The sequence below is a fragment of the Rhinoderma darwinii genome, assembly GCF_050947455.1.
Source record: "Rhinoderma darwinii isolate aRhiDar2 chromosome 5 unlocalized genomic scaffold, aRhiDar2.hap1 SUPER_5_unloc_22, whole genome shotgun sequence".
Lineage (NCBI taxonomy): Eukaryota > Metazoa > Chordata > Amphibia > Anura > Rhinodermatidae > Rhinoderma > Rhinoderma darwinii.
The window spans coordinates 104,852-176,940 of record NW_027461779.1 but is presented as its reverse complement, the minus strand read 5'-3'; the positions used below and the strand labels follow the sequence as shown (position 1 = coordinate 176,940).

Genomic DNA, 72,089 nt, shown 5'->3' with positions numbered 1-72,089 from the left:
ACATACAACACAGTGTTATTAGCCTGGGAATGGACAAAACCAGTGGCCCTTCCCATCCATGTAATGCCAGACTGCTGCGGCCTTGTATATGGCTGGTTATTAAAAATGTGGGGGACCCGTCTATTGTTAAATTTGATAAATTAAAAAAAAAAAACGACGTGGGGGTCCCCCCCCATTTTTATTACCACCCCGATACAACCCAGCAGCAGCTGCAGCCTAGCATTACAAGGGTGGGAAGGTCCACTGTTTTTGGCCCTTCCCAGCCTCATAATACCAGCCTACGGCCGCCCCAGTACCCAACCATCACAACAGATGGTCGGGTACTGGATCGTACCAAGCTCTTCCCGGCACCCCTGGTGGTGGTGGGTACCGGGGTAATAATGGGTGGTTAGTGCTAGCCTCTGCACCGGCTAACACTAAGTACCGCCTTAATAATGGACTGATGTCAATCAGCCAAATGCCATTATCTAGGCACTAATAAAGTTTAAAAAAAAACCACAAAGACAATTCTTTTTTATTGAAATATGAAATCCCCAACAAAACCCTCGTTAACCATTTTATTAAAATGTGAAACAACGTAGATCTACGCAGTAGTCCAACGAATCGAAGATGTAGTCCAATCGGTACATCAAAATCTGCAACAACATAAAAAAACAGTTATTAATGTGAACAATACCAATACCTCTACTCACCTACACACATATATACACGCACACACAAACAAACAACCATACACAAACATACTCATATATACACAAACACAACAAGATATACACACACACATAAACAGACATAAACAGACAAACACACACACACATACACAACCATATATACACAAACACACAAACACACACACATACACAAACACATATAAAAACAAAAACAGACAAAGACACATACCCAAACACACATATATACACAAACACACACATACACAAACACACACACACACACATATATATATATATATATATATATATATATATATATATATATATACCGTGCGACTGGTGTCTCGCCTGGTGTCTCGCCTGGTGTCTTGCCGTGCATCTACGGCGCATGCGCCGAGATGCGCGTTCACAAGATAAATGACATCCTCTCCTCAGGAAGGAGAGGATGTCATTACGCATGCGCGGCCACCGCTAAAGGTAAATAGCGGTGGCCGGGAACCTAGACAACGCGCAAGATACAAAGAGGGACCGACCTGGACTTCAATCAAGAATCGCAGGAAAACAACATCGCTGGGCGACGGACAGGTAATTAGAAAACTTCTTATTTTTACATGGGGGAGCTTCATAGCTACATTTATCAACTTGGGAATAACCCTTTAAACTCTGTGGACAGGTCAGGATCCTGTTTCTTTTAAATGCTGCTGGGGAACCCGCTCGATCCACTATATAAGGCTGCGCTACAGTGCAGCATTTAAAAGAAACAGGATCCTGACCTGTCCATAGAGTTTAAGGCAGCACAGAGTATTTCAGGAGATGAGCGTGCAGATTCAGTGCTGCTGTGAACTCTGCTCTTACCATTACGTAGCTCAGTTGTACCTCTCCTCCACTCCTGTCCTCAATAACACCTTCACATGATTGGCAAGTCACCACGTAATGGTAAGAGCAGAGTTCACAGCAGCACAGAGTATTTCAGGAGATGAGCGTGCGGATCTTGTGCGGGGTGGTGACTTGCCAATCATGTGAAGGTGTTATTGAGGACAGGAGTGGAGGAGAGGTAACAGACTGAGCTACGTAATGGTAAGAGCAGAGTTCACAGCAGCACAGAGTATTTCAGGAGAGGAGCGTGCAGATTCTGTACCCGTTGACACAGTACCCGTCAGTGCCACTAACCTGACGGATACAGGTTTTAGCACTAGATACAGCTGCTCTGTATTCAGGATATAAAGCAGCTGTATCTCAAAAAGTTAAAATAATTTTTAATAAAAAGTATTTAGAAAGTTGCACCAAACACACTGATACACTGTTTTATTAAAGAAAAGAAAATAATAAAAAAATTGTATCACCTCTCTTTAAACCCTTAATGACTAAGCTTGTTTGGACCTTAACCCCTTCAGGACCCAGCCTGTTTTGGCCTTCAGGACACAGACGATTTTTTCAAATCTGACATGTGTTACTTCATGTGGTAATAAAGTTTTAATGCTTTTACCTATCCAAGCGATTCTGAGACTGTTTTCTCGTGACATGTTGTACTTTATGTTAGTGAAAAAATTTGGTCGATAAGTTCAGTATTTATTTCTGAAAAACACCAAAATTTAGACAAATTAGCCAAAAATGTTAATTTTTCTCAATTTAAACGTATTTGCCGGTAAAACAGATAGTAATACCACACAAAATAGTTACTAGTTAACATTTCCCATATGTCTACTTTAGATTGACATCGTTTTTTGAACGTCCTTTTATTTTTCTAGGACGTTACAAGGCTTAGAACTTTAGCAGCAATTTCTCATATTTTAAAGAAAATTTAAAATGGCCATTTTTTCAGGGACCAGTCCAGTTCTGAAGTGGCTTTGAGGGCCTTATGTATTAGAAAATCCCCAGACGTCACCCCATTTTGAAAATGGCACCCCTCAAGGTATTCGAATTAGCATTCAATAAGTGTTTTAACCCTTTAGGCGTTACAGGAATTAAAGCAAAGTATCATTTCTAATACATTTTTTTTTGTAACACAGAAGGTTTTACCAGAGAAATGCAACTCAATATTTATTGCCCAGATTCTTCAGTTTTTGGCTCTAGTATGGTAATGGACTGAAACACAGGCCTCAGAAGCAAAGGACCACCCAGTGGATTTTGGGCCTCCTTTTTTTAGAATATATTTTAGGCACCTTGTCAGATATGAAGAGGTCTTGTGGTGCCAAAACAGTGGAAACACCCCAAAAGTTACCCCATTTTGGAAACTACAACCCTCAAAGATTTATCTAGGGGTATAGTTAGCATTTTAACCACACAGGTGTTTTTTGCAGAATTTAGTGGAATTAGGCAGTGAAAATGAAAATCAACTTTTTTTCTGAAAAAGCATAGAAGTTTTACATTTTTACAAGGAATAAAGGAAAAAAAGAACCACAACATTTGTAAAGCAATGTCTCCCGATTACGACAATACCCCATATGTGGTAATAAACTGCTGATTAGACCCATGGCGGTGCTCAGGAGGGAAGGAGCGCCATTTGGATTTTGGAGCACGGATTTTGCTGGATTGTTTTTCGGTGCCATGCCGCGTTTGCAACGCCCTGGAGGGACCAAAACAGTGGAAACCCCCCAAGTTACCCCATTTTGGAAACACCCCTCAAGCTATTTTTTTTAGGGGTATAGTGAGCATTCAGACCCCACAGGTCTTTTGCAGAATTTATTAGAATTAGGCCGTGAAAATGAATATCACAATTTTTTCCCACTAAAATGTTGATTTTTCTCATTTTCACAAGGGATAAAGGAGAAAAAACAACCAATCTTTCTAAAGCAATTTCTCCCGAGTACGGAAATAGCCCACATGTGGTCAAAAGTGTTTTTTTTCATTAGAAATGAGTTAACCCTTTCAGGACTGATCCATTTTTTGCTTTCTTTTTGTTTTTCCCTCCCCACGTTCTTAGAGCCATAACTTTTTCTTTTTCGGTCAGTAGAGTAATGTGAGGGCTTATTTCTTGCGGGAGGAATTGTAGTTTCTATTGACACCATTTAAAGTACCATAAAATGTACTGGGAAACTGAAAAAAAATTATTTGCGGGCTGATATAGGAAAAAAATCTGATTTCCATTTTTTGGGTTTTAGTTTTTACTGCTTTCGACGTTCGGTAAAAACGAAAAATACAGCGATTTTGGCGGTTTAAATTATTTACGGTTTTTACGGTGTTCACCGTGCGAGTTAAATAATGAATATTGTAATAGTTCGGCCTTTTACGGACGTAGTGATACCAAGTTATTTTTTTTTTTTACATTACTTTAGAAGAAAAATGGGAAAAGGTTTTTTTTTTTTTTTACTTTAAACTTTTTTCTTTCTCACTACTAATAACTTTAATTCTTCTACACATTTTATTAGTCCCCTTAGGGGACTTGAACCAGCGATCATTGGATCGTGGGTACAATGACTGCAATACTAATGTATTGCAGTATATTGTTATTTTTACAGGCTTCTGTAACCGCACGATCGCTGTTCCTGTCCGTTAGTCCTGGGTGTCAGCTGTAATACACAGCCGACACCCGCAGCGTATGGAGCGGGCTCAGCATGTGAGCCCGCTCCATACATCAACCCCCGCACCATGACATGTTATTAAGTCATAGTGCGCAAAGGGATTAATGCACAGCGGATGGTGTGAATATTGCAATTTTCCACTGATGTGCCATTTTAGTGCATAATATGTTGTGCCCAGTTTGTACCACTGAAGACAAATACCTCATAAAACGTTAAGCGGGTTCAATCGGGTATGGCGATGCCATATATGTGTGCGCAAACTGCTGTTTGTGCACGCTGCATGGCTCAGAAGGGAGGGACGCCATTTTGCTTTTGGAGCGCAGATTTTGCTTGGTAATAGTTCTGTTTGGTATTTTGCTGGTATTTCAGTTTATAATGTGGGGGCATTGTTAATCTGTGCGGAGAACATCCGGGCATAATACGAGGGTATAATAATGCAGTAAATAAATAATAATTCATAGAAGTGTGGCCGTTGTCGATCTGATAAATGGCGCCTGATCTTATCCGCTGTTGGAACACTCTGCACATTTTGCATCGACATATTCTGAGAGCCAGAACTTTTTTATTTTTTCACCACCGGAGCTGTGTGAGGGCTTATTTGTTGCGGGGCAATTTGTACTTTTCATTGGTACCATTTTGGGGTACATGCGATTTTTTTGATCATCTTCTATTCAATTTTTTTGCAAGCCAGGTGACCATAAACAAGCAATTCTGACAATGTTTTTTAGTTTATTTTTTGCGCCGTTCACCGTGTGCTATAAATGACAATTTTACTTTATTATCTTTTTTCTTTAATCACTTTTTTATAAAATAAATTATTTTTTTGTGTCACCATATTCTGAGAGCCATAACTTTTTTTATTTTTCAGTCAAAATAGCTGTGTACGGGCTGGTTTTTTGCGGGACGGGTTGTAGTTTTTATTCGTACTATTTTCGGGAACATGCGACTTTTTGATTATCTATTTTGGAAGGGGTGGTGACCAGAAAATAGCGATTCTGGTGTAGTTTTTTATTGATTTTTTTTGGGGTGTTCATCGAGCGAGAAAAATAACATTATAGTTTTATAGTTGGGGTCGTTATGAACGCGGTGATACCAGATATGTGTACTTTTTTTAACGTGTTCATTTTTTTCCTATAATTAAATTCTTATTATAGGAAAAAAGCAGTGTTTGTTTATATAACTTATAAGTTTTATTTTTACACTTTTTTTAAAAACATTTTTATTACTGTTTTTTTATTTTTTCACATGTCCCACTACGGGACATTTAGACTTGCAGCTTTGATCGCTGCTAGAGTACATTACACTAGCTACGTAGTGTAATGTATTCTAACTGTCATTGTGATGTGACAGTCGCACTGACAGGAAGACTCGGTGGACCGGCCGGGGGCTGCTCCTCCGAGGCTTCCGTACATGTCAAACCGGAGGTCATTGTCTGGCCTCCGATTGCCATGAAAAGCATCGGCAGCCCCCACAATCACTTCGTGGGGGCTGCCGATGTGCTTCAAACCCCTTAAATGTGGCAAACGCAATCTGTCGTGGCATTTATGGGTTAATTGCCGAAATTAGCGGCGATGGTACGCTGACAGGCAAGACTGGAGTGTCAGCTGTCGGGGACAGCTGACCTCCCGGTTCCCGGACACTGTCCGTTAGGACAGTGTGCATTGGGAACTACTCCGCAACTGTACGTCCTGATGCGGGAAGCAAGCCCTCTACAGGACGTACAGTTGCGGCGCAGCGCGTGAAGAGGTTAATGACCAAGCCAGATTTGTCAAATCTGGTATGTCTGAATTTATCAAAGAATAACTCTGCAATAGTTTTGCATATCCAAGGAATTCTGACATTGTTTTTTCGTCACATGTTGTACTTTATTTTAGTGGTAAAAGTAGACTGATACGATTTGCGTAAATTAATGAAAGAATACAAAAATGTATGACATTTTGTAAAAATTAACATTTTTCCCTATTTGGAACTTGCAATATGTCACATATGTGTACATACATACTGTACATTTTTTTAAATTAAATATATATTTCCATCTCTTTACTCTATTTTGGCAGCAATTTTGAAAAAATAAAATACATTTTGAACAATTTAGAAGAATTATAGATGTAATAATAATTTTATACATTTTGTTTTCCTGCTCCAAGACAGGTTTTCAGGGCCTCATAGGGGTCAGAATGACGGAAACCCCCACAAATGACCCCATTTTTAAAACTTTACCTCTTAAGGTATTTATCTAGGGGTTGTAGTGAGTATTTTGACCCCACAGTTTTTTGTAAGAACTCATGCAAAGCAGGTGAAAAATAAATAAAATTCCACTTTTTCCACCAACGTGTTATTGTAAAGACAGATTTATTTGTAAAGCGAACATGAGAATGAAGAAACACACCCCAAAATCTATCACCCTGTTTCTCCTGTTTTCATAAATACCCCCATTGCGGCCCTAATACACTGCCTGAATACACGGCAGGGCCCAAAAGGAAGGGAGCACCAGGAGGCTTTCAGGACACATATTTTGTTTGAAAATGTTTTAGTCCCCACCGCATATTTGTGGAGGCTTTGAGCTGCCAGACCGATAGAAACTCCTCATAAATGAACCCATTTAGAAAACTAGACCCCCTTAAGGTATTTATCTAAGGGTGTAGAGAGCATTTTGACCCCACAGTTTTTTGCTAAATTTAATGTAAAGCAGGTGGAAAAAAATAAAATTCCACTTTTTCCACAAATGTGTCATTGTAAAGACAGATTTCTTTGTAAAGCGAACATGAGAATGAAGAAACACACCCCAAAATCCATCACCCTGTTTCTCCTGTTTTCAAAAGTACCCTCATTGTGGCCCTAAAACGCTGCCTGGACGCATGGTTGGGCCCAGAAGGAAGGGAGCACATGGAGGCTTTCAGGGCACAATTGAATAAATTCTCGGCCCCATATCATGCATTTAGAGGCATTGAGCTGCCTGAACAAAAAAAAAAACACCCAGAAATGACCCCATTTTAAAAACTAGACCCCTAAAGGTATTCATCTAGTGGTGTAGTGAGCATGCAAAAGAGAAGTGAAGCTGTGTATTCATAACGGATGCATGTCGCTATAGACGTATTTGCCTGTACTTATGACCATATCTTGCTAAAGAAGCAGTTGTCCCTCATCTGTGCCATTATGATGTCATTGTGGACAGAATTCTGTCCTAATATAAAATCAGTCAGAGAGGAAAAAATAAACTATACTGGAGTGACGGGCAATATCTTCAAAAAAAAAGGGAGGAAAATGTATCCAACTATGTTGCAAACTCGAGTCTGTTCACTGAACACCTGCACGGCTGTCATGACAAGGTTTTTTTTTTCAGTGACTGGTTGTACAACGTCTCTTTAGCTCCATCAATCCCTATATGACGCGGTACACCATAACAGGCCCCTGCCCGGCAAGGTAGGAACCGCTATGTGCACAAAACAACCAACGGTTAAAGTATATATAAAGGGGCAGTGTCCAAAACCATCTATAGGAACAGTAAGGGTATGTTCACACAGGCGATTTTCAGCCGTTTTTCAAGCCATAAACGCCCCAGAAAACGGCTAAACATGCAGGGGGCTGAACGCCTCCAACGTTCCGTTCCCACGGGGCGTATTTTACGCGCCCGTTTTTAAAGACGGCCGCGTAAAATAAAGCCTCGTAAAAAGAAGTGCATGTCACTTCTTGAGCCGTTTTTGGAGCCGTTTTTCATTGACTCAATAGAAAAACAGCTCCAAGAACGGCCGTAAAAAACGCCGCAAAAAATGCAAGTTGCTTAAAAAACAGCTGAAAATCAGGAGCTGTTTTGGCTTGAAAACAGCTCCGTATTTTCAGACTTTTTTTTAAGCGTGTGAATATACCCTAAAGGATCCCCAAAATGATGTCAGTATTTCCAGAAGCATTGTCGTGTGCAGGAGGTCCTGCGAAAACCCAAATGTAGTAAAGCCCATAGTGTATTGATTAGGAACAGCTTGATTATTAGTGATCCTCCAAATAAAAAAAAAAGATCATGCCCGTATCACCAATTAGAAATATTAATAAAAATAACAGCTTTGTTCAAAAGAAACAAAATGATCTAAAATATGAAAGGGTTAAAATATTTTCTGAATAAATAAACTCTACTACCTCTCCCAAAATAATTCCTCCCCACTTGGAAAGCTCACAAACTAAAATGAAAATATAAATTAAAATTGAGTTGAAATGGGCACATCGGGCAGTAGAAGCGACTATCCCTCCTCCTTCCATGCTTACTGGAAATCCGGCACCTTTTTTTGGGGATATCTTTGCGTCTCGGTGGAAGGGACGGGGTGAAGAAAATGGCGCTCTGCAAGACTTTGCACATCCTCAGACTTGTAGGGTTATGCAGGGTCATTGGAGTAAAATAGGAGACGCTCAATAACCTCCTCCTGGAACTGGAGGAAGGTGAGCGTTCCTTGTGTTTTTTTATGAAGTACAAACCCATTATAGGTAGTGATCTGAATTAGGTAGATTGCTACCTTTTTGTACCAGGCCCTGGTCTTCCGCATCACCAAATACAGTTGAAGCATCTGGTCCGACAGATCTACACCCCCATGAATATATTGTACTCTGTCACACAGACAGGCCTACGCTTTTCCACGATGGCCCCCTCTCTCTAACAGCCCCCGTGGTGCCTGGATGCATAGTGGACAACATATAGATGTCCTTCTTCTCATTCCACTTTACTACAAGTAACTGCTCGCTTACCAGTGTGAATGACGCCCCCCTTTCCACACGTCTGGACACCAATTGCTTTGGGAATCCCACTCTGTTTTTATGGACTGTTTAGCAGGCCCCTGTATTTGCAGCATGGAAGGATTTAAAAAGGGGGACACTGCTATAAAATTATCAGTGTAGACGTGGTACCCTTGGTGCAGGAATGGCACCATTAGGTCCCACACAATTTTGCCGGATGTGCCAATTGTCTATGGGCAGCCTGGGGGATTAATTTGGCGGTCTTTGCCTTCATAGATCAAGAAACCACAGGTGTAACCTGTTGTGCTCTCGCACACTTTATATGGTTTAACGCCATATTTTGCACTTTTGGAGGGGATGAACTGCCGGAATGAAAGACGGTCTTTGTAGCTAATCAGGGATTCATCCACCGATAAATTTTGATCTGGTGTGTAGGATTTGAGGAAAGATTCTTGTAGGAGGGAAATTAAAGGCCTCAATTTATTAAGGCGACCGTAGCTTGGGTAATTTCTTTGGGGGACTTGGGAGGTATCTGTAAAATGCATGAAGCGCATTATAGATTCATATCGGTATCGGGACATAAATGCTGCAAATACAGGGGTAGTGTGGACAGCTCTTGATGCCCAGTAGGAGCGGATAGTTGTTTTTTTGACCAACCCCATATTTAGAGTTAGGTCTAAAAAAAAATTAAGCTCAGGGACACTAGTAGGGGTACATGATGAGTAGATGGATGTGGGTTTCTGTGCAATAAACTGTATTGCATAGATATATGTCTATTGGACAATTAACTCCAGGACTTGGTCACTGACAAATATGTGGAAGAAGTTCAAAAGGGTATAATTAGCAACATCCACATTTATTCCTGGGATTGCTGACAGTTACGGGACCTGGTCTGATGTATGGAGGTCTAGACACCTGGATACACAGCAATTGTGTTACTCTAAATCTTCGGATAGACTCTCTCTGATAGATCTAGCAATTGCTAATGAGAAAAATGCGAGAATAATTAAAAAAGTTCAATATGAGACAAGAGGTTTATCCAATCACTTGCCAATGTTGGTAGAGATCCTTTCTAGAAAATGGGGACAATGCCATTTTGAGATTAAGTATTTTACAATACAGGACATTTGGACAACACCATAAAACAGTAGTTCAGCTTTTTTTTTCTTCCGTGAACGTAGGTTCTGCTCCTATATCCGTTGTCTGGGAGGCTTTTAAAGCATTCTTTAGAGGCACGATGGCTTCTTTACAAACATGGAATCCCATATGAGGAGTATATTGGGTATCAATATTAACTTATGACAGTTATTCCTCTATTGGTGAGTCCGGACCAGACTGGTTTCCTTCCTGGTAATTCAATCTCCTGTAATCTTAGAAAGGCCTTCACTAATATCCAATATGGCGGTATCAGTTTTCCAAAGGGTGCATTATTGTCTCTAGATGCTTGTAAAGCGTTTGATACGGTGGAATGGGACTTGTTATGGGAGGTACTTCGGTCATTTGGCATTGGGGATAATTTGGTGAAATTGTCTCGAGGCACTAGACAGGGGTGCCCCATTTCCCAATTTCTGTCTCTCCTGCTTATCGAGGTCTTGGCTGTTAATATAAGAAAAGATAGTCGTATAAAAGGCTTTTTGAGGGGCGATATTAAAGAAAAATATTCTTATATGCTGATGACATGTTATTATTATTCCTTAGAGATACATCTGATATTGTTCATGTCATTGAAGTATATGAGACCTTTGGCGAGTTTTCAGGAGTTCAGATCAACTGTGATAAATCATTATTGATGGTTTTTTACTCCAAGTATGTATTAAAGGCTTCAGCTGGTCGACTCTATTCAATACTTACGCATTAGAATTTCAAGGATAATAACAGATTATGTGCCACTAAATATTCTTCCATTATTTTTTACTTTATGACACAAGGTTAGAATCTGGAATATGATATTACCCCAATATGCGTCACGAATAGCACTAATTAAAAGGGTAATTTTGCTGTTGGTACTTCATACTTTTGATAATGCGCTATTATGGATACCTAGAACTATTTTTATAACTCTCCAAGCAATTATTCAGGAACTTATTGTATTAAATATAATAGACTTTGTCGACCAGTTCAGGAGGGGGTTTTGCCCTCCCGGAATTCTCGAAATATTTTTTGGCATCTCAATTGCAACCCTTTTTGTATTGAAAGCACTTGACTGTCAACAAAATAATATTGCTTGAGAGGGGGGTGGGTGGTCAGGATTGGAGTGTTTTTCAAATATTAGAGCTAGGGGCTTTGAATAGTTCCCAATACTTCTCTGACCCTTTGTTAAAATTATATGTTAAAGTCTGGCAGGAGACCAAAAGTATCCTTTCTTATGGTGGATATCTAGAATTTGCACCTCTTTGGAATAATCTTCATTTATATTAATTTTTTAAAATAAAGGACTCACAGTTGTGGAATAAATACGGGATAACGCAATTATCACATTTATTTGATAATTGCAACCAGAGGAGCTTCCAGGATCCCCAGATGGATTTTGGATTATCAAAAAATTGCTAGTTATCTTATCTTCAATTATATCCTGCATGGAATGTCACCAAAGATAAACACAAATTTAGAATTAAACCATTTCCCGTTGGGGATATGTTATAAAATAAACTAAGTAATAGGGTAATTTCACTATGCTAAAATTTGGGATGTAAAAATAATATGGAATTAACGAACAAAAATAAGTGGATGAGTGATTTGGGTTCAATTAATGAATCTCAATATGAATCGATTCACAATAATTTGGATTATGTTTCACATAATATGGCACATAGATTTTCTCACTATATGGTACATGCCTAAAAAATTAGTTAACCTGGGATTTAGATCCATTGATAGCTGTCCAAAGTGTGGCTCTTTGGGAGCAGATTTGATTCACTTACTTTGGAGATGCCCAAGTTATTGGTGTCACTTACTCAGGGATCACAACTTTTGATACAGATTATGATGAAAGTTTGATTTTGCTAGATGACTGGAATTGATACTATATATAATAAAATACAGGTAATACTAACTCTTCAATTACTGTTCTTGGCAGGTTAGAAATACTTCAAACATGGATATCTGGTAACCCCCCACTTTTTCTCATATGGAAGAAGCAGATTTACAAGACAATACTTTATGAAAAGGTTTACTATGCTGAGGAGGCTAGAAGTAGTTATTTCAAATCTAAATGGCAACCATGTATTGAAACCTTGGAACAAACTGACAGAAACTTTGTCCTAGAGATTAAGTACATTTGTGGTATTTATTTATGAATTTATTTATTTATTTATTTATTTATTTATTTATTTATTTTTAAATGTTCTCCTTTCCGTTTAAGGGGTGGGGGGAGTTGGCTTTAAAAATAACTGAAATTTGGGTAAATTATATAGGTAGCAATAATAGTTATACTATTCTAAAAAATGTTTTGTTAGGAATCAAATATTGCTCTGTTTTGGATAAAATAAAACAAATAAACTGTTTAAAAAAAAAAAAAAGGCCCCATGATGTCCCATCTGTTCAACCGCCAATTGCCATATAATAGGGGACTTGAAAATGATGTGAAAGGAATGTAACAAGGAGATATTAAAGAAGGACAACAAAAAAGACAGTAGGAACCCCACTATCGACAACTGGGTATAAAGAAATATATCCAGCTAGGTCTGGGAGATTCCCCAAACCAGAAGCTTGATACCTACATGGGGAAAGTGACAGGCGTAGAAGGCGTAGAAGGTGACTCAGCTCCTATTCGTAGTAACAAATTACGTAAGGGTAGAGTAAGCGGGTCCAAATTTACAATTACAATACTGATAGCGTTTTCTGATCAATTACGTGTGGACACAGTAGGAAAGGAAACAAATCTCGACCGAGCACGACCACCAGGCCACTGCAGGAGAGGGTCAAGCCCTCACCCTCAGCGACCCCCACCGAGCAAACCCGAGATTCATCAATTCAAGTATTAATAAATGCAATGCAATACAATAACTCAAATCAGCTATCTTCACTTGAAGAAAACAGAACATTAAATGGAAAGTAAAGCATTGTTGAGACATTAAGCAGACATTGAGCGGGTTCTCAGGAGGTGGTAACCTCCGGCCATGAGGTCAGAAGTCATAGGGATATCGTCGCCTTGACAGTCTCTGAGGCAACCCGGTAGGTGATGAAGGGGTCTGAGGATGAACTGGTTGGGCTCTCGGCTCAAAGTGAAAAACTATATCCAGTGAGACAATTGAAGATGTGGGAGATAGCAAGTCACCTGGAACACGAAGAGTCAAAGAGCGTCCATCATGGCGCACTGTTAGAGCGAAGGGGAATCCCCAACGAAATGGCAAGTTGCGGTCTTTGAGGACATTAGTGAGAGGGCAGGGAGCTGCTCTCATAGTCAACGTGTATCTGGAAAGGTCCGGGAGAATCTGGAGTAAGTGACCATCAAATGTAGCTGCAGGATGTTCTCTGGCTTTCATAAGTATCTCCTCTTTTATCCTGTAGTGATGCACTCGACAAATGATGTCTCGCGGTTTGTTGGGGACTGGATCCCGAGGACGGAGGGCTCTATGGGCCCTGTCAAGTTCAATCTTGGTGGAAGGAGGAGAGTACAGGATGCCATTGAAGATACATACTAATGTTCAAGCACGATCTTGGGTGGTTACAGTTTCTGGAAGGCCTCTGATGCGGAGAGTATTCAGCCTGTTACGGTTTTTCAAATTGTCTAATTGTGATTGTAAGGCCACAATATGCATAGTGTGAGTTCTAAAAGTGTTCTGAAGAGATGTCACACACAGTATATTTAAGGTTGTGTGTTCACTGTCATTCTTATCGACCAACATCAAAAAGCGTAACCTTGTTATTTAATATAATAAATTATCATAATTTTATACATCTTTATTTTGAATGAGTAATGTATAGCAGCGCCAGGTGTGGTCCCCTTTTTTCCTATTAACCTCAAATCCTATATCCTGAGGTAACAAAACCTGTTACCGGGTTGGACCGTGGTAGCAGCTTACTATCTGGTCTTTTATTCTCCGCTGACATCAGGGTTGTGCCCGAATTAGCACAACTCCATTAGGTGAGCATACTACTTATCTCATCTATCTAGACATCCCTCCCTGCGTCATCTGCACTATGTGGCGCCGTGCATCTCTACTTTTTCTCTTTTAGCTCTGAAGAGATGCCATCATAGTTTGTTCCTTGGTGTCTACATGAGAGGACAGATAGGTCCGATTGAAATTTGGAGATTTCTTGTGTGTGCATTTAGCTATGATACATCTGGCATATTCTGCCATGTCGTCCCTGTACAGAGAAGTACGTAACAACATCTGTATGTCCGACAATTTGGCAGCTCTGTTATTCTCCTGACTTGAGGAGGTAGAGTTGACCTGTGATCTTGACTAGCTGATTTGATCTGCAGGGCATAAGCCATCCGTGAGACCGGGTGATTCAGGAAGGTGCTCAGGTACCGGAGATTGTGTGGTCAGTAGGCTTGGGAACCCTGATAGGTGGTCAATGGGAGAAGCTATGCCATCTGGCACAAGACGAGATGGCTTAATCAGCCGGGGGGGTCTATAATAGAGCCCCGGGTTTGACCAGCAGCGGCCCTTGGTGGAGAAATAGCCCCAATTCGTGCCGCATTACCTCCCACCTGATGCACCCCAACGTCCAGTGGTCATACTTGGGGTGATGGAGGAGATGTTGCTTCTCCTCCCTGCCCTGCAGCAATGATGGAAAGGCTGTCCGGTGATCGGTCGCACGAGCCAGGCACTTGTGTCACTGGAGGGGTCCGCAATTGAAGGCTGGACTGAAATGTAGAAACACCCAGCTGCAGCGGAACTTGCACAGCAGTCAGCAGTCCCAGACAGGGTTCAGAGTCTCCCAATGGTCACTGGCTCGGGCTCCTCCACCTTACATAGTTACATAGTTAGTACGGCTGAAAAAAGACACATGTCCATCAAGTTCAACCAAGGGACGGGAAAAGGGAAGGAAAAATTTCTACACATAGGAGCTAATATTTTTTTGTTCTAGGAAATGATCTAACCCTTTTTTAAAGCCATCTACTGTCCCTGCTGTGACCAGCTCCTGCGGTAGGCTATTCCATAGATTCACAGTTCTCACGGTAAAGAAGCCTTGTCGCCTCTGCAGCTTGAACCTTTTTTTCTCCAGACGGAGGGAGTGCCCCCTTGTTTTTTGAGGGGGTTTTACAAGGAACAGGATTTCACCATATTTTTTGTATGTGCCATTAATATATTTATATAAGTTAATCATGTCCCCCCTTAGTCGTCTTTTTTCTAGGCTAAATAGGTTTAATTCTTTCAATCTTTCCTCATAACTTAAATTCTCCATGCCCCTAATAGTTTTGTTGCTCTTCTTTGTATTTTTTCCAACTCCAGGGCATCCTTTCTATGAACTGGAGCCCAGAACTGAACTGCATATTCTAGATGAGGCCTCACTAAGGCTTTGTAAAGGGGCAATATTACATCCCTGTCCCGCGAGTCCATGCCTCTTTTAATACACGACAATATCCTGCTGGCCTTTGAAGCAGCTGATTGACACTGCATGCTGTTATTGAGTTTATGATTTACAAGAACACCCAGATCCTTCTCAACAAGTGAATCCGCCAGTGTAGCTCCCCCTAGGACATATGATGCATGCAGGTTGTTGGTACCCAGATGCATAACTTTACATTTATCTACATTAAACTTCATCTGCCAAGTGGACGCCCAAACACTTAGTTTGTTTAAATCTGCCTGCAATTCATGAACATCTTCCATAGACTGAACTATATTACATAGCTTGGTGTCATCTGCAAAAATAGAAATAGTGCTATTAATCCCATCTTCTATATCATTAATAAATAAGTTGAATAATAGTGGTCCCAGCACTGAACCCTGGGGTACACCACTTATTACCAGGGACCATTCAGAGTAGGAATCATTGACCACAACTCTCTGGATACGGTCCTTGAGCCAATTCCCAATCCAATTACAAACTATATTTTCTAAACCTATAGTCCTTAATTTACCCATTAGGCGTCTATGGGGGACAGTGTCAAATGCCTTTGCAAAGTCCAAAAACACTAAATCCACAGCGGCCCCTCTGTCTAGACTTCTGCTCACCTCTTCATAAAAACAGATTAGGTTAGTTTGACAACTTCTGTCCTTAGTAAAACCGTGCTGGCTGTCACTTATAATACTATTTATTGTCACATAATCCTGTATATAGTCCCTCAATAGCCCCTCAAACATTTTCCCCACGATGGATGTTAAGCTTACTGGTCTATAATTACCCGGGGAAGACCTAGAGCCCTTTTTGAAAATAGGCACCACATTTGCGCTGCGCCAGTCCCTTGGCACTATACCAGTCACTAGAGATTCTCTGAATATTATGAAAAGGGGGACAGAAATAACTGAACTAAGCTCTTTAAGAATTCTAGGGTGTAACCCATCTGGTCCCGGGGCCTTGTGCACATTTATTTTATTTTATTTAGCTTGGACCATATCTACATTCATCCAATTCAGTATATCAACTGATATATTAACAGCACTGGCACCGGCTACATCAGCTGCTCTTTCTTCTGTTGTATATACAGAGCTAAAGAACCCATTTAGTAACTCTGCCTTCTCTTGATCCCCTGTGATCAACTCCCCATTACCATTATCTAGGGGTCCTACATGTTCAGACCTTGGCTTTTTAGCATTTATATACTTGAAGAATTTTTGGGGATTTGTTTTACTATCCTTGGCCACCTGCCTTTCATTTTGTATTTTTGCTAATTTTATTACATTTTTACAGATTTTATTAAGCTCTTTATATTTTACAAAGGCTACAGCTGTACCCTCAGATTTGTATTTTTTAAATGCCCTTTTTTTGTCGTGTATTGCCCCTTTCACAGAAGGTGTAAGCCATGTGGGGTTTAATTTGAGTCGTTTATACTTGTTACCTATAGGAATAAATTTTGCACTATAATAACTCAAAGTAGATTTGAAAATCTCCCATTTATCATTTGTTCCATTATTTGACATTAGTTCTTCCCAGTCCATATCCTGAATTGCAGCCCTCATCCTGGGGAAATTGGCTTTCTTAAAATTAAATGTTTTTACCTCCCAGCCTGCGTTTGTTTTTTACAGTATAGGTAAAATGTAACTATATTATGATCACTTTTACCGAGGTTTTCACGAACATTGACATTCCCAACAAGATCTGCATTATTAGAAATGACCAGATCCAACAGAGCTTCACCTCTAGTCGGGTCTTGCACAAACTGGCCCATAAAATATTCCTGCAACAGGTTGAGGAAATGTCTCCCCTTTGCAGTTGAAGCTGAACCATGACACCAATTAATATCCCGGAAATTAAAATCTCCCATTATCACTACAGTACCCGCCTGTGCAGCTCGCTCCATCTGTTTATATAGCTGAACTTCCATCTCCTCAGTTATATTGGGGGGTCTATAGATTACACCAAAAGTAATTTTTTCAGTGTTTACCTCCCTTTCTAGTTCCACCCACAAGGTTTCAACCTCCTCACAGTATTCACCCACTATTGTCTCTTTCAGACTCTCCTTCATATAATTTCTCACATACAGACATACACCACCACCTTTCCTATTTGTCCTGTCTTTCCGAAAAAGTGTAAAACCCTGTAGATTTACAGCCCAGTCATGTGAAGAGTCCAGCCATGTTTCAGCAACACCAACTATATCTATATTTTCTTCCAGTATCAAGGCCTCCAGCTCCCCCATTTTGCTTGCTAGACTTCTGGCATTTGTGAACATACACTTTAACTTGCCTGTCAGTTTTTCACTTTTATTATCAGAAATGTGATTTGACATTAATTGGGCCTTTTTATTTACACTGATGTTTTGTAATGAAAGGATCTCCTTATCTTGTTGTCTAGTCCTCTCCCCACATTCTGTTTCTCCCCCCACCAATATAGTCTGACCCCTCTCTAACCTGGCTACCCCTTTTTTTCTACATTGACCTCCCTCCTCAGCCCTAGTTTAAATACTCCGCCACCCCAGCTAGAATTCTCTCCCCAGCACAGCGGACCCCGTTCCATTTAGGTGCAAATCATCTGCAGAATACAGTTTGTACCCCAATGAAAAGTCAGCCCAGTGCTCTAGGAATCCAAATCCTTCTCCTCTACACCAAGACTTAAGCCATGCATTTAACTCCCTGAGCTCCCGCTGTCTTTCCTGTGATGCGCATGGCACACCTTGTGTCTGCATGGTGCGTGGACCACACCCGTTATGGAAAGATGGTGTCATTTCCGGTCTGGAGCGCGTGGCATTGTGACCGCTCCTGGTGACCGATTTCGCAGTCACCGCAGAGCACTACGCAACCCCAGAGAGTGTAAGGCTGGGAGGGGAAGCCCTCATCAGGCATTCCTCCATGGAGGTGCGGCTCAGTCGGCCATCTTGGGGTGAGTATGGAGCTGGAAGTTCCAGCGGCTCGTGCCGGTGGAAATAGGACTGAATGTCCCCCTGTGTGTCCTGTGGAGGTGATGGGGGTCTTGACTTGCCTTTTGTTGTGCTTCCCATGTTGGATATAGGCAGCCAAAAACCTGCTTTAGTGCTGGATACCAGAGGAGCTCAGACGTGCATCCTTACTCATTCATGACTTGCTACATCCCTGCAGTGCAGTTTTTTTTTACTTCGCAGCATGTCAATTTACTTAAACGTAATGACCTGCCTAAGTAGAGTCGTGTGTTAGTGCACCTTCCCTTATCCCTACCAATCCCTTCACCCCCACCTTTAAGAAAAAGACACGTGACACCGAGGTTGGATGTGAAATGGCCACAGCAGCCGTTTTATTAATTTCACAGTTTAAAACAAATTAAATCCGAAACATTCGGATAACTAATTAGGAATCCACCAGAGAATTCCTCCTAATAATTCACATGACCCAACATGGGTCAGAATCATAAATAACAATTTAACGTTAACATTAGACCGAGCAGGGGCAGTCCTTGAAGCCATTTTAGATATTCCTTTTTTACACACCTCGAGTTAGCCATCTGCAAACCACTAATTACCTCCAGCCGTAAACCAGCTCGGAGGCACCGCTCACCTCTGCAGATGGCTCCAACCACCAGAAGTCCACTTCAAGGGGATAACACCCGATGAAGCCTTCAAGTGCTATACCGACCACTAGAAGTCCACTTCAAAGGGATAACACCCGATGAAGCCTTCGAGTGATATACCTTCCACCAGAAGACCACTTCAAAGGGATAACACCCGATGAAGTCTTCAACCATGTACCTTTTTTGGGGGACGCATACCCCCGATGCGACCCCCCCACCAATTTTGTACTGACTGGCCTCAAGGACTCCCCCCGCCAGCTGCCATGACACCAGGACCTACTCCGAATGAAAAGAAAAAACATGTTAAATAAGCACACAATAAAATTACCACACTCATAAACAGACATAATAAAGACCACAAGAGATAACACCAAATGGGCGGGAGGGTGGGAGCTTACTGGGTGAGTGGTTACTTCTCCCGCTGCTTCCGGCTCACTGCCGAAAAACAGCGGGAAGCTCCGTAACGGCCCCCCTAACTCCTCCCTGTCCCTCCTCCACCTCTAACTTTTCCTACAAAGTTAACCCTTTCCCTCCTAGGGCTGTCATGGAGGCTTCCCTCCTAAGCCCTGCAGGCTGCGTCCAGCCTCGTCTTGACCTGCCTAAGTAGAGTCGTGTGTTAGTGCACCTTCCCTTATCCCTACCAATCCCTTCACCCCCACCTTTAAGAAAAAGACACGTGACACCGAGGTTGGATGTGAAATGGCCACAGCAGCCGTTTTATTAATTTCACAGTTTAAAACAAATTAAATCCGAAACATTCGGATAACTAATTAGGAATCCACCAGAGAATTCCTCCTAATAATTCACATGACCCAACATGGGTCAGAATCATAAATAACAATTTAACGTTAACATTAGACCGAGCAGGGGCAGTCCTTGAAGCCATTTTAGATATTCCTTTTTTACACACCTCGAGTTAGCCATCTGCAAACCACTAATTACCTCCAGCCGTAAACCAGCTCGGAGGCACCGCTCACCTCTGCAGATGGCTCCAACCACCAGAAGTCCACTTCAAGGGGATAACACCCGATGAAGCCTTCAAGTGCTATACCGACCACTAGAAGTCCACTTCAAAGGGATAACACCCGATGAAGCCTTCGAGTGATATACCTTCCACCAGAAGACCACTTCAAAGGGATAACACCCGATGAAGTCTTCAACCATGTACCTTTTTTGGGGGACGCATACCCCCGATGCGACCCCCCCACCAATTTTGTACTGACTGGCCTCAAGGACTCCCCCCGCCACAGCGAAACAGGCCTTGACCACCTTAAGCCTGTGAGTTCCGCCACACCACCACCGCCCTTTCAATTCCTTCTGCTATTGCCAAGCTCCACAGATCAATCCCAACCTCGGTCAAATGAACCCCATCGCTCCTCCAGTAGTTCCCCACTCCTGACTCCAAGTCCCTGTGCCGAACGCAAATGCCCCCGTTTTTGGCTACAAATCGGGACACCGCGCGATTAACCTTAATGCGAGCCTTATTGACTCTTTCCACTGACCTAGCCAGCCGCCAATGTTTTCTTGGGACAATGTCCGACCACACAATTACCAACCTGGGATAAGAAACCCACAAACACAACATATCGTGTTTAATATCCCGCACCAACTCACGAAAAGGGCGGACTCCCAAATCGTTCCCACCCACGTGCAAGACCAAGATCTCCGGGACCCTATCAAGCCGGGCATATGTCTGGAATTCTGCTAACACCCTACTCCACGACATACCTCTAAATCCCAGCCAATGCAAAACCGCATCCTGTCGCGGAATGCGCAACTGGCGACCGTCCGGGCGGACGTCCGCCCTCAAAGCCCCCCAATGCACGTAAGAGTGGCCCAGCAACCACACCAAACACGGAGGCGGATCTGAAACGGAAAAGCAAGTTAAATACCACCACACAAAACATTCTTATAAGTGCAAACAGCAAAACTCATAACAGATGGGGGCGGACATAAGACCTAAATCTGTTGGACTCCCAACGACCGATGCGCCGCACCCCCTCATCATCCAACCCCCAGCGCCCTGCTTCCGTTGCCGCGCCGATCCTGAAGGAATGAGATGAGTACGCGTCCGCCGCGACACCGACCGCCGCCAAACATTTTTTGAATACAGCTCTAAATTGAAATCTAGACAAAAATAACCCGTCCTCGTGACATAGCAATGGCAACTCCGGAGACCCCACCTGTGGCTTAAAACCCTGCCTGCACGCCACCGGGCACATAGCCGAACCCGGGAGAGCGAACAACACTATCAGCTTCCCCTTTCCTAATTGGTCAGTTTTTGACCGACGCAACCATACCTCCAGCCGATCTGTATATATGCTCACGTCTCTCAGTCTCAACCCCCCAGCTTGCTTGGTACTCGGCGAAACCAACTCGCCGATTCTAAATGCCCCAAAGAACGCCAAAGAAAAAGCTAACCGAAACAACCTCATCTCGGCCGAAGAACGACAGACCGATGCTAATGATCCGCCCAAAGAGCTCAACAGAGAAAACGACACAGGCCTTCTACGATCCGCCTCGACCCTACCTCGGCGCAAACCCTTCAAAGCCTGCCCCACTAAGAATTCCTTAGACACATCCCTAAAGCCCCGTAACTTGAAACCAAACGCCACCGCCGACATGAAACGGTTAACCTTTGCCAATGAAAACCCCGCCTCCCAGGCGTCCCCTAACCAGTACAAAAGTGCCACCAACCTGTCTCTATCCGTGTTGACGTCACCCAACTCTCTTACCCACTCCTCCCACTGCCTCCAACAAGCAGAATAAGCACTCCACGTTGAGCGCGCCAACGACCTTTCCACCAATCGTTCTACGGGACCGAGACCAGATCCCAAAGATGTTCCGGGCAGACCACGCCGAGACGTTCCGCTCCCGGTGCCAATTGCCGAAACCGGTCCCACTGCGAGCGAGAAAGAGCATCAGCGATACAATTCCGTACCCCCGGCACGTGCACCGCCACCACCCACGCGTTCAATGACAAGCACACCAACACTAAATGTCGCAACAACTGAATTACCGGAGGAGAGGACGCCGTGATGTTGTTAATGGCCAGCACCACCCCCATGTTGTCGCAGTAAAAACGAACCTTCTTATCCCTGAGCCTGTCCCCCCAGATGGTCGCCGCAACCACGATGGGGAACAGCTCGAGCAGGGCCAGATTCCGCGTGAGTCCACTGGACACCCAGCTAGCCGGCCATTGACCCGCGCACCACGGACCCCCCCCATAAGCTCCAAAACCGCCCGCTCCAGCTGCATCCGTAAAAATATTCAAATCACTCGTATCCTGCGCTGGAGCCATCCATAGCGACCGACCGTTATACTGGCCCAAGAAGTCATCCCATACCTGCAAATCAGCCCGATGCTCCTCCTTGAGCCGTACAAAGTGATGTGCCGCACGCACTCCCGCCGTAGCCGCCGCCAACCGTCTACCAAACACCCTCCCCATTGGCATAATCCGGCAGGCGAAATTCAACTTCCCCAGCAACGACTGAATCTCCCGCAGCGTAATTTTCTTTAACTTGCAAGCCCGACGTACCTCCTGACTCAAAGCCCCCAACTTATCCATCGGAAGACGACACTCCATAGCCACCGAATCTATCTCAATTCCCAAAAAACAAATCGTCGTTACCGGGCCCTCAGTCTTTTCTGGCGCCAAAGGGATCCCAAAATCCCTCGCAACCTTCTGCAGTGCATGAAGCAAATTACCGCAAACCGGCAAACCCCCCGGGCCGACGCACAAGAAATCGTCTAAGTAATGTATTAACGAATCGACCCCGGCTACACCCTTCGTCACCCACTCCACGAAGCTACTAAAAGCCTCGAAGTACGCGCAAGAAAGGGAACACCCCATCGGAAGGCACCGATCCACGTAAAAAGCCCCATTCCAAAAACAACCCAACAGCCGTTGGCTTTCTGGATGAACTGGCAACAACCTGAACGCCGCCTCGATGTCGGTTTTTGCGAGCAGCGCGCCTGGACCCGCAGCACGAACTAACCCAACCGCTTTATCGAATGAGGTATACACTACGGAGCACAACTCATGATCAATCCCGTCATTTACCGACGAACCCTTGGGAAACGATAAGTGCTGAATCAACCGGAATTTTTGGGGCTCGCGCTTTGGAACAATACCCAATGGGGACACAACTAAATCCTTTATTGGCGGATCAATAAAAGGCCCCGCCATACGGCCTAACGAAACTTCTTTAAACAACTTTTTCGACACGACCTCAGCATGCAAGTAGGCCGATTTAAGGTTCCTCCGCGTAACCGGGACCTCATAAGGAGGCGGAGGAATAATAAAACCAACACTAAACCCTTCGTAAAGCAACTTCGCCGCAGCCCTATCCGGATACTCATTTAGATAGGGGGCCATCCTTTCCACCCTCACCGGTGCCAACCCCTTGACCAGCCGAGGAGGACTGGTTCCCTGACCTCTTTTTCCGCATACATTTTGCCGCCCCATGGGATGCACCATTACACTCCGAACACACGTGCTTGAACTTGCACGTGGCCCCGAACTTACACTGGCCATCGTTGAATTGCCAGCAGAATCCCAACTTTGCCCCACCGCCCTGTCCGACCTGACTGGACTGGCCCCCTTGGCCAACGCTCCCGGGAAAGGGCTGCCTAACCGGAGCCGTGACCCTTAACCAGAGAGCAATATCCTTCTGGTCCCATTGAATCGCCGGCCGAACCGCTTTACGCTGACGGAATTGCTCATCGTATCTGAGCCAAGCCTGCCCCCCGTACACCCGATGAGCCTCCCCAATGGCGTCAAAATAACAAAATAACGCCGAACAATTTTCCGGCGCCTTTTCCCCTATTACACTGGCTAAGATGGCGAACGCCTGCGACCAATTTACGAACGTCTGCGGGATAAGCCTATACCGCCGACGCTCCTCCTCGTCCTTCTTGCTCTCATCCCGCTTGCTCCTATCCAAATTGAATTTAGCAAGCGGCAGAAGAGAAAAAATCTCAACGTATTCGTCCTTCCAAATACGCTCACGCACCTCCTGCTTTAAGTGCGCCCCCAACGGACCTTCAAAGCAAACATATACCTCCCCGCGAGCACGATCATCAATACGCACCCGATCGCCGTCTTTTTGGGCCTCGGTCTGTACCGACACCGCGACCGCCTCCGTAGCCGCCATTACGGGGCGCGCCTGTAACAATCCCACTTCCCTGGGGCCCTCCCAAACTACCGCCGGGGACACCTCCGTAACTACTGGCGCCGCCGCCCTATCGAGACGCCCGACCAGCTCCCGCAAGCAACCCACCAAGTCCGCTAGACCCGCGCCGTCGCGCCCGCCCACGCCACTACCGGCCACCGATCCGACGCTAGCAGCCCACTGGATACGCTCGCTGGATACGACAAAGATGGAGTTATGCACTCACCGGGCTGCACAGGCGCTGTGTTCCCGTCAGCCGGACCATCCTGCCCTCGCCGATACACGTCCAGTTCACCGTCTTCCAGCTCCTCTCTCGCCGACGACTGGCCATCCCACCGACATCTCCGAACCGGGGATGATGACGCACTGGCAGATGGGCCGGCAGGTCTAGGCGTCCGTCTCGACGATCCTGATGAAGCCTGCCCCCTGGCCGGAGCATCACCAGGCGGGGCGGCCGTAGCTAGTCTTCCCGATCTTGCATCTGATGGGGGGGGTGACAGGGAGCCCGGCCTGCGACTCCCTGAGAACCGCCGGACCCCGTCGCGGCCTGGGATTCCTGCCAGGACGCAGGGCCTGGGAAGGGGCGGTCCCCCCAGCTGCCTGGCCTGCAGCGTCCATATTAGGGCTCCCCCTGCGACGCCGTGTCCGCGGGACCACCTCAGGGCTGAGGCGTTCTGGAGGTCGGGACCGCCGGGAGCGACGGGCAGACCCGGCCTGAGTCACCGTCACCCCCGGCGACGCTCTCTGCCTCCTCTGAGCAGGAGCGGGTGTTGTAAACTCCCCTCCCGCCGCCATATTACTGCCAGGAAGGGGGCCGGGGGAGGGGAGCCTGTCCCCCACTTCAACAGACCTCATATGCCGTGCCTGACGTGGCGAATCGGCGTCGGGGATCATTGTAAGTGCAGCCACGGTCTCCTCCAACCAACCGGGACCGTGGTGCACAGCAGCGGCACGCAGCCGCGCAAGCATATCAGCCTCAGACATGACGGAACAGAGCGGGGCAACGGGAGCTTACTGGGTGAGTGGTTACTTCTCCCGCTGCTTCCGGCTCACTGCCGAAAAACAGCGGGAAGCTCCGTAACGGCCCCCCTAACTCCTCCCTGTCCCTCCTCCACCTCTAACTTTTCCTACAAAGTTAACCCTTTCCCTCCTAGGGCTGTCATGGAGGCTTCCCTCCTAAGCCCTGCAGGCTGCGTCCAGCCTCGTCTAGAAGGGGATTATGATATGGAAACATACCCTGGAAAAAGCTGTGTGGTGAAACTCGAGTCGGGTCACATGCTGGACCTTGGTGTTTCTCTATATTACTTTTATCTACATACTCGTTTATTGTGTATGTTTGTGAGTATAATTAACTCTTAGTTTTTACCATTGCGTTATTACACCATTGGAGGTCGGTGTTTTTCTTTTCCCTTTTTAGAGGGAAACAGGTATGGAGGAAACAGACTCACGTTGGGAAGACATGTCCTCATTATGAACAATGGAGATCCTTAAAGTACAACATGCTTTGAGGGCATGTGACCAGACGTGGCGGAATTGCTCTGGAATTCCGCTGCGGGCAGTCTGCTGCGGAAATCCGCAGCGGACATTTTCTCCATTGCTTTCCACAGCTTTTTAGTTAGGTTTGTGCACACGTTGAGGAAAACTCCGCTACGGACCATAGGCTGCGGTGCGGAATTTGGTGTCCGCAGCATACACTGGCTGTTGCGGATGTGTAGTGGACTTGTTGCGGACTCATTGCGGAATTTCTCCATTGACTTCAATGGAGATTCTAAATTCCGCAATGAATTCCGCAGATGTTATGTGTGTTGCGTAGCGTATTGGTTTTACCAACATGATATTTCTTCATTCTGGCTGGACCTATGTATTTCTAGGTCTATAGCCAGACTGAGGCCCTATGCACAAGAAAGTAAAAACGCCCGTAATCACGGGCCGTTATTACGGCACGGGCAGGCCCATAGAAGTCTATGGGGCTCCCGTAATTACGGGTGACTACGTGTGTGCGTTGCTAGGCGACGTCAGGAGATAGTCACTGTCCAGGGTGCTGAAAAAGTTTAACGATCGGCAGTAACTGTTTCAGCACCCTGGACAGTGACTACCGATCACAATATAGATCAACGTGTAAAAAAAAATAGAAGTTCATACTTACCCAGAACTCCCTGCAGCCAATCATAGGCCAATCACAGGCCAATCCCAGGCTGCAGCAGTCACATGGACTGCCACGTCATCCAGGAAGGTCGGGCTGGATGTTGAAAGAGGGACGCGTCACCAAGACAACGTCCGGGTAAGTATGAATTTCTTTTACTTTTACTAGGGAAAGGGCTGCCCCTTCTCTTTATCCTGCACTGATAGAGTGTAATGGCAGGGTAAGGAGACAGACAGGTGAGCCCTAATCTACCTGCCACTCAGTCCCCGCCTACTTGCAACAGCCTGTCCTAAGCGACGGCACACAACTGGGCGACGGTCCCCACGCTCACTAAGTGCATGACAGACAAACAGACAAGGGTACACAGAAGCTAAGGGAAATGGGGCTGTTGCCAACGGCAACCCCGTGAGCAACAAGAATAGCGAACGAGCCGAGTAAAACCAGGAGTGGACAAGGTACAAAACGCAGAGCAGGAGAATAGTGAACGAGCCGAGTCAAACCAGGAGAGGACGAGGTACAAAACGCAGAGCAGGAGAATAGTCAGTCAAGCCATGGTCAATATGAAACAGAAGACAAGTAGTAAGTGTCACGAAGCGGGTTAGTGGACCCACTAGGCCGTACCGCCGCAGCGGGGAGGCAGCTGGCCAAACAACAGGACACCCCAGAAATACAATGTCCCACACAAGGGTACCTGATTAGTCCAGATTGTGGCCGCAGTTCTGGCACAGATGAGATGGGTGCAGCAGATGGCGCCAAACGTGGTGGATGACACAGGAGCCGCAAGTTGCGCCAGATGTGGCGGATTCCTCCGGATGTGGCAGATAACACAGGACGTGGTGGATTCCTCCGGACGTGGCGGATTCCTCCGGACGTGGCAGATGACACAGGACGTGGCGGATTCCTCCGGACGTGGCAGATGACACAGGACGTGGCAGATTCCTCCGGACGTGGCAGATGACACAGAAAGTAGCGGATTCCTCCGGACGTGGCAGATGACACAGGACGTGGCACGGCTAGATACTAGGGCAAAGCACGGGAAACAGGAACGGGGAACAAGGTACGGGTAACAACAGGAACGGGAAACACTAAGGGACCATTTGCAAGACAGACTGGGAAAACTAACAACGCTCAGGCATCGAACTAGGGGGCTGGACCCCTCTTATAGCCCAGGGTACTCACGGGTCAAAGGTCGTTCAAGATGTCTTGCGGGCTCCAGCGGAGGTGAGTGGATGCAAGCGCTGGCGTCTCCTGAGGAGGAGGCTGGGGCCAGCGCATGCCGACTCGTGGGTGCGGCTGTCAGCGGGAGGCTGGAGCTGACAGCCCGCAGCCACGGACATTACAGTAAGCAGCAGCAGCAAGGCCAGGAAACAGACTGAAAATAATCACAGGCAAAGGAGGAGCAGGAATTGAGGGTATAAATAGACAGAGGGTCGGGAGCTAGCTCCGTCTGGCCAGGCTGTGATAGGCTCTCCCACTCCTCATCCTCCCAGGCTGATTGGTGGACGAAGGGGGTCACTCGACCAGACTTAGGAGCAGGTGCAGAGTGAGTAACCACGGGCGTCGACACAGAAGCTGTGTCTGGCCGATCCTTTACAGTAACCCCCTATTATGAGGGGCCACTGGACCCTTACTAGGTGGACCTGGCTTATAGGGGAACCGAAGATGAAACCTCCTGAGCAATACTGCAGCGTGAACATCCCGGGCGGGTACCCAATTCCTCTCCTCAGGCCCGTATCTTCTCCAATGGACCAGGTACTGGAAAGAGTCTTGGACCATCCTGCTGTCCACAATCTTGGCCACCTCGAATTCTACCCCTTCAGGGGTGAGAACAGGGACCGGAGGTTTCCTCGCGGGAGCCAAGGATGGGGAGCAGCGTTTCAGGAGGGAGGCATGAAAGACGTTGCGTATTCGAAAATACGGGGGTAACTCCAGTCGGAAGGAGACAGGGTTAAGGACTTCAATGACCTTGTACGGCCCTATATACCTGGGAGCAAATTTTTTGGACGGGACTTTAAGGCGCAAATTTCTTGAAGACAGCCACACCAGATCCCCGACTGCAAACAAGGGGTTAGCAGAACGTCTTCTATCTACCTGGGTCTTTTGTATGCTCTGGGACACCTCTAGGTTCTTCTGAACCTGGGCCCAGACTGTGCACCGTTCACGATGAACGACATCTACCTCAGGATTGTTGGAACCACCAGGTGAAACGGAGGGGAACCGTGGATTGAACCCAAAAATACAGAAAAAGGGGGAGACCCCTGACGAGTTACTGACCCAGTTATTAAGGGAAAATTCAGCGAGGGAAATGAAGGAGACCCAATCATATTGACAGTCAGAGATAAAACACCTTAAATATTGTTCTAGAAACTGATTAGTCCTCTCCGTTTGGCCATTAGTTTCAGGATGGAAGGCCGAGAAGAAGGACAGATCAATCTCCAACTTTTTACAGAAGGCTCTCCAAATCAATGAAACAAATTGTACCCCTCTGTCAGAGACAATATTGACAGGAACCCCATGGAGACGCAGGAAGTGTTTGATAAAAAAGGTAGCTAACGTCTTAGCATTGGGTAGTTTCTTGAGGGGCACAAAGTGGCACATCTTACTGAAGCGGTCCACTACCACCCATACCACCGACTTGCCTTGAGATGGAGGCAGATCGGAAAAAAAATCCATGGAGATATGGGTCCAAGGTCTCTGGGGAATGGGCAAAGAACATAGTAAGCCCGCTGGTCGGGACCTGGGAGTCTTGGACCTAGCACAAATTTCACAAGCGGCGACGTAGGCCTTAACGTCTTTAAGCAACCTAGGCCACCAATAGTCTCTGGCAATGAGGTGCTTGGTGCCCAGGATGCCTGGATGGCCAGATAGTGCAGAGTCATGATGTTCCCTGAGTACCCTTAGCCAGAATTGCAGAGGAACAAACAGCTTGTTCTCAGGAAGGTTCCCGGGAGCTGAACCTTGATCAGCCGCAATTTCGGAGACTAAGACAGAATCAACAGAGGAAATGATTATACCTGGGGGCAAAACACAAGCAGGATCTTCCTCCGAAGGAGGGCTGGCCATGAAGCTACGCGACAGTGCATCAGCCTTAATATTTTTAGACCCAGCCCTATAGGTGACCAAAAAGTTGAATCTAGTAAAAAATAACGCCCATCGAGCTTGTCTCGGGTTTAGCCTCCAGGCAGATTCTAAGAAAACTAGATTCTTGTGGTCGGTAAGGACCGTAACCTGGTGACTAGCCCCCTCCAGGAAGTGGCACCACTCTTCAAATGCCCATTTAATGGCTAAGAGTTCGCGGTTGCCAATGTCGTAGTTACTCTCAGTGGGTGAGAACTTCCTGGAGAAGTAGGCACAGGGACGGAGATGGATGAGGGACCTGGTACCCTGGGACAAAACAGCACCCACTCCCACCTCGGACGCGTCAACCTCCACGATAAATGGCTCCATTTGGTTAGGCTGAATCAGCACTGGGGCCGAGATAAAGCATTTCTTAAGGATCTCAAAAGCCTGGACCGCCTCTGGAGGCCAATGGAGGAGATCAGCACCTTTGCGAGTGAGATCCGTAAGAGGCTTAGCGATGACCGAGAAGTTAGCAATAAATCTCCTGTAATAATTAGCAAACCCCAGGAAGCACTGTAACGCCTTCAGGGAGGCAGGTTGGACCCATTCCGCCACAGCCTGAACCTTGGCAGGGTCCATGCGGGATTCATGAGGAGTGAGGATTTGACCCAAAAATGGTATCTCCTGCACCCCAAACACACATTTTTCGGTTTTAGCAAACAGTTTGTTTTCCCGAAGGGCCTGGAGCACCTTCCTGACATGCTCAATGTGGGAGGACCAGTCCTTGGAAAACACTAGGATGTCATCAAGGTACACTACAAGAAATACCCCAAGGTAGTCTCTTAAAATCTAATTTATGAAATTCTGGAAGACCGCGGGAGCATTACACAACCAAAAGGGCATGACAAGGTATTCGAAATGACCTTCGGGCGTGTTAAACACAGTCTTCCACTCATCCCCCTCTTTGATGCGGATAAGGTTATAAGCCCCCCGTAGATCAAACTTAGAGAACCATTGGGCCCCCTGAACCTGATTGAAGAGATCAGGAATCAAAGGAAGGGGATACTGGTTCCTTACAGTGACCTTATTCAAGTTTCGGTAATCAATGCACGGCCTAAGACCACCATCCTTCTTCCCTACGAAGAAGAAGCCAGCACCTACCGGCGAAGTAGAGGGGCGAATGTAACCCTTGGCCAGGCATTCCTGGATATATTCTCTCATGGCTTCACGTTCGGGACAAGAGAGATTAAATATCCTACCCTTAGGGAGCTTAGCTCCTGGCACCAAATCGATTGCGCAATCGTATTCTCTATGAGGAGGTAACGCTTCAAAGGCCTTTTTAGAAAAAACATCAGCGAAATCCTGAATAAACTCAGGTAGAGTGTTCACCTCCTCAGGGAGAGAAATAAAATTAACAGAAAAACGTGACGTCATTCATTCATTACCCCATTTGGTAAGATCCCCAGTATTCCAGTTAAACGTGGGATTATGCAACTGCAACCAGGGAAGGCCTAATGCCAAATCGGACGATATACCCTGCATAACCAGTACAGAGCACTGCTCCAAATGCATGGAGCCAACAAGGAATACAAAAACAGGGGTATGCTGTATAAAATAACCATTAGCAAGAGGAGTGGAGTCGATACCCACTACTGGGACAGGTTTAGGCAAATCAATCAATGGCATAGCTAGAGATATAGCAAATTCCACAGACATAATATTAGCAGAAGACCCTGAATCCACGAAGGCACTGCCGGTAGCAGACCTACCACCAAAAGAGACCTGAAAGGGAAGCAAGATCTTATTAGGTTTCATATTTACGGGAAATACCTGTGCGCCCAAGTGACCTCCCCGATGATCACTTAGGCTCGGAAGTTCTTCTGGCTGCTTATTCTTACGCCTAGGACAGTTGTTCACTTGATGCTTGTCCTCCCCACAGTAGAAGCAGAGACCATTCTTCCTGCGGAAGTCTCTACGTTGTTGGGGAGACACGGAGGCCCCGAGTTGCATTGGTTCATCCGAGTTTTCCGTGGAAGAACGAAGCAACGGAACTTCGGGAGCCATCATGGGGGAGCCAGAGGAGAAGGCACAAAAACTTTCAAGTCGTCGTTCCCTGAGACGTCTGTCAAGTCATACCGCTAAAGCCATAACCTGATCTAGAGAGTCAGAAGAGGGGTAGCTAACTAACAGGTCCTTCAGGGCGTTCGACAGACCCAATCTAAACTGGCACCTCAAGGCAGGGTCATTCCACCGAGAAGCTACACACCACTTCCTAAAGTCCGAACAGTACTCCTCAACGGGTCTCTTACCCTGACGTAAGGTCACCAGCTGACTCTCGGCAAAGGCAGTCTTGTCAGTCTCGTCATATATGAGCCCGAGAGCAGAAAAAAAAGGTCAACAGAGGAAAGTTCAGGGGCGTCGGGAGCCAAGGAGAAGGCCCATTCTTGGGGCCCGTCCTGGAGCCGGGACATAATTATACCCACTCACTGGCTCTCGGAACCTGAGTAGTGGGGCTTTAGACGGAAATAGAGCCTACAACTCTCCCGAAAGGAGAAAAAAGTCTTCCGGTCCCCTGAGAACCGGTCAGGCAACTTGAGGTGGGGTTCAAGAGGTGAGGTGGGGGGCACTACCAGGGTAGCATCTTGCTGGTTGCCGCTCTGAGCCAGGGCTTGGACCTGTAGGGAGAGGCCCTGCATTTGCTGAGCCAGGGTCTCAAGGGGGTCCATAGTAGTGACAGGGACCAGGGTAGAAAAGGTTTATGGGCCTGTTATTATGTAATGGTGGGGTAAGGAGACAGACAGGTGAGCCCTAATCTACCAGCCACTCAGTCCCCGCCTACTTGCAACGGCCCGTCCTAAGCGACGGCGCACAACTGGGCGACGGTCCCCACGCTCACTAAGTGCACGACAGACAAACAGACAAGGGTACACAGAAGCTAAGCGAAATGGGGCTGTTGCCCACAGCAACCCCGTGAGCAACAAGAATAGTGAACGAGCCGAGTTAAACCAGCAGTGGACAAGGTACAAAACGCAGAGCAGGAGAATAGTGAACGAGCCGAGTCAAACCAGGAGAGGACGAGATACAAAACGCAGAGCAGGAGAATAGTCAGTCAAGCCAGGGTCAATATGAAGCAGAAGACAAGTAGTAAGCAGCAGCAGCAAGGCCAGGAAACAGACTGAAAAGAATCACAGGCAAAGGAGGAGCAGGAAGTGATGGTATAAATGGACAGAGGGCGGGAGCTAGCTCCGTCTGGCCAGGCTGTGATAGGCTCTCCCACTCCTCAGCCTCCCAGGCTGATTGGTGGAAGAAGGGGTCACTCGACCAGACTTAGGAGCAGGTGCAGAGTGAGTAAAAACGGGCGTCGACACAGAAGCTATGTCTAGCCGATCCTTTACATAGAGAGAAGGGAAGTACTCTTCACCTGAATACGCAACGGCTAATCCGCATCAATTTAAGGCCTGGTTTACACGAGCATGTGCGTTTTGCGCACGCAAATAACGTGGCATTTTGCGTGCGCAAACGGCACTTAACAGCTCCGTGTGTCATAACCATCTGATGTGCCGCTGCGTGCTTTTCGCGCAGCCGCCATCATTATGACACTCCGTTTGGATGTTTGTAAACAGAAAAGCACGTGGTGCTTTTCTGTTTTCATTCATACTTTTTACCGCTGTTACGCGAATCACGCTTGTCCCACGGAAGTGCTTCTGTGTGACATGCGTGGTTTTCACGCACCCATTTACATCAATGGGAGCGTGATGCGCGAACAACGCACAAATATAGGACAAGTCGTGCGTTTTTTGCAGCGGACTCACGCTGCGCAAAACTCACGGACTGTCTGCACTGCCCCATAGACTAACATAGGTCTGTACAACACGCGTGAAAATCACGCGCGTTGCACGGACGTAATATACGTTCATGTAAACAAGCCCTTATGCACATTTTAGGCAAAGCCGCAACAAAATCTGCAACGCAGATTATGTGCGGCATTGATGCGGACAGTGTCTGTAGAAAGACGCCACGTCTGGTCATACCCTTAAAATAGACTAAAGCAGCAAGTCTTCTAACATTCTCAATCCTTGTCTGAAATCTCAATTAAGCATGAGCTGCGCAAATCTTATATTTGTATTGACTGCCTATACCGACATGTGGACCTGCTTTATTTTTTATTTTCCTGCGTTTAGGGTACTATTGCAAATTTTAACTACACAGACTTTGTTTATTCCAAAAGTTATTTTTTTTTACATTTTTAAATTTTCTTCTTTCAAATACAAAATTCTTTCAATAATTTTCATCTATAAAATTGCTTCGCACTGAAAAAAATCGCATTCCCCCCCCCACGATAAAAAGAGAGCAAAAAAATAAATAAATATATATATTTTTTTTTTATTATTTTATTTTCCTGCTTTCAACCAAACAGTTTTTTTTAACATCTGGGGATACCTCATTACACCATCTTCCCCATTGCTGAGAACATTTTCTAGTTGCCTTCATGTTTTTACATGTAATACCTTTAAGATGGATGTATCTCAGGACCGCTACCTTCCATTCTGGGGCTCATTAGAGATCCATTGTTTCAGTATCATTTTTCTAGCAATATATAAACTACACCCTAGAGATCTTTTTGGGGAATTATTTAGAGTTGTCCCAAGACTACATCAAAGTATACATGTAATTGGACTGCAATCTATCTCAACGTTATAAATTCTATTCAAAACTTCTATAACCCTGTTCCAGTATCTTCTTAACTTTGGACAATTCCACAACAAGTGGATCAAATCTCCCTGCAAGCCCTAACATCTTGTACAACTATCCGTCTCTCGATAACCCATTGAATATTCCAAAGTTAACTACTTGTTTGAGATGGATTGGTCAAATCCTTTGTTAGAAAAGCACACAAAACAGTTCTTTGAGACGAGGTTATGTTTTATTGATAGAGAGAATATAGAAATGATAGCTGTTTGTACTGCTATTTCTCTTTCATGAAACCCTTTTTTAAAGATGTTACTTTTTGCACACATGGTGCGGGTCGGTGCGGGAAGTTCTGATATTTGCAAAGAACTTTTGATTGTTTTTCCTGCTTTGCACTTTTGAATTGTAAACATTAGGTTTTTTGAGATTCTGTTAGGAAAGTTTTATTTAAAATGTATGCTTATTTGATGCAATGAAATGAAATATACACTGAGCTATGCAGAACTTCTCAGGAAATGATTTTTCTGATAAAGTGTTAAATATGCTTTGCTTTCAAGTTTGGGGCAGTTGGATTTCTCAATAGAGACAGATGGACTTTAAGGAAGTTCAACTTTATCCCAGTTTCAGTTGTTAGTGTCAAAATATGCTATATGAAGCAAAACTGCATTAGACTAGTATTTTGTGTAAGATACTCACTGTCATGTGCAAAATGTCACCTGGTTGTGGTTAAAGCCTATATAAACGTGTGCTTATGTGATGAAGCTCAGACAACTGCTGATCTGCCATTTGTCTCCTTGCCGCAAGAATAAAAGAAGCACTTATTCAGATGAATCATTGAATTTTTATTGATAAGAATGGAAAATTCTCCCAACAGATTCCTGAAAGCGGATGGAAGGGGCTGATTTTGTAACCCTCTGATAAAGCAGAATTATAGGCTGATCATTTCCCACCAGCCAGATAGTCTCCAAGTTGTTGTATAATCATTGTCATATGTTAACCCGAGATTTGAGCGTGGTCTCACAATCTGTCCATTCTGCACTTCTATGATCCTCTCTCTCAGGTCCTGCTCCTCAGATCTTAATAAGTTGATGTTTTCCTTAGGATCTTCTACCTCTTTCAGGACTAGCTCTGTAAGGTCACCCTGCACGGTGGGCTCTGGGTCTGAGCTCTCTGGTTGAGATGATGAAGAAGAGGAGGGTTCTTTAATGCTTTCTGATCTTTCTTTGCTCTCTCTACTTTTTTCTTGAGTGACTTTCTTTCCAGAGATTTTAGATTTAGCAACTTTCCACCAATATCTGACATCATCACTCATTCTTAGCCAGCCCCCTAAAACAAAATAACACAATTATAAAGCCGCAACACAAAGTACCTGCAATACCTTTATATACCTACAATATATAAACTATGCCTCGTTCACACTTTGCAGTGTTGGTTAATTTTTTGTGCAGTGAATGGATAGTTATGACTACCCATTTACACAACTGTTTGTGAATGCTGTGGTTTTGAGTGCCTATTGCATTTTTAACCTCATCATGCCTAAATCCTGGAATTTTTGTACACACAGGTTACGTGTATGGTGGGGTGCGGTGTACATCACTATCGCTGAGTGAGGACGAGCTCCAGTAATATTCTAGTAAATATTGTGGGCCGCCCAGAAGGATACAGGAATAATGTATATAAACAATTGTAGGTAGGAACAGCTGACTTTGTTTATGGCGACCAATCAAATTTAAGTTTCCATTGTACTATTGAAGGTTAAAATATGAAAGCAGAGATATGATTGGTTTCCATGAGCGGCAGCATTGTATTTTTCCTCTAAATTAGATTTAGACCCCCTGTGTATTCTTCTGAAGAGAACGGCGTATTCAGCGATGCACATTTAAGATTTATTAGGGCATATGGACATAATAGAGGGGGACCCCTTAATCAGTAACCTCCTCTATTACCCGGGTTGTGTAAAGTAATCAGGTTCCGATACTAAACTCCTGCATATTACTTCGTCTTGTAGCACCTTCTGTTCACATGACATTCACATAGGAAGCAGCGTCTTATCCAGGAGAAGACGGAATAACTGCAGTCACACTTTCTATAAGAGCTTGATGTACAGACACCATACACACTATAAAAGACGACTTACTTCTCTTTATATTCTCCTCTTCTATCCAGCATTCAGGATCGATATTATGGATCTTTTCATTGAATTTCCAATCCATTGACCTGTGAAGTGCAAAAAAGGAAAAATGAAAAGATATGTGAATTATTGTATGTTATAGAACAACTTCTGGAGACACAGTCCTTTCTTTTACTGAATTTTATGTTACCCTATTTCTCATACTTGGGGTTTAAATTTATACTATGTTTTAATTAAAAAAATGGTACCTTGTCCTGACTCAGCCTCTAGGGCCTCATTTATTAATATAACCTGTGGGGTCTACATGTCCCAGCACAAAACATAAAAAAGACATAAAATAAAATGATGAGAGTGAAATAAATAACATACCTTGTATCTGCAGATAATATGTCATCAAGATGAAACTGTGAAAGACAATGAATAAAGACGTTAGTTCCTATTTGTGACATACAAGGAACCCCACAATCCGGCATCTCTAGATTGTAAGCGCTAACGGGCAGGGGCCGCTCATTTGTCCCGTGGAATATATTATACCTGCTGTAGAAATGAAGGTTATTACTATTACTATTATTATTAAGGCTGGGTTCACACACCCTATTTACGGACGTTAATCGGGCGTTTTAGCCCCGAATTACGTCCGAATATACGGTTCCAAAGCATCGGCACACATCTGCCCATTCATTTGAATGGGTTTTACGATGTTCTGTGCCGACGGTCATTTTATTTACTCGCGCCGCTGTCAAAAGACGGCGTGTAAAAAAGACGCCCGCGTCAAAGAAGTGCCTGTCACTTCTTGAGACGTAATTGGAGACATTTTCCATTGACACAATGGAAAAACAGCTCCAATTACGTCCGCGAAAAGCGCTTGCACTTGCCATTACGTCTGAAATTGCGGAGCTGTTTTCTCCTGAAAACAGCTCCGTGATTTCAGCCGTTACGGACGTGTACGTGTGAACATACCCTAATAAAGCATGAGCGGCTGAGCTGCAGGAAACATTATGTCAAAGATACAGGAGAAGGCCTTCAATCTCCATTAGACTTCACCAGAACGTCCTAATACAAGTCTCTTTGTTCTGTGCCATCAATTTCTCCTTTTCCATCACTAAACCTACAAAACCCCAGTAATTCAGTGGATAAAATCTTGACTCACAGGTTCCTGCTGGTTGATGTGATGGATTATATATTCCCACTGAAGGAAGGTTTTGTCACGTTCTCCTTTTGGGGAATGAACGTGAAATAAATGTTCTCCTTCAGTTTCCACAGACACAATTTGATATAATTGGTGAAGCTGTTTTGTGGCCATCTTGATTTTGGACACCGGCCACATCCTGCAGGAAATGAAGAAGACAGAGAATAAGATTTAGCGGAGAATCATTGTTGGAACAATTTCTCTATATTATAAGTTATAATTCTTACTACATTATAGTTCATATTATTATTATCAGCCTTTATTTAGACAGCACCACATATTACACAGCTCATTATGGGGGAGGGGGCTGTTATAACACAAAGTATATTGAGATTTATAGTAGATAAGACTTGTGGCAATATACCATATGATGCATTACTGCAAAATTAGTGAGGTTTTCTATGGTAATGTGATCAGTTTAGTGGACATATGGAAGGATATATAATTCCCATGATCCCTTACCTTCTAGGCATGAATTCATCCATTAGAGGGTTGTAATCTATCCATAGGAGTTCCTCCGCCAGAAATGAATCCTGCTGCCTTGATATTACAGCCAGCACTGTTATTAGAGGCGCTCTCCTAAACTCGATAATTTTCTCCCTCTTTTGTCCGATCTTCTCTTTTTTAATCAGCTGCGTAAGTAAATGGAGACAGAATTACACACTGGGAGTATACACTGGTTTTATATATAGCCTTCCCTATCCTAACCTCTGTATACAGCTACTAGTCACCACTGCTGTATACAGAGGACAGTGCTGTACAATGTACTGGACAGATCTACAACTTCTCTCACAGCAGAGCTTCATTCTCAGCCCAACCTGGAGATCAGACAGAACATATGGAAGATGTATGACCAATATTACTCTGAATATATTCACTGATGACATTCATAAAGCATTTATGAAAATAACACTCGTCCATATACAATCATCTCTTCATATACAACCTGCTGGTCAGATACATAGAACTGCAATTACCTCAGAGAAGATTCCATGGACGATCTGGGATGTTTTCAGGAAGACCAGTTCTCCAGATAATCTCTCCTTAAAGTCAGGGACATCGGTGATCACTGGGTTTATAAGATGGTCACTGAACTGTCTGCCTTCCCTTTGGAGGCGTTCTTCCGATTCGTCATCGGCGGCCCTAAAAGTTGAATAAATAATTAGGAAAATGAGAACATTGAATGACTGGATCATTATTGTACATGCAGCATTAGCAGTGACTTTAAAGAGAAAGCTGAATGTATTCTGTATACTGCATCTACTATACATGGAAACAATACAATAAATAAACAATGTCTCCTCTGACAGATCCCATTTATTCCATCAGGATGAAAACAAATGGTAAGTACATTAGTTGGAATCAGTGTGCACATATTCTGTATGGATGTCTTATAGGATCCAGGAACTTGGCAGACAGAACTATAAAGTATAATGTCGTCTCTGTTTTTGCTAGAAGCAACCATTGAGGACCATCATAACAACTTAACCCTTTCAAGACCGAGCTCATTTTGACCTTCATGACCAGCCCCATTTTCTCAAATCTGACATGTGTCTCTTTATGTGGTAATAAGGGGGGATTCACACGAGCGTGTATTGGGTCCGTGCGGGCCGCGTGGTTTTCACGCGCCACGCACAGACCAATACAAGTCTATGGGGCAGTACAGACAGTCCGTGCTTTTTGCGCAGCGTTTGTCAGCTGCGCAAAAAGCGCGACATGCTCAATATCTCCGCGTATTTCGCGCATCACGCACCCATTGAAGTCAATGGGTGCGTGAAAACCACGCTGGTCGCATGGAAGCACTTCCGTGCGAACCGACTGAAACAGCGCACCAGCTGTCAAAAGGATGAATGTAAACAGAAAAGCACCACGTGCTTTTCTGTTTCCAAACATCCAAATGGAGTGTCTTTGAGATGAGCGAACCCGGACAATCGAACCGAACTTCACCGGGTTCGGCCGAACTCGTTTTGGCCGAACCCGGCAAAAAAAATTCCGGTACGCGACGTCAGGAGATAGTCACTGTCCAGGGTGCTGAAAGAGTTAATTATGATTTTTCTCATTTTAAATGTATCTGCTTGTAAAACAGATAGTAATACCACACAAAATAGTTACTATTTTATATATTCCATATGTCTACTTTATATTTGCATTGTTTTTTGAACATTATTTTATTTTTCTAGGACGTTACAACGTTTAGAACTTTAGCAGCAATTTCTCACGTTTTCAAGAAAATTTCAAAAGGCTATTTTTACAGGGACCAGTTCAGTTCTGAAGTGGCTTTGAGGGCCTTATGTACTAGATAGACCCCATAAATCACCCCATATTAAAAACTGCACCCCTCAAAGTATTCAAAATAGCATTCAGAAAGTTTCTTAACCCATTAGGCACTTCACAGGAATTAAAGCAAAGTAGAGGTGAAATTTACAAATTTACAAATTCATTTGTAATACATTTTTTTCTGTAACACAGAAGGTTTTACCCGAGAAATGCAACTCAATATTTATTGCCCAGATTCTGCAGATTTTAGAAATATCCCACATGTGGCTCTAGTGTGATAATGGACTGAAATACCGGCCTCAGAAGCAAAGGTGCACCTAGTGGATTTTGGGGCCTCCTTTTTTTAGAATATATTTTAGGCACCATGTCAGGTTTGAAGAGGTCTTGTGGTGCCAAAACAGTGAGACGGTTTTGGAAACTACACACCTCAAGGAATTTATCTAGGGGTATAGTTAGCATCTTGACCCCACAGGTATTTTGCTATATTTATTGAAGTTTGTCTGTGAAAGTGAAAATCTACTTTTTTTTCTGAAAAAATATTAAAAAAAATAATATTTGCAAGGAATAAAGATTAAAAAGCACCCCAGAACTTGTAAAGCTACTTCACGCCAATACCCCATATGTGGTACTAAACTGCTGTTTGGACCCACGGCAGAGCTCAGAAGGGAAGGAGCGCCATTTGGATTTTGAAGCGCAGATTTTGCTGGATTGGTTTTCAGTTCCATATCGCGTTTGCAACGCCCTGGAGTAAGCAAAACAGTGGAATCCCCCCAAAACTGACCCCATTTTGAAGACTACACCCCTCAAGGAATTGTTCTAGGGGTATAGTTAGCATTTTGACCCCACAGTTTTTTTGCTGAATTTAGTGGAATTAGGCCGTGAAAATGAAAATCTACTTTTTTCTGAAAAAACATAGAAATTTTTAATTTTCACAATGAATAAAGGAGAAAAATTACCCCAAAATTTGTAAAGCAATTTGTCCTGATTACAGCAATACGCCATATGTGGTAATAAACTGCTGTTTGGACCCACGGCAGGACTCAGGAGGGAAGGAACAATATTTGGCTTTTGGAGCTCAAATTTAGCTGGAATGGTTTTCGGGTGTCATGTCGCATATGCAAAGCCCCTGAGGTACCAAAACAGTGGAAACCTCCCAAAAGTCCCTTTAGGGGACTGGAACGAGCGATCATTAGGTCGCTGGTACAATACACTGCAATACTAATGTATTGCAGTATAATGTCATTATACAGGCTCCTGTAACAGCGCGATCGCTGTTCCTGTCCGTTAGTCCCGGGTGTCAGCTGTAATACACAGCTGACACCTGCAGAATATGGAGCGTGCACAGCGCATGAGCCCGCTCCATAAATAACCCCTCGCACCACGACATGCTATTAAGTCGTGGTGCGCCAAGGCGTTAATGCGCAGCGGATGGTGCAAAGTGAAAATTAAAATTTTCCACTGATATGCCATTTTAATGTACAATATATTGTGCCCAGTTTGTGCCACTGAAGACAAATACCTCATACAATGTTGAGCGGGTTCTCCCAGATATAAAATGTCATATATGTGGACGTAAGCTGGTGTTTGGGCACGCTGTGGGGGGAGGGAACACCATTTGGCTTTTGGAGCGCAGATTTTGCTTGGTAACTGTTCTGTTTGGGGTTTTGCTGGTATTTCAGTTTATGATGTGGGGGTATATGTAATCTGTGCGGAGTACATCAGGGCATAATAAGAGGGTATAATAATGGGGTACATAAATAATAATTCGCAGATATGTGGCCGGTGTCGCACTGATAAATGGTGCCCAATCTTATCCGCTTTTGGAACACTCTGCACATTTTGCATCGCCATATTCTGAGAGCCAGAACTTTTTTATTTTTTCTCCAACGGAGCCGTGTGAGGGCTTATTTGTTGCGGGACAATCTGTACTTTTCATTGGTACCATTTTAGGGTACATGTGATTTTTTTAAATCACATTTTATTAGATTTTTTTGGAAGCAAAGTGACAAAGAAACATTAATTCTGACAATGTTTTTCGTATATTTTTTTTACAGTGTTCACCGTGCGGTATAAATGACATTTTACTTTATTCTGCGGGTCGGTACGATTACGGCGATACCATATGTATATAGGTTTTTTATGTTTTGTGGCGATTGCGCAATAAAATCACTTTGATGAAATTATTTATTTTTTGTGTATTCTGAGAGTCATAATTTTATATTTTTCCGTCAAAAAAGCGGTGTAAGGGCTTGTTTTTTGCAGGACAGGTTGTAGTTTTTATTGGTATTATTTTGGGGTACATGCGACTTTTTGATCACTTTTTATTCTATATTTTGGGAGGGTTGATGACCAAAAAAAAGTGATTCTTGACATTGTTTTTTAATTTATTTTTTTTGCGGTGTTCACCGTGCGGGAAAAATAATATTATAGTTTTATAGTTTGGGTCGTTACGAACGCTGTGATACCAAATATGTGTACTTTTTTTTAACATTTTCATTTTTTTCCTATAATAAAAGACTTATTATAGGGAAAAAAGCATTCTTTTTTTTTGTAACTTTTATAACTTGTTTTTACACTTTTATAAAACTTTTTTATTACTTTATTTTTTACTTTTTACTTGAAGCCTGGCAGCACTGATCGCTGCTATAATACATTACACTACCTAGGTAGTGTAACGTATTATAAACTGTCAGTGTGACGCTGAGAGTCACACTGACAGGAAGCTTATGAGAGCCAGCATCCGGCTGGTTCTCATAGGCTGCTGTGCATGGCAGACCCGGGCGCTGTTATATGGCCCCCGGTTCTGCCTTATAACCGACTGCAGCACCCGCAATCGGTCCCCGGGAAAGTTTGTTGTAGCAACAAACGTTCCACTTTGTTATAGCAACAAACTTTCCAGTTCGTTGCTACAACACACTTTCCCTGCGATCACATGACCGGGACCTGAACTAATCAGGTCCCGATCATATCTCCGGGACCAGAGGTAGGTGATAACAGCGCGATCCGGGTGTCAGCGCTACTCTGAGACACCCGGATCGCGCTTTTAACACCCACCGTGAATTCACGTCGGCACTGCACAGAGCCCAGCAAGTGCCGACGTGAATATACAGTGGGCGGTCGGGAAGCGGTTAAACTGTGTGACTATAGTTTCCCTCCTTATTTCAGGTTCTTTCCACGATTGAGTTGGCTCCGAGAGGAGATTATAGATCTGGACACTGCAGATTCTGCAGCCAACTCAATCGTGCAAGGATTGAAATTAGGAGGCTTGACGACTAAAGTGGATAACATCATTCATTACCTGTAGAACCGAATTTGTTGTGTGTATTGTCATGTGTCCCTGTAATCTCTATTACATCAGGAGGACCATCCACCCGATATTCAAGAGATTCAGGCAGCATGTACGATCTATTGGGTACAAGGTAGGGATCTCCTCCTTTTAGTGAACGCATGCTTACATATCATGGAGGTAATCCCAGGGGAATGTGGATTGCGGGCATTTTGTGCATTAAACACGCTTTCACAGGGGGGGAATAGACATAACCTTTTGCTTCAAAAAAGAGGCAGAAATTGATCTTACAGGCGGAAGCCCTCGTTCCATTAGGTCTTATTGATCGCAAAGATCTAAGTGCATTTTTTAAGTTAAAGTATGTTATTCTATTCATCTTATACAGATGTAACTGCGTAGACTCTGTCCAAACATTTGTTGTGTCTTATGTATCACTGTAATGTACGATTTAAAGTTGCCTTGTTGCTATATAACGCCGAGGCCTTTACAAAGTATAAGGGTACACGTGAAACTGCCGTAGGTTAACACTCCACATCCCACTACTGCTTATGCTGAATAAAGTAGAAATCAACATTGCTAAATAGTGAGCACAGTGGTTTTTCTCATCATACAAATACTTGATCTAATGCTGCACCGCAGGGTCTAATGACTAATGTCTAATTTTCATAAAGGGAAGCTCTAACCGTGAAAGTGCAGGTGTCTCTAAGAAAGTGGCCATTCAGTACATAAATATACTGATAGAGATATATATATATATAATACAACACATTCCTCCATAAATCATATCTAAATAGCAGTATTAGGGTAGTGGGGGTTATTACTCCATGCAAACAGCCCTTACAAGCTTGTCCACCATTAACCCCTTCCCGACATGCGCCGTACATGTACGGCGCTGTCGGGAGGTGCTTCCCGCAAAGCGCCGTAGATGTACGGCGCAGTGATGGTGCGGGCTCAGAAGCAGAGCCGGCACCATCACCGCGGGGTGACAGCTGTATTATACAGCTGGCACCCTCCTGTAACTGCCAGCACCGGAGCTACTCTCCGATCCGGCAGATTAACCCCTCAGATGCTGCGCTCAATAGAGCGCAGCATCTGATAGGTTTTCACCCTACCGGCAACCCAGTGATGCAATCGCTGCGTTGCTGTGGCAATCGGACGCCAGAAAATGGCGTCCGAGTTTGCCTTGTACGGGAGCCGATGAGGACCCGCCTGCGGCGTGTCCTCATAGGCTTGCTGTCAGTGAATAACTGACAGCGCTAATACACTGCACTTCGTATGTAGTGCAGTGTATTAGAGTAGCGATCGGGGCATCAGGCCCTCATGTCCCCTAGTGGGACAAGTCAGAAAAGTAAAAAAAAGATAATAAAAATGTGGTAAAGCAATAAAAACACACACATTTCAAATAAAAATAAAGCTAAACTGACTTTTTTCCCATAGTAAGTCTTTTATTATGGGAAAACCCATAAAAAAAAAACAAAACTATACATAATTGGTATCGCCGCGTCCGTAACGACCCAAACTACAAAACTATTATGTAATTTATCCCGCACAGTGAACGCCGTAAAAAAAAACATGAAAAACAACGCCAGAATCTTTGTTTTTAGGTCACATTTCCTTCCAAAAAATGCTATAAAAAGTGATCAAAAAGTCACATTTACTCCAAAATAGTACTAATAAAAACGACAATCCGTCCCGCAAAAAATAAACCCTGACACCGCTTTGTGCACGCAAAAATAAAAAAGTTATGGGTTTTAGAATATGGCGACATAGAAAACAAATGATTTTATAAAAAAAGTGATTTTATTGTGCAAAAGCTGCAATACATAAAAAAAAACTATATAAATTTGGTATCGCCGTAATCGTATCGACCCGCAGAATAAAGCTAACATGTAATTTATGGCGCACTGTGGATGCCGATAAAAAAAACAATAAAAAACGATTCCAGAATTGTTTGTTTTTGGTAATTTCCTTTACCAAAAAATGAAATAAAAAGTGATCAAAAAGTCGTATGTGTTCCAAAATGGTACCAATAAAATCTACAGCCCGTCTCGCAAAAAACAAGCCTGCACACCGCTCAATCAACTGAAAAACAAAAAAGTTACGGCACTAGTAATGCGGTGATGAAAAAACATCTGAATGTGCAGGCCGGAGGGGAACATTCCTTCAGTTTCAGGGCCCTAGTATTTAGGAACTAGGAAAAGGAAGGGACATAGCACATCCGCTGGAAGCGAGGGCGCCCGTATTATACCAGCGGAAAACTTTCCCAGCAATATTTCCCAAACAACGAAGGAGAAAAAGTCCCCAAAAGGTGCAGAGTGTTACAAAAGGGGGATAAGAAAGAAAACCGTTTATCAGTGTTACACCGGCCTGTGCATAACGGATCGCTTCACAGCGTAACACACATCTATGGAGAATTGTATTATTTACCCCATTATTATACCCTCTTATTATGCCCTGATGTTCTCCGCACAGATTACATATACCCTGATGTACTCCGCACAGATTACATATACCCTGATGTTCTCCGCACAGATTACATATATCCTGATGTTCTCCGCACAGATTACACATGCCCCCACATTATAAACAGAAATACCAGCAAAACTCAAACAAAACTACCAAGCAAAATCCATGCTCAAAATGGCGGTCTATTCCTTCTTAGCCCTACAGCGTGCCCAAACAGCAATTTATGGCCACAAGTAAGGCATTACCATACCCGGGAGAACCCGCTTAACAATTTATGGGGTTAGATTCTCCAGGGGCACAACATATTGTGCGATGAATAGGCAGATCAGTGGAAAAATTGCAATTTTCACTTTGCACAATCCACTGCGTATTCATTTCTGAAAAACACCTGTGGAGTCTAAATTCTCACTACACCCCTTGATAAATGCCTTTAGGGGTGTAGTTTCTAAAACGGGGTCACTTTTGTTTTGTACATCAGGGGTTTTGCAAATGCAACATGGCGTCCGCAAACCATTCCAGCAAATTCTACGCTCCAAAAGATAAGTACCGCTCCTTTTCTTCTGAATGCTACCATATACGTAAACAGCCTATTATAACCACATATGGGGTGTTACCGTACTCGGGAGAAATTACTTTACAAATGTTGGGGTGCTTTTTCTTCTCTATTCCTTGTAAAAATGAAAAATGTTGATCTAAAACTACATCTTGTTGGAAAAAAAAATTATTTTTCATTTTCATAGCTTAATTCTAATTAATTCAGCAAAAAACCTTTGGGATCAAAATTTTCACTATACCCCTATATGATTCCTCAGGGGGTGCAGTTTCCCAAATGGAGTCAATTTTGGGGTGTTTCCACTGTACTAGTACTACAGGGGCTCAGCAAATGTGACATGGCGCCCAGACACTATTCAAAATCCAAATGGTGCTAGTTCCATTCTGAGCCCTACCGTGTGTCCAAACAGATGTTTGTGACCACATGTGGGGTATTGTTTTACTCGGGAGAAGTTGCTTTACTAATTTTATGGTGCTTTTTCTCCTTCAGTCCTTGTGGAAATGAAAAAAAAAATACCTAAACCTACATTTTATTTGAAAAAATGTAGATTTTCATTTTTACGGCCTACTTCCAATAAGTTCTGTAAAACACCTGTGGGGTCAAACTGCTCACTGTACTCCTAGATAATTTCCTCATGGCGCTCTTTCCATTCTAAGCCCTGCTGTGTGTCCAAATAACTGTTTATTATCACATGTGGGGTATTGTTTTACTCGGGAGAAATTGCTCTACAAATATTGTGGTGCTTTTTCTACTTTAGTTCTTTTGGAAATGAAAAAAAATTAGCTAAACCTACATTTTATTTGAAAAAATGTAGATATTCATTTTCATGGCCTAGTTCCAAAAATTTTTGCAAAAAAACTGGCTGGTCAAAATGCTTGCTACATCCCTAGATAAATTCCTTGAGGGGTGTAGTTTCCCAAATGGGGTCACTTTTGGGGGGTTTCCACTGTTTTAGTTCCACTAGACCTGTTCAAAGCTGACATGGTGCCTAAAATATATTCTAATAAAAAGGAGACCCAAAATCCACCAGGTGCTCCTTTGCTTCTGAGGCCGGTGCTTCAGTCCAGTAGCACACTAGAGCCACATGTGGGATATTTCCTAAAACTGCAGAACCTGGGCAATAAATATTGAGTTGCATTTCTTGGGTAAAACATTCTGTGGTACAAAAAAAATGGATTCAAAATGAATTTCTGGAAAAAAATAATGAACTTTGTAAATTTCACCTCTACTTTGCCTTAATTCCTGTGCAATGTCTAAAGGGTTAAGAAACTTTCTAAATGCTGTTTTGAATACTTTGAGGGGTGCAGTTTTTAAAATGGGGTGACTTATTGGGGGTTTCTAATATCTAAGGACCTCAAATCCACTTCACAACTGAACTGGCCCCTGTAAAAATATCATTTTGAAATTTTCTTGAAAATGTGAGAAATTGCTGCTAAAGTTCTAAGCCTTGTAACGTCCTAGAAAAATAAAATGATGTTCAAAAAACGATGCCAATCTAAAGTAGACATATGGGGGATGTTAGTTAGCAGCATTTTTGTGTGGTATAACTGCCTGTCTTACAAGCAGATACATTTAAATTGAGAAAAATGCTAATTTTTGCAATTTTTCGCTAAATTTTGGTGTTTTTCACAATTAAATACTGAATGTATCGGGCAAATTTTGCCAGTAACATAAAGTCCAATGTGTCACGAGAAAACAATCTCAGAATCACTTGGATAGGTAAAAGCATTCCGGAGTTATTACCACATTAAGTGAAACATGTCAGATTTGAAAAATGAGGCTCTGTCAGGAAGGTCAAAAGCGGCCAAAGAGGGAAGGGGTTATACTGACCTATTGGGCCATATGAGGTAATAGAGGGGGGCCCCATACTCATAACTCCCTCTATAAGACTGGAGATACATTTATTATTTGTGGAGTGATGGCTCCAATGTAAACTGCGAGTGACAGTTACAGTCCATAGAGTTACACTGAGTTACATGTACATGAATATTAATCAGAAAGACATGGACATAAAGAAAAGTTGTGCACAAGTTAAATGCATGTCAAGTGCAAGGTCTGTGTCTATATATATTCTCCACATACATATACTGTACAAATATGATTACTGCTCAATAGTCATTGTAATGCAGGAGAAATCAGTATCTGAACATCCCAGGGCAGATTGTCTGTAGCTGGGATCCAGCAGCTCTGGGGGTAAAACACACAATCCCTTGTTATGATTCCTGATGGAACAGCAGATCTGGGATATCTACTTCTCTTACATAACCTGAAGAAATAAACCTTTGTTCACACTATAAAATACAGGATTTATTTATTCCCAGTGTGAACAGGGACAAGCTTCGTAGAGACAAAATGTTTCTACAAAACATCATCTCGTGTTTAATAATATTGTGGAAATCTAAACATTTTAGAAACACTTGAGATTCTCCTCCTTCACTTACCAGATATTTTTTTCGGCCCGGGTCAGACTGGAACTCTTATCGAGTTTCAAACCTTTCTTCACTTTCCTCAACATTTTGTAATCACTTTGCTAATTAACGAGACGTGCAGCGCACAAGAACCAATCAGCAAGATTCTAAAGGCCCCGCCCTGGGAGAGCTGCCCTTATAGTAGTAGTGATGTCACAATGAGCATTGGTATGTAGTAGTGATGTCACAATGAGCATTGGTATGTAGAAGTGATGTCACAATGAGCACTGGTATGTAGTAGTGATGTCACAATGAGCATTGGTATGTGAGCAGCAGGTACATTGATGAAGAACATATCAGTGAATATTATATACAGAGCTGTGTAGATAGTTCTTCAGTGTCAGTAATCATGGATCTTTCCGGAAGCCAGAGGCGTAGCTAGGTTCACCAGCACCCGGGGCAAAGATTCCGTTTGGCGCCCCCCGCAACCTCTTTCCCGACATCTCCTTCCCCCTCGCCGTGTTTGTTTTCTCTACCAATCGACGTGTCATTTCTTTTTATGTAACTCGAGCATATAAACATTTGTACATTTCACAAGCAATATGGTTCTATACACAACACCAGAACCAAGCTCAGTACATATATACAGCCCCAGAAGCAAGCTCACTACATATATACAACACCAGCACAAATACAGCTCAATTTAGTGCAACCCCTGGTGTATAGGTGTGTACGGCGTACAACTACAGCTCCCAGCATGGCCCAAACAATGATAAGGATATGCTGGGAGATGCTGTTTCACAAAAAATAAATCCTATCATAATCATACCACCCATCATCTCTCTGCACATCATACAGTGACTACAATACTGATTAGAGGCAGAACAAACATTTACATTAAGTGACTCACCGGTGACGTCTCAGATTCTAGTTCTTCCTCTCCATCCGGTCCAGACCTCTATGATGACTTCTCCCGGTCACAGCCCATTTCTGCAGTTTGCCGCTCAGATGTCTTCAGCTTCTCACTTTACCTACATTTCTGCACCTATAAATAAATATAACGTTATCATTATACCACACACTACGCCCCTACATATAATAGCGCCATACACTGCACCTCTAATTATAATAGCACCATACACCGTGTCCCACACACACACTGTGCCCCCTGTAGATAGTGCCTGCCATAGGGCCCCTGTAGATAGTGCCCCCATATAGACCACCCCTGTATATAGTGTCCCACAAATAACTCCCCCTATAGTGCTCTACAGATAGCCCACCCCTGTATATAGCCCCCTGTAGATATAGCCCACCCCTGTATATAGAGCTCTACAGATAGCCCAACCATGTATGTAGCCCCCCTGTAGATATAGCCCACCCCTGTATATAGTGCTCCACATATAGTCCACCCCTGTATATAGTGTTTCACAGATAGCCCACCCCTGTATATAGCCCACCCTTGTACATATAGTCCACCCCTGTATATAGTGCTCCACTAGATAGTCCACCCCTGTATATAGTGTTCCACAGATAGCCCACCCCTGTATATGCTATATACAAGGGTGGGCTATCTGTGGAGCACTATATACAGGGGTGGACTATATGTACAAGGGGGCTATATACAGGGGTGGGCTTTCTGTGGAGCACTATAGGGGGAGCTATTTGTGGGATACTATATACAGGGGTGGGCTATATCCACAGGGGGACTATATACAGGGGTGGGCTATATCTACAGGGGGACTATATACAGGGGTGGGCTATATCTACAGGGGGACTATATCTACAGGGGGACTATATACAGGGTTGGGCTATCTACAGGGGGACCATATCTACAGGGGGACCATATCTACAGGGCTGGGCTATACACAGGGCTGGGCTATACACAGGGCTGGGATATACACAGGGCTGGGATATACACAGGGGGGCTATATCAACAGGGGTGGGCTATACACAGGGGGGCTATATCTACAGAGGGGCTATATCTACAGGGGGCTATATACAGGGGTGGGCTATATACAGGGGGAATATATCTACAGGGGGGGCTATATCTACAGGGCTGGGCTATATACAGGGTGACTATAACTACAGGGGGGCTATAAACAGGGGTGGGCTATCTATGGAGCACCATATACAGGGGTGGGCTATATCTACAGGTGTAGCTATAGCCCACCCCTGTATATGGTGCTCTATAGACAGCCCACTCCAGTATATAGCCCCCCTGTAGATATAGTTCCTCTGTATATAGCCCAGCCCTGTAGATATAGTTCCCCTGTAGATATAGTTCCCCTGTAGATAAAGCCCCCCCCCCGTAGATAAAGGCCCCCCGTGTAGACAAAGTCCCCCCCCCCGTGTAGACAAAGTTCCCCCCTCCCCTCGCAGATACAGCCACACACTTTTATTACAATTTAAAAAAATAAAAAAATTCAAACTCACCTTATTCCCGCTCCCACGCCGTCCGGCAGCCATGGAGACCTGCTCTCTTCTGCGCAGGTCTTCAGGGAGTTGAACACAGCATCTAAGAAAGGCGCTGATTGGCTGGGCAGGATGACTTTCTCTGTCAGTCAGTCAGCGCCTTTCATCGACGGAAGCTTTACTGGTACAAAAGGTACCAGTTGCTTCATTCGTGGAAAGGCGCGGAAAGGCCGGGCACGGAACGTGCCCGGTCATTCATTGCTTCTAATTGTACCTGTGTCCTTGCGACACACGTACAATTATAGTGCAGGAGGAGGTGGCGCTGGCGCCCCCCTCTGAACTGCGCCCGGGGCACATTCCCCGCCTGCCCCCCCCTAGCTACGCCCCTGCGGAAGGTATTCTGTTATATGTTATGTGATTTTTTCAGTTTGTTTAGTATTTGGTTCTGTCACTTGATGTTTTTATTTCAGTCCAATCCATTTTTGGGAAAACACCTCATAGATTCCATCTATAGCCTAGATTCTAATAATTTCATAATATAAAGTGTACCCCCAATTATATGTAATAAATAACATTGTGCAGCACTTACTGATTACTGTAATATACTCTACTACTGTGTTTTGTCCTCTTGGACTGTTCCGCATGGACTTTTATATTACCCATACTGCACACCTCTCATGTAATACACAGAAGGAGACAGCAGGGCCGCACTGTTCATGAGATGAGCATCTGAATTCAATGGGAGAAGAAGGCTGCAATACCTGTGAATCGCCACTAAATGTGTCGAACATTCACAGTGAGCAAGAAGAAATGAAGGGGCTTACGAGCGCTGCAGCCTCTTCAAAATAGCTGATCGGCGGGGGTCCCAGGAGTCAGCCCCCGACCCATCAGCAATTGATGGCCTATGCTGAGGATAGGCCATCAATTTTTATTGGCTGGTAAAACCCCTTTAACTTTATTAACAACACACAGAGGAGACAGGGAGAAGAGCTGCTCCTCACAGACACTGACAGGCAAGATGAGATGTTGCTGTAGGTAGAAATACTTTATAACTTCTGCTCTTCAATAACCTATTATTCACCTGTTATATACCCGGACAGTATTACCTGAATGCCAGGGGTCACATGACTGCCGCCATCCTTAGTCTATTCAGTTATCCTATAAATTAATTTCTATGGACTAATCTGTGAGCAGTACCACTACAACTACACTGGTATAAAAAGGCATATGATCCAAATTTAAAATACATATATATCAGAAAGCTGTATAATTTCCTACTCTAGAAATAAATCGATAAAAAAATTGAATAAAAAGTAATGAAAAAGTCAAATTTACACCAAAATAGTACCAATAAAAACGACAGCCCTTCCTGCAAAAAATCCCTGACATAGCTTTGTCGACGTAAAAAATAAAAGTTATGCGTCTTAGAATAGGGAGACACAGGAATTTTTTTTTCTTTTTAAAAAGTGATTTGTGTAAAAGCTGCAATACATGAAAAAAACTAAATTTGGTATTGCCGTATTTGTATCAACCCGCAGAATAAAATTAACATGTAATTTATGGCGCACAGTGAATGCCAAAAATAATCACAATAAAAAACTATTCCAGAATTGCTTGTTTTGGTAATTTCCTCTTCTAAAAATGAAATAAAAAGTGATCAAATAGTCGTATATGTCCCATAATGGTACCAATAAAATCTACAGCTTGTCTCACAAAAAACAAGCCCGCGCACTGCTCCATCAACCGAAAAATAAAAAAGTTATGGCACTAGTAATGCGGCGATGAAAAAACATCCCGATCTGAAGACCAGAGGGGAACATTCCTTCAGTTTCAGGGCCCTAGTATTTAGGAACTAGGAAGGGAAGGGACATAGCACATCTGCTGGAAGCGAGGGCACCCGTGTTATACCAGGGCAACACTTTCCCAGTAAAATTTCCCAAACTACTGTAGTATATCTGGGGCAATAATGGGCTGCATATTGTTACAATGTTATATGACTTGACCCAGAGTGCTGGGTGTGGTCACTCAGCAGTGGCGGATTAAGTGTACCCTGTGCCTTGGGCTGTTGACACAACTTGGGCCCCCTTCTCTCCCCTCGCACGCAATTCGACCCCCCCCCCCAACCCGCTGACACAGTACCCGTCAGTGCCACTAACCTGACGGATACAGGTTTTAGCACTAGATACAGACGCTATTTATTCAGGATATAAAGCAGCTGTATCTCAAAAAGTAAAAATAATTTTTAATAAAAAGTATTTAGAAAGTTGCACCAAACACACTGTTTTATTAGAGAAACAAAAAAAAAGAATAAAAAAAAAGGTATCACCTCTCTTTAACCCCTTAATGACCAAGCTTGTTTGGACCTTAATGACCAAGCCAGATTTGTCAAATCTGGTATGTGTGACTTTATCAGAGAATAATTCTGCAATAGTTTTGCATATCCAAGGAATTCTGACATCGTTTTTTTGTCCCATGTTGTACTTTATTTTATTGGTAAAAGTAGACTGATACGATTTGTGTAAATTAATGAAAAAATATCTAAATTTATGACATTTTGTAAAAATTAACATTAACATGTTTCCCTATTTGGAACTGGCAATATGTCACATATGTGTACATACATACTGTACATTTTTTTAATTAAATATATATTTCCATCTCTTTACTCTATTCCAGCAGCAATTTTGAAAAAATAAAATACATTTTGAACAATTTAGAAGACTTACAAATTTAATAATCATTTCATACATTTTGAAGTACATTTTGTTTTCCTGCACCAGGTTTTCAGGGCCTCATAGGGGTCAGAATGATGGAAACCCCCACAAATGACCCCATTTTGAAAACTATACCTATTAAGGTATTTATCTAGAAGTGTAGTGAGTATTTTGACCCCACAGTTTTTTTGTAAGAACTCATGCAAAGCAGGTGAAAAAAAATAAAATTCCACTTTTTCCACAAACGTGTTATTGTAAAGACAGATTTCTTTGTAAAGCGAACATGAGAATAAAGAAACACACCCAAAAATCTATCACCCTGTTTCTCCTGTCTTCATAAATACCACCATTGTGGCCCTAATACGCGGCCTGAACACACGGCAGGGCCCAAAAGGAAGGGAGCACCTGGAGGCTTTCAGGATACATATTTTGCTTGAAAATGTTTTAGACCCCACCGCATATTTGGAGAGGCTTTGAGCTGCTAGACCGATAGAAACTCCCCATAAATTACCCCATTTAGAAAACTAGACCCCCTTTGATGCCACAAACATTTTGACCCCACAGTTTTTTGCTAAATTTAATGTAAAGCACGTGGAAGAAAATAAAATTCCACTTTTTACACAAATGTGTCATTGTAAAGACAGATTTCTTTGTAAAGCGAACATGAGAATGAAGAAACACACCCCAAAATCCATCAAGCTGTTTCTCCTGTTTTCAAAAGTACCCTCATTGTGGCCCTAAAACGCTGCCTGGACGCATGGCAGGGCCCAAAAGGAAGGGAGCACATGGAGGCTTTCAGGGCACAATTGAATAAATTATAGGCCCCATATCAAGCATTTAGAAGCAATGAGCTGCCTGAGCAAAAAAAAAAAACACCCAGAAATGACCCCATTTTAAAAACTAGACCCCCTAAAGGTATTCATCTAGTGGTGTAGTGAGCATGCAAAAGAGAAGTGAAGCTGTGTATTTATAACGGATGCATGTCGCTATAGACGTATTTGCCTGTACTTATGACTATGGCTTGCTAAAGAAGCAGTTGTCCCTCATCTGATGTCATTGTGGACAGAATTCTGTCCTAATATAAAATCAGTCAGAGAGGAAAAAATAAACTATACTGGAGTGACGGGCAATATTTAAAAAAAAATAATGGAGGAAAATGCATCCAACTATGTTGCAAACTCGAGTCTGTTCACTCAACACCTGCACGGCTGTCATGACAAGGTTTTTTTTTTTCAGTGACTGGTTGTACAACGTCTCTTTAGCTCCATCAATCCCTATATGACGAACGTGCCAACTGATTCTGCCCAGCAAGGTAGGAACTGTTATGTGCACAAAACAACCAACGGTTAAAGTATATATAAAGGGGCAGTGTCCAAAACCATCTATAGGAACAGTAAGGGTATGTTCACACAGGCGATTTTCAGCCGTTCTTCGAGCCGTAAACGCCCCGAAAAACGTCTAAACATGCGGGGGGCTGAACGCCTCCTAACATCTGCCCATTAATTTCAATGGGAAAAACGGCGTTCCGTTCCCACAGGGCGTTTTTAAAAACGGCCACGTAAAATAAAGCAACGTAAAAAGAAGTGCATGTCACTTCTTGAGCCGTTTTTGGAGCCGTTTTTCATTGACTCAATAGAAAAACAGCTCCAAGAACGGCCGTAAAAAACGCCGCAAAAAACGCAAGTTGCTTAAAAAACAGCTGAAAATCAGGAGCTGTTTTGGCTTGAAAACAGCTCCGTATTTTCAGACGTTTTTTTTAAGCGTGTGAATATACCCTAAAGGATCACTAATCCCCAAAATGATGTCAGTATTTCCAGAAGCATTGTCGGATGCAGGAGGTCCTGCGAAAACCCAAATGTAGTAAAGCCCATAGTGTATTGATTAGGAACAGCTCGATTATTAGTGATCCTCCAAATAAAAAAAAAAGATCATGCCCGTATCACCAATTAGAAATATTAATAAAAATAACAGCTTTGTTCAAAAGAAAAAAAATGATCTAAAATATGAAAGGGTTAAAATATTTTCTGAATAAATAAACTCTACTACCTCTCCCAAAAGAATTCCTCCCCACTTGGAAAGCCCACAAACTAAAATGAAAATATAAATTTAAATTTAGTTGAAATGGGCACATCGGGCAGTAGAATCGACTATCCCTCCTCCTTCCATGCTTACTGGAAATCCGGCACCTTTTTTTGGGGATATCTTTGCGTCTCGGTGGAAGGGACGGGGTGAAGAAAATGGCGCTCTGAAAGACTTTGCACATCGTCAGACTTGTAGGGCTATGCAGGGTCATTGGAGTAAAATAGGAGACGCTCAATAACCTCCTCCTGGAACTGGAGGAAGGTGAGCGTTCCTTGTGTTTTTTTATAAAGTACAAACCCATTATAGGTAGTGATCTGAATTAGGTAGATTGCTACCTTTTTGTACCAGGCCCTGGTCTTCCGCTTCACTAAATACAGTTGAAGCATCTGGTCCGACAGATCTACACCCCCATGAATTTATTGTACTCTGTCACACAGACAGGCCTACGCTTTTCCACGATGGCCCCCTCTCTCTAACAGCCACCGTGGTGCCTGGATGCATAGTGGACAACATATAGATGTCCTTCTTCTCATTCCACTTTACTACAAGTAACTGCTCGCTTACCAGTGTGAATGACGCCCCCCTTTCCACACGTCTGGACACCAATTGCTTTGGGAATCCCACTCTGTTTTTATGGACTGTTTAGCAGGCCCCTGTATTTGCAGCATGGAGGGATTTAAAAAGGGGGACACTGCTATAAAATTATTAGTGTAGACGTGGTACCCTTGGTGCAGGAATGGCACCATTAGGTCCCACACAATTTTGCCAGATGTGCCAATTGTCTATGGGCAGCCTGGGGGATTAATTTGGCGGTCTTTGCCTTCATAGATCAAGAAACCACAGGTGTAACCTGTTGTGCTCTAGCACACTTTATATAGTTTAACGCCATATTTTGCACTTTTGGAGGGGATGAACTGCCGGAATGAAAGACGGTCTTTGTAGCTAATCAGGGATTCATCCACCGATAAATTTTGATCTGGGGTGTAGAATTTGACGAAAGATTCTTGTAGGAGGGAAATTAAAGGCCTCAATTTATTAAGGCGACCGTAGCTTGGTTAATTTCTTTGGGGGACTTGGGAGGTATCTGTAAAATGCATGAAGCGCATTATAGATTCATATCGGTATCGGGACATAACTGCTGCAAATACAGGGGTAGTGTGGACAGCTCTTGATGCCCAGTAGGAGCGGATAGTTGTTTTTTGACCAACCCCATATTTAGATTAGGCCTAAAAAAAAATTAAGCTCAGGGACACTAGTAGGGGTCCATGATGAGTAGATGGATGTGGGTTTCTGTGCAATAAACTGTCTTGCATAGATATATGTCTATTGGACAATTAACTCCAGGACTTGGTCACTGACAAATATGTGGAAGAAGTTCAAAGGGGTATAATTAGCAACATCCACATTTATTCCTGGGATTGCTGACAGTTGCGGGACCTGGAGGTAAATTAAATTGCAGGATCCCAGAACATGGGACGCCCTGCACCACTTGACCCTGCACCGGGGATTTGACAGCAACAATTGATTCTACCACCATAGGGCCTGGGGTCCAGAGGTAGAAGTATAACTTGAGCCGTCACTGTCTGAAAAAAGTTCCACCTCTGAAGCAGTCGGTGTGGCTGCCGGAACTGCCGGAGCATATCAAGGTGTACGCTTGCTCCACAGTAAACCTTCTCTGAGCCATTATTTAGGTAGAACTGTAACCATTAGGCTACTACGTTTTTTTACGTTTTATGTCTAAAAAACATTTTCTTTGTTTTTTGGTATTTTTTTTCAAACTAAGAAAAAAAAAAAAAGTTTATCACTAGGTAGATAAATAGATTCCTAAATCCAGCGCCAAAAAATATATGTAAAACTGGCTGATCACTTGTGCTCACACAGGGGATGAGGGGGCACAAATGGGGTGATCAGGGGGCACAGACATGAAAAGTTTGTGGTTTTTTTCACTTTACTTCATTTGTACAGCTCAGGATTTGGTTATAGTGTCTCTCTCTTCACTCACAGATCAACTACAGTGAGGGGAGAGGAAGACAGCCAATGTCCTGGTTGTATTTTCTAAACAGACTTACATAGATCACTGCAGGGACCACTCAGATTGATCCCTGGCTGTTACTATTTGCCATATGCTGCCACAGGCAGCATTGGCAATATGCAAACGGCGCATACCGTTATCAGGGACAGGGTGGTGGGCGGGCGAGGGTCTAATAGGTGCTGGCCCTTATTTTTACTATTTCTCTCTTTTCTCACAGAATATATTCTTAATATAAAACTTTTGACATGTCATAGTGATATGTCAGACTTTTTAATCGGTGGGGGGTCTGAGCACTGAGACCCCCACCGATCGCTAAAGTGAAGCGGCAAAAGCACTCGATTGAATGCTAAGCCGCTTCGTTTCTGATCGTCATTCCTCGGAGTGGTACACCACTTGCTCGGCTTTTCAAGAAGAGCAGATCAGAAACTAAGCGGCACAGCGGTCCTTCTGCCACTTTGTTATAGCGATCCATGGGGGTCTCAGTGCTCGGACCCCCACCGTTCAAAACTTCTGACATTTCACTATGACATGTCAGAAGTTTTTTAGTAGTTTAGTTACACTTTAACCCCTTCCCGCCGGATCACGTATATTAACGTCATTAAAACCGGTGTCTTACTGCATTTTGACGTTACTGTACATCATGGAGATGAAGCTGGCTCAGGAGCTGAGCCAGCAACATCACCGCCGGGTGACAGCTGTATGTTACAGCTGGCACCCTGAGGTATCGGCCAGGACCGGAGCTGGCCTCCGATCCGACCGATTAACCCCTCACATGCTGCGTTCAATAGAGATCGCAGCATGTGAGGAGTTTATAGCCACCGACACCCCAGCAACGTGATCGCTGGGTTGCCGGTGGCTGCAAAGGCGATCGGAGGGCTAATGCTTACCTCCCGATCAGCCTGTAACGGAATCCTCCTATGCCTCGTCGTCGGCGGGGCCCAGGAGGCTTCCGGTACCATCGGCAAGATGGCGCCGCCTTAGCTTCCGGCTCAGAAGCGGAGCTGGCGTCATCAGCAGTGGGTGTCCACTGTATGTTACAGCGGACACCCCGATCTATCACCAGGAACCGGAGCTAGCTCCGATTCCTGGCATTAACCCCTTCGATGCAGCGATCCATTGTGATCGCTGCATCCTAGAGGTTTGTAGAAAATCGGCAGCCTTGCCATGCGATGGCAAGGCTGGCGACTGTTACTATGGCAACAGGAGCCCTAACAATGGGCTCCTGTCTGCCATTACGTAAGCTGATTAGGCCCCGCCCAGAGGCGGAGCCTGATCGGCTTGCTGTCAGTGAACAACTGACAGTTCCAATACATTGCACTACATAGGTAGTGCAATGTATTAGAACATCAAACAAACAGTTGGACATTCAAGTCCCCTAGTGGGACTAAAGAAAAGTGTAAAAAAAAAGTGTAAAAAAGTAAAAATAAAAGTTGTAAAACATACAATAAAAGTTTAAAATAATAACACAAAACACAATCGCCCTTTTTCACTTATCAAGTCATTTATTATAGAAAAAAATAATAAAGCCATACATATTTGGTATCGCTGCGACCGTAACGACCTGAACTATAAAAATATTATGTTATTTATCCAGCGCAGTGAACGCCGTAAAAAAAAAACCTCAAGAACACTGCCATAATTACTGGTCACTGTCTTCCAAAAATTGAAATAAAAAGTGATCAAAAAGTCGCATGTATCCAAAAATGGTACCGATAAAATCTATACCTCGTCTCGCAAAAAACAGCTGCATCGACGAAAAAATGTAAAAGTTATGGCTCTCACAACTTGGCGACAGAAAAAATACATTCTCTTTCCAAAAGTAATTTTATTGTGCAAAAAGTTATAAAAAAAGTTCTATAAATTTGGTATCGACGGAATCGTACTGACCCGCAGAATGAAGGTAACATGTAGTTTATAACGCATGTTGAACGCTGTATAAAAAAAAAAACAACTAAAAAACTATGGCAGAATTTCTTTTTTTTTTGTCACCTTGCTTCCCAAAAAAAGGATAACAAGTGATCAAAAAGTTGATTGTACCCCAATATGTACCAATAAAAGCTACAGCTCGTCCCGTAAAAAAAGAGCCCTCATACCACTACGTCTATGAAAAAATAAAATAAGTTAAGGCTCCAATGATTCAGGAAAGAAAATTATCCAGTTGTGCCGGCCCGAGGGGAACATTTCTTCTGTTTCAAAAGGCGATGTATCAAGGCACTAAAATTAGGGAACCAGGAAGGGGAGGGTCCAAACATATCTGCTGGAAGCGACGGTGCCCGTATTATACCAGGACAACACTTTCCCGGCAAAATTCCCCAAACTGCAAAGGTGCGGAGTGTGGACCAAAAGGGGCATAAGGAAGGACATTTATCAGTGCGACACCGGCCTGTGCAGAAAGGATCGATCACAGCGTAATACACATCTATGGATCATTTTATTATTTTTTTTACCTTATTATTATACCACCTGACTATGCCCCTAATGTACTCTGCCCAGCTCAGATGTGCCCCACATTATAAACGGAAACAACAGTGATACTCCAAACAAAACTATTACCAAGCAAATTCCACGCTCCAAAACCCAAATGGCGCTCCCACCCATCTGAGCCCTACAGTGTGCCCAAACAGCAGTTTACTTCCACATATATGGCATCACCATACCCGGGAGAACCCTTTTAACAATTTTTGGGTGTGTGTCCCCAGTGGCACAAGCTGGGCACGACATATTTGACACTGAATTGGCATATCTAGGGAAAAATTTAAATTTGTACCTTCCGCAGCGCGATCGTTTATGGAAAAGACACGTGGGGTGAAAATGCTCACTACACCTCTTAATAAATGCCTTGAGGGGTGCAGTTTCCAAAATGGGGTCACTTCTCAGGGGTTTCTTTTATTATTTCACATCAAAGCCTCTGCAGTTGTGAACCAATACTTTATATGTCGCCAAATTAGGCCTCAATTTTACATGGTACTCTTTCACTCCTGAGCCCTGTCGAATGTCCAGGCAAAAGATTAGGGCCACATGTAGGGTGATTCTAAAACAGGGAAACACCGCATAATAATTGAGAGCTGTCTTGTTATGGTGGCACAAGCTGGGCACCACATATTGGCGTATCTAAGGAAAAATTACCATTTTCATTCTCCCACATCGTGTGCACACGAATTTCTGCAAAACACCTGTGGGGTTAACATGCTCACTACACCCCTAGGTGAATACCTTGAGGGTGTTGTTTCCAAAATGGGGTCACTTCTGGGGGGGATACACTGTTTTGGTCCCACAGGGACTTTGCAAATGCAACATAGCGCCCAGAAACCAAACCAAATGCAGCAAAATCTCTACACCAAAAGCAACTGGCGCTCCTTCCCTTCTGAGCCCTGCCGTGTGCCCAAACAGCATTTTATGACCACGTGTGGGGTATTGCCGTACTCCAGAGACGTTGCTTTACAAACGTTGGGGTTCTTTTTTTCCTTTATTTGTTGAGAAAATTAAAAATTTGGAGCTAAAGCTACGTCTTATTGAAGAAAAAGGATTTTTTTTGTTTTCACTGCCCAATTCTAATAAAATCTATGAAACACCTATGGGGGCAAAATGCTCACTACACCCCTAGATGGATTCCTCAAGGGGTGTAGTTTTCTCAATGGAGTCACTTTTTTGGCGTTTTCACTGTTTTGGTACCTCAGGGGCTTTGCAAATGCAACATGGCCTGCGCAAACCATTCCTGCTAAATTTGAGCTCCAAAAGCCAAATAGCGCTCTTTCCCTTCTAAGCTCCGCTGTGTGTCCAAACATCCGTTTATAACCACATGTGGGGTATTGTTTTACTCGGGAGAAATTGCTTTACAAATGTTGTGGTGCTTTTTCTCCTTTAGTCCTCGTGGAAATTAGAAAAAATTAGCTAAACCTACATTATCTTTGAAAGAATGAAGATTTTTATTTTCACGGCCTACTTCCAATAATTTCTGCAAAAAACCTGCGGGGTCAAAATGCTCACTATACCCCTAGATAATTTCCTCAAGGGGTGTAGTTTCCCAAATGGGGTCACTTTTGGTGGATTTCCACTGTTTTGGCACCGAAAGAGCCCTTGAAACCTGACATGGTGCCTAAAATATTTTCTAATAAAAAGGAGGCCCCAAAATCCACTGGGTGCTCCTTTGCTTCTGAGGCCTGTGTTTCAGTCCATTACCGCACTAGGGCCACATGTGGGATATTTCTAAAAATTGCAGAATCTGGGCAATAAATATTGAGTTGCGTTTCTCTGGTAAAAACTTCTGTGTTACAAAAAAAAATAGATTAAAAATGAATTTCTGCAAAAAAAAATGAAATTTGAAAATTTGCTCTTGCTACCGCCCAGCCTCTTCCTGACTTCATGGAAGTCACCCTCTGTAACTTTCCATAATTCTCATAGTAGTGAATGGCAGTTACGGAAGCAGCGTAGCATGCGAGCTACGCTGCTTCCGTAACTACCATTCGGTTCTATGGGACTTACGGAAACAGTGTAACTCAGCAAACTATGCTTTTTTTTGTAACTCCCGACATTGAAGTCAGGAAATGTCCGGGAGGCAGCGAGAAAGAGGTAGAACATGGTTTAGGGGGCCCCGTTCTTAAGATAGGTGCGGGTCCCAGAGGTGGGACCTCTTTGGCCACTTTTGACCTTCCTGACAGAGCCCCATTTTTCAAATCTGACATGTTTGACTTTATGTGGTAATAACTTCGGAATGCTTTTACATATCCAAGGGATTCTGAGACTGTTTTGTCATGACACATTGGACTTTATATTACTGGCAAAATTTGCTCCATACATTCAGTATTTAATTGTGAAAAACACCAAAATTTAGCGAAAAATTGCAAAAATGAGCATTTTTCTAAATTTAAATGTATCTGCTTGTACGACAGGCAGTTATACCACACAAAATAGTTGCTAATTAACATTCCCCATATGTCTACTTTAGATTGGCATTGTTCTTCTGAACATCCTTTTACTTTTCTAGGACGTTACAAGGTTAGAACTTTAGCAGCAATTTCTCACATTTTCAAGAAAATTTAAAAAGGCTATTTATACAGGGGCCAGTTCAGATGTGAAGTGGGTTTGAGTCCCTCATATATTAGAAACCTTCAATAAGTCATCCTATTTTAAAAACTTCACCCCTCAAAGTATTCGAAATAGCATTTAGAAAGTTTCTTAACCCTTTAGACGTTTCACAGGAATTAAAGCAAAATAGAGGTGACATTTACAAATTTCATGTTTTTTTTCAGAAAGTATTACCAGAAAAATGCAACTCAATATTTATTGCCCAGGTTCTGCAGAGTTAGAAAATATCCCACATGTGGCCCTAGCGTGGATTCTTTGGGCCTTCTTTTTGTTAGAATATATTTTAGGCACCATGTTTGAAGGGCACCACTAAAAGTGACCCCATTTGGGAAACTACATCCACCAAAGAAATTATCTAGGGGTATAGTGGGCATTTTGACCCCACAGGTTTATTGCAGAAATTATTGGAAGTAGGTGATGAAAATGAAAATCTACATTTTTTCAAAGAAAATGTAGGTTTAGCTAATTTTTTCTCATTTACACAAGGACTAAAGGAGAAAAGGCACTGCAAAATTTGTAAAGCAATTTCTCCAGAATAAAACAATGTGGTTGAAAATGGCTGTTTGGACACGGCAGGGCTTAGAAGGGAAAGAGCGCCATTTGGCTTTTGGAACTCAAATTTAGCAGGAATGATTTGCAGAGGCCATGTCACATTTGCAAAGCCCCTGAGGGACCAAAACAGTGAAAACACCCAAAAACTAACTCTATTTAGGAAACTACACCCCTTGAGGAATTCATCTACGGGTGTAGTGAGCATTTTGACCCCACAAGTTTTTCATAGAATTTATTAGAATTGGGCAGTGAAAATAAAAAGACATAGATTTAGCTCAAAATTTTTCATTTTCTCAACAAATAAAGGAAAAAAAGAACCCCAACATTTCTAAAGCAATTTCTTCCGAGTATGGCAATACCCCATTTGTGGTCATAAACTGCTCTTTGGGCACACAGTAGGGCTCACAAGGGAAGGAGCGGCATTTGGATTTTGAAATGCAGATTTTGCTGGATTGGTTTCTGGTCGCTATGTCGCATTTGCAAAGCCCCTGTGGGTCCAAAACAGTGGAAACCCCCCCAGAAGTGATCCCATTTTGGCAACTACACCTCTCAAGGTATTCAGCTAGTGGTGAAGTGAGCATGTTAACCCTGCCGGTGTTTTGCAAAAATTAGTGTGCACTCGATGTTTCAGAGTGAAAATGGGATTTTTTTCTATAGATATGCCAATATGTGGTGCCCAGCTTGTGCCACTATAACAAGACAGCTCTCTAATTAACCCCTTCCCGACATTTGACGTATCCATACGCCAAAGTTGGGTAGGGGAAGTATGGAACGAGTTCACAGAGTGAACCCGCTCCATACGATGCCAGTGTTTGCTGTATGTTACAGAGTAAAGAGCGGCATCTCGCTCGAGTCCGATCCCGCTCGTTTATCTCGTTAAATGCTGCGGTCAATAGCAACCGCAGCATTTAACTCATTAGAAAGAGGGGGGCGACCCCCTCTAACAGCTCATTGCGCCCCCCGCAACGCAATCGCGCGGGGGTGGGGCGATGGTTTCTATGGCTGCCTGGGGGCCTAATGAAGGCCCCCAGGTCCGCCGTCTTTGTGCATCTATTGAGCCCTCACATAAGTACTTACATTAGTATTGCAGTATATTGTGCAAGCGATCTGACGATCGCTGGTTGAAGTCACCTAGGGGGACTAATAAAAAAAAGTAAAAATGAGTTAAACAAAGTTTTTTTTTTTATGTAAAAAAAAAAGAAAAAAATTAAAAGTGCAAAAAAAAAACATTTCCCCATTTTCCCCCTAGACAGAGGCGTAGCTAGTTTCTCCTGCACCCGGGGCAAAGATTCACCTTGGCGCCCCCCCCCCCCAAACTCTTTCCCGACATCTCCTTCCCACTCACAATGTTTGCTTAATCAACCAATCAATGAGGTGTAACTTTTTTTTCACTTTTATTTTAATGTAACTGGAGCATAAAGCCATTTGTACATTTTACAAGCAGTATAGTTCTATGTGCGGTCCTTGTTTTGCGGATCCGTGATATGAAGCCGTATAAATGGCAACGGTTGTGTGCTTGAGGCCTTGGGCCTCATGCCCACTTCAGTTTTTTTCATCAGGGTGCTATCCGTTGTTTGAACTGATAGCACCCTGACAAATTTATTTCAATAGGTCCATGCACACTTCCATTGTTTTAACTCAATCGTGCCGCCGTTCCCTCAAAAATAGGGCAGGTCCTACTCCTGCCCGTTTTTGACGGAACAGTCTCTGCATTTGCATTGATTTGGTCCGTGAAACAACGGACTGTACACGGAAGCCATCCGTGTGAGGTCCGTGATTCACGGAAACCGTCATTAGCGGCAGTACAACGGCCGACGGAAGTGTGCATGAGGCCATACAGTCAAATCCTTCCTCCCCACTAAAACAGATTATACAGAATCCCCTCACCCAACTTATTTATATGCATACTCACACACCTCCGACACAAAAACGATTTATAAACACACTCACACACCTCCACACACACCTCCACACACACACACACCTCCACACAAACGCACACACACACACACACACACCTACACACACACACACACACACACACACCTCCACACACACAAACCTCCACACACACACTTCCACACACACACCTCCACACACACACCTCCACACACACACACACACGCACACACCTCCACACACACACACACACACACACACACACACCTCCACACACACACACACACACACACACACACACCTCCACACACACCTCCACACACACTTCCACACACACCTCTATACACACACACACACATACACCTCCACACACACACACAAACACACACCCCCAAACACCTCCAAACACCTCCACACACACACCTCCACACACACACAGACACACACCTCCACACACACACACACACACACACACACCTCCACAAACACACAACTCCACACACCTCCACACACCTCCACTCACACACACACACCTCCACACCTCTCCACACACACACACACACACACACACACACACACCTCCACACACCTCCACACACACACACACACACACACACACACACAACTCCATACACACACACTTCCACACACACACACCTCCACAGACACACACACACACACACACACACACACACACACACGCACACACACACACACACACACACACACAAACACACCTCCACACACCTTTACACACCTCCACACACAGCTCCACACACACCTCCATACACACACACCTCCACACATACCTCCACACACACACACACACACCTCCACACACAAACACCTCTACACACACACACACACACACACACACACACACCTCCACAAACACACAACTCCACATACACACACACACACACCTCCACTCACACACACCTCTGCACACAAACACCTCCACACACAAACACCTACACACACACACACACACACACACACCTCCACACACTTCCACACACACCTCCACAAACACATACACATACCTCCATACACACACATACACACACCTCCATACACACACTTCCACACACCTCCACACACACACCTCAACACACACACACACACACGCGCGCGCGCGCGCGTGCGCGACACACACACCTCCACACACACACACACACTCACCTCCACACACACCTCGACACGCACAAACACACCTCCACAGACACACACACACACCTCCACCACAGATACACCTCCACCCACACACACACACACACACACAACTCCACACACACACTTCCACACACACACCTCCACACACAAACACACATGCACACCTCCACACACCTCCACACACCTCCACACACCTCCACACACACACACACACACACACACACCTCCACAAGCACACAACTCCACACACACACCTCCCCACAAACACACACCTTCACTCACACACACACCTCCACACACACACACACACACACCTCCACACGCACACGCACACACACACATACACACACGCGCGCGACACACACACCTCCACACACACACACAATTATACACACCTCCACACACACACACACACACACACAGACACACGCACGCACACACCTCCACACACACACACACCTCCCCACACATACCTACACACACACATACGCACACACACACACGCACACCTCCACACACACACCTACACACAGACATACACACACACACACACCTCCACACACACACACACACACACACACACACACACACACACCTCTACTCACACCTCCACACACACCTCCACACACACCTCCCCCTACTTGCACATACACAGCTGTACTTATCAGTTCGGAGCTCCGTAGTGGGATCTTCATGTTATGAGGGGTCACACGTTGCAGGCAGGAGAATAGCTGTGGATAAGACTGCTCCTCCCCATCCCTCTCTTCCTCCATCCTCCCTGCTTGTCTGTCTGCTAGCTGGAGCTGAACACTTCAATGGTGTTCTCCTCACAGGCAGAGTGTATGGCCGGCTGCATTATATGACGTCACATGTGACGTATAATGCAGCTGCCCGGAGCACACACACACACGCTCTGCCTGTGCAGGAGAACATCGTGCATACATTACACAGCTCCCACTCCTGTCCCATGTGCTGCCCATGGCACTAAATGTCTATGGGGGTATCGGCCCGGAGGGCACATGCCTCCACTCCCCTGGTCGGCGCCCCCCCTTCCTTCCGTTGTAGTTGCATCTGGGGCACATGCCCCGCCTGCCCCCCCTAGCTACGCCCTTGCCCTAGAGCATAGTAAAAAAAAAAAAAAACTTAATTGGTATCGCCGCGTCCGTAAAAGTCTGAACTATTACAATATATCATTATTTAACCCGCACGGTGAACGCCAGAGCCTCTATTTTTTTGGTCAACTAATCTCCCACAAAAAAATGAAATAAAACGTGATCAAAACGTTGCATGTACACCAAAATGGTATTATTAAAAACTACAGCTTATCCCGCAAAAAATAAGCCCTCATACCACTTAATCGACGGAAAAATAAAAAAGTTACGGCTCTCGGAATTTGGCGACACAAAATACATTTTATTTTTTACACTTAGGTTTTTACTTGTAAAAGTAGTAAAATATAGAAAAAACTATATATATTTGGTATCGCCGTAATCGTATTGACCCAAAAAATAAAGTTAACATGTTGTTTTAATTGCACAGTGAATTCCGTCAAAAAAACTACGCACAAAAAACCATGGAGGAATCGCTGTTTTTTTCATTTTCTACCCCACAAATAACTTTTTTTCCCATTTTCTACTTCATTATATAGCACAATAAATGATGCAACGGAAACCTACAACTCGTCCCGCAAAAATCAAGCCCTCATAGGACTATATCGACGGAAAAAACGAAAATGAAAATCTGAAAAAAGGGCTGCGAGGGGAGGGGTTAATATGCTGTGTTTCCCGGTTTTAGAAACACCCTACATGTGACCCTAATCTTTTTCCTCAACATTTGACAGGGCTCAGGAGTGAAAGAGTACCATGCAAAATTGAGGCCTAATTCGGTGATTCACAGAGTATTGGTTCACAATTGCAGTGGCTCTGATGTGAAATAATAAAAGGAACCCCTGAGAAGTGACGCCATTTTGAAAACTGCACCCCACAAGGCATTTATTAAGGGGTGTAGTGAGCATTTTCACCCCACAGGTCTTTTCCATAAATGATTGCGCTGCAAATGATGCAAAGTAAAATTAAAATTTTTCCCTAGATGTGCTATTTCAGTGCCAAATATGTCGTGCCCATCTTGTGCCACTGGAGACACACACCCAAAAAATTGTTAAAAGGGTTTTACCGGGTATGGCGCTGCCATATATGTGGAAGTAAAATGCTGTTTGGGCATGCTGTAGGGTTCAGAGGGGAAGGATCACCATTTGGCTTTTGGAGCATGGATTTTGCTTGGCAGTAGTTTTGTTTGTACTTTTACTGGTGTTTCCGTTTATAATGTAGGGGGTACATGTAAGCTCGGCGGAGTATATAAGGGGCATAGTCAGGTGGTATAATAATGGGGTAAAAAAAACAATAAAATAATCCATAGATGTGTGTTACGCTGTGACACAATCCTTTCTGCACAGGCCGGTGTCTCACTAATAAATGGTCCTTACTTATTCCCCTTTTGGTCCACACTCGGCATCTTTGCAGTTTGGGGAATTTTGCCGGGAAAGTGTTGTCCTGGTATAATACGGGCACCCTCACTTCAAGCAGATATGCTTGGGCTCTCCCCTTCCTGGTTCCCTTATTTTAGGGGCCTTGATAATTCGCCACTTGAAACAGAAGAAATGTTCCCCTCGGGTCGGCACAACTGCATATTTTTTCTTTCCTGACTTATTGGAGCCTTAACTAATTTTATTTTTTCATAGACGTAGTGGTATGAAGGCGTTTTTTTTTTGCGGGACGAGCTTTTATTGGTACCATTTTGGGGTACATGCGACTTTTTGATCACTTGTTATCCTTTATTTTTTGGGAGGCACGGTGACCAAAAAACAGCAATTCTGGCATAGTTTTTTAGTTTTTTTTTTATACAGCGTTCACCAGGCGTTATCAATTACATGTTACCTTTATTCTGTGGGTCAGTCCGATTCTGGCGATACCTAATTTATAGCAGAGGCTGGACGGCAGCACGGAGGGCTTAACGGGAAGCCTCCATGACTGCCGTAGGAGGGAGGGTTCAGCCAATAGGAAGGACAGGTTAGGTGAGGGAGGAGGGAGAGATGGGAGGAGCCAGGGTGTGGTAACTGTTCCTCCCGCTGTTTTCGGCATTGAGCCGGAAGAAGCGGGAGGAGAAACAAGCAAAAAACTTAGCTTCCACCCACCCGCCCTGAATTAGGTTCCATTTATGGGATTGGGGTGTGGGTTTATCTGTTTCTTGTGCTTTTGATGTATGCTTATGTAACTTGTGTTTTGTTTTATTTCTTTTAAGCAGGTCCGGGTGTCATGGCAGCTGGCGGGGGGAGCCTTGAGGTTGGTCAGTACAAAATGTTGGGGGGGTCGCAACGGGGGTATGCGTCCCCCAAAAAATGGTAGATCATTTGAAGACTTCATAGGGTGTTATCCCTTTGAAGTGGTCTTCTGGTGGTTGGAGCCATCTACAGGGGTGAGCGGTGCTTCCGAGCTGGTTTACAGCTGGAGGTAAATAGTTGGTGGTGGTTTGCAGATGGCTAATTTAAAGGAAATCGGAAAAATGGCTTCAAGGACTTCCCCTGCTCTGTTTAGTGTTAATTGACCCATGTTGAGTCATGTGAATTATAGTAGGAATTCTCTGGTCGAATTCCTAAAAGAGTTATTTGAATGTTTCGGATTAAATTGCATTTAATCAATGTTAAATAAATAAACGGCTGCTGTGGCCATTTCACATCCAACCTCGGTTGTCACGTATCTTTATTGGGAAGGGGGCGAAAAAAGGGGAATAAAGGTAAAATGGTTAATCAGCACATGACTCTACTTAGGCTAGTCAAGCACTTTTTTATGTTTTACAACTTTGTGCACAATAAAATAACTTTTGTAAAGAGAATGGATTTTTTTTGTCGCCAAGTTGTGAGAGCCACAGCTTTTTAATTTTTTCATCGCAGGAGCTGAGGGCTTGTTTTTTGCGAGAAGAATTATAGTTTTTATAGGTACCATTTTTGGGTACATGCAACTTTTTGATCACTTTTTATTTAAAGTTTTGGAAGAAAAGTGACCAAAAAATAGCAAGTATGTCAGTATCTTTTAGTATCTTTTAGTTTTTGTTTTTTTTTACGGCGTTCACTGTGCGGAATAAATAACATAATATATTTATAGCTCAGATCGTTACGATCGCAGCGATACCAAATATGTATGTCTTTATTATTTTTTTCAATAATAAAAGACTTGATAAGGGAAAAAGGGCGATTGCGTTTTATGTTATTGCTTGAAACTTTAAGGGTATGTGCAAACGAGAACTGGCTTTTACGTCTGAAAAGACAGACTGTTTTCAGGAGAAAACAGCTGTGTCGTTTCAGACGTAAAAGCTCCTCCTCGCATTATTGCGAAGCGTCTTTGACGCCCGTAATCTTGAGCTGCTCTTCATTGACTTCAATCAACAACGGCTCAAATTTCGTTGCAAAGAAGAGTCCTGCACTTCTTTGCCGAGGCAGTCAATTTACGCGTCGTCGTTTGACAGCTGTCAAACGACGACGCGTAAATGACAGGTCGTCGGCACAGTACTTCGGCAAACCCATTCAAATGAATGGGCAGATGTTTGCCGACGTATTGTTGCCCTATTTTCAGGTGTAAATCGCCTCGTTTACGCCTGAAAATAGGTCGTGTGAACCCAGCCTTATTGTATTTTTGGCAACTTTTATTTTTTCTTTTTTTGCACTTTTTTTTTACACTTTTCTTTAGTCCCACTAGGGGACTTGAAGCTCCAACTGTTTGTTTGATGTTCTAATACATTGGCACTACCTATGTAGTGCAATTTTTTAGAACTGGGCGGGGCCTAATCGGCTTCCGTAATGGCAGATAGGAAGCCATTGTTAAGCATACTGTTGCCATAGTAACAGTCGCCAGCCTTGCCATCGCTTGGCAGGCTGCCGATTTCATACAAACCACTTTGATGCAGCGATTGCATTGGATCGCTGCATTGAAGGGGTTAATGACAGAAATCAGAGCTAGCTCCGTTTCCTGCCTTTACAGTGGGATGTCCGCTGTAACATACAGCGGACACCCACTGCTGATGACGCTGGCTCAGCTTGTGAGCCGGAAGCTGAGCCGGTGCCATCTTGCCGATGGTACCGGAAGCCTTTTGGGCCCCGCCGACGACGGGTCATAGGAGGATTTCGTTGCTGGCAGACCGGGAGGTATTGGGCCTCCGATCGCCTTTGCAGCCACCGGCAACCCAGCGATCATGTTGCTGGGGTGCCGGTGGCTATAAACTCCTCACATGCTGCGATCTCTATTGAACGCAGCATGTGAGGGGTTAATCGGTTGGATCGTAGGCTAGCTCCAGTCCTGGCCGATACCTTAGGGTGCCAGCTTTAACATACAGCTGTCACACGGTCGTTATGTCGCTGGCTCAGCTCCTGAGCCAGCTCCATCTCCTTCACGTACAATTACGTGGTATTGCATGAAAACACCATCTCCCATCACGTAACTGTACATGAAAATGCGGGAAGGGGTTAAAATCAATTTGGCGAACCTCTTTGAAAGAGAAAGGGCTTCTCTGTGGATATCCTCCTGCAGGGGATGGTTTCGGCCTACCTTCCAGGAATGGGAGACAGGAGGCCAAGCGAAAGACCTGCGTGCACCCCATGGGCACCTCCCGACTCATGCTGCCCCGGTTCTGAAGGTTGTTCGTCGGTGGGGTCTGGAGGCGAGGGAGATCAAGACCATGTCGAGAAAATTTCTTGACAGAAAGGTCTTGT

At 43.8% G+C, this 72,089-nt stretch overlaps 1 protein-coding gene across 2 annotated transcripts; it reads right to left on the bottom strand.

Annotated features, from left to right (window-relative positions):
- Positions 1 to 34,946: 34,946 nt before the first annotated feature.
- LOC142687357 (uncharacterized) lies at positions 34,947 to 67,210 on the bottom strand. Of its 2 annotated transcripts, none has more exons than XM_075847562.1 (7): positions 66,983 to 67,210; positions 38,370 to 38,535; positions 37,855 to 38,024; positions 37,354 to 37,531; positions 36,573 to 36,607; positions 36,210 to 36,289; positions 34,947 to 35,398 (listed from the first exon to the last, which is right to left on the bottom strand). In XM_075847562.1, exons 1-7 carry the CDS (start codon positions 67,102 to 67,104, stop codon positions 35,001 to 35,003), a joined length of 1,149 nt encoding a protein of 382 aa, XP_075703677.1. In that variant the 5' UTR covers positions 67,105 to 67,210; the 3' UTR covers positions 34,947 to 35,000. The 2 variants fall into 2 exon arrangements, with proteins under 2 accessions (XP_075703677.1, XP_075703678.1); XM_075847563.1 differs by lacking the exon at positions 66,983 to 67,210 and adding an exon at positions 48,416 to 48,530.
- Between the last annotated feature and the right edge of the window lie 4,879 nt (positions 67,211 to 72,089).

What these genes read in the sequence shown, in the direction of transcription:
- LOC142687357 (XM_075847562.1), bottom strand. Translation starts at nt 67,104, where the DNA reads ATGGAGGAAGAGAGGGATGGGGAGGAGCAGTCTTATCCACAGCTATTC. An exon ending in GAACTGATAAGTACAGCTGT is followed by an intron (nt 38,536 to 66,982) that starts GTATGTGCAAGT and finishes TTCAACTTTTAG; the next exon opens with GGCCGCCGATGACGAATCGG. An exon ending in ATATTATCTGCAGATACAAG is followed by an intron (nt 36,290 to 36,572) that starts GTATGTTATTTA and finishes TGCACTTCACAG; the next exon opens with GTCAATGGATTGGAAATTCA.